Source organism: Carassius auratus, unplaced genomic scaffold (genome assembly GCF_003368295.1).
Source record: "Carassius auratus strain Wakin unplaced genomic scaffold, ASM336829v1 scaf_tig00217034, whole genome shotgun sequence".
NCBI classification, from domain to species: Eukaryota; Metazoa; Chordata; class Actinopteri; order Cypriniformes; family Cyprinidae; genus Carassius; species Carassius auratus.
In genome coordinates, this window is record NW_020528865.1 from 20500 (window position 1) to 92588 (window position 72089).

General features: G+C 36.1%; 1 protein-coding gene and 1 long non-coding RNA gene across 2 annotated transcripts; both read right to left on the reverse strand.

Moving 5' to 3' along the window:
* Positions 1–12720: 12720 nt before the first annotated feature.
* LOC113099799 (uncharacterized) lies at positions 12721–17713 on the reverse strand. The gene is made up of 4 exons (XM_026264752.1): positions 17688–17713; positions 13522–13824; positions 13130–13423; positions 12721–13062 (listed from the first exon to the last, which is right to left on the reverse strand). Exons 2-4 carry the CDS (start codon positions 13790–13792, stop codon positions 12893–12895), a joined length of 735 nt encoding a protein of 244 aa, XP_026120537.1. The 5' UTR covers positions 13793–13824; positions 17688–17713; the 3' UTR covers positions 12721–12892.
* Positions 17714–41277: 23564 nt separating this feature from the next.
* On the reverse strand, positions 41278–44099 carry LOC113099800 (uncharacterized). Its single transcript, XR_003289522.1, has 3 exons — positions 43692–44099; positions 42824–42856; positions 41278–41376 (listed from the first exon to the last, which is right to left on the reverse strand). It is a non-coding gene; the product is annotated as an uncharacterized LOC113099800 (long non-coding RNA).
* Positions 44100–72089: the final 27990 nt, after the last annotated feature.

Genomic DNA, 72089 nt, shown 5'->3' on the forward strand with positions numbered 1-72089 from the left:
CTTTTTAAAGTATTAGAAGCTTTTGGTTTGAGAGGAATTTAGGAAAATGCTAAAGTTGTTGTACAATAATGCTACATGTATGGTAAAAGATAGCAGGAGGCCTAAGTGTCCCTGTTTAAGGTACAGAGGGGTATCAGACAAGGATGCCCACTTTTCTGCGTCAGCTTACAGCTTAGCTATTGAACCTCTTCTATGTAAACTAAGAGAGAGTTTAATGGGTTTTGAAGGTACAAGGTGCTATTTTTAATGATTTTGTAAAAGTTTCAGCTTATGCTGATGACATTACTGTTGTTTTAAAGGAATGTTAACGATGTTTCAGGTTTTAAAAGAGATTTTATTAAGTTATGGTAAAAGCTTCATCTGCCAAAAGTAAACTGGGCAAAAAGTGATGCAATGTGGTGTGGTCTAGACCATTAACACTCCAGCTCTGCCAGGTAATTTAAAATGGGAAAATCTGGGTTAAAATATTTGGGGGTGTTTTAGGAAGGGAGGATTATAAGAGACAGAATTGGGAGGGCCTGGTGGAGAAAGGTGTGTGCTCGGTTGTCTTGCTGGCATTGGCTGCTACCCCAGTTATCCTATAGAGGAAGAGCCCTGGTCTGCAACAACCTTGTAGCCTCAACGCTATGCACAAAATGAACATTCTGGAACCTCCTGAAAGATTTGGTTGTAAAATCCAAAAAACGCTTAACAGACTTTTTTTGGTCCCGGTAAACCACTGGATAAGAGCATCAACTTTGCTTTCTGCCCAGACAAGAAGGTGGACAAGGACTAGTGGATGTAAAAAGCAGAATTAAGACTTTCAGACTACAGACAGTAAAACGATTTCTCTATGGATTGGATGTAAGCTGGTCTGGAGTAGCTTCTGCCCTCCTTAGAAGAGCAGGAGGGATGGGGCTGGATAAACACTTGTTTCTTCTGGACATTCAACATGTTGATTTGACTGGATTAACTTCCTTTTATCAGTCAGTGTTCAAAGCCTGGAGGACTTTTAATATCACAAGAGACATCACGGATGAGGGGGGTCACTGGTCAAGGGAGGAACCCCTAATATACAATTCTATGGTGGACTCAGCGATCCTAAAATCACCATCGATGAGGAATCTTTTAAAGGCTGCAGGAGTTGTAAAGATTGGACATTTAATAACTTCAGATGGATGGATGACTCCTGAAATGCTAGCTTCCAAGATTGGAATAAGATCAATTCGTCGGACACAAAAACTGCTAAATGAAATTCTCGAGAGCCTATCAACAGATTTTAAACGCAGTGTGGAAACAAATGAAGATATGGACTTAACTTTTCCTGAACTAAGAATAATTCCGGATGTGGGTATATTTGAAGAAAAGGAGGGGTCTTTGTTGACCTTCAAGACACCTAAACTGAACGGTTTCAGTAAAACTGAGAAGAAAGCACTGTACGTCACATGTGTAAAAGTTTCACACTCTCACTCTTTAGGAGGAGTTAAAGAGTCGAAATGGCAAGAGCTATTCGGATCAGGCTCTTCCCCGAAGGGTTGCTGGAGGGCCTTGTATAAGCCTCCCATTGAAAAAAGGTCCGGAGACCTTCAGTGGAGAGTTGTGCATGGGTTAATAGCTACAAACAGATACAGAGCACACCTCGATCCCCAGGTTCAGGAGGGATGTCCTTTTTGTGGGATGACTGAAACTGTTTTTCATTTATTTCTTCAATGTGGGAGGCTTGTGCCATTATTTTCTCAATTAGAAGAATGGTGTACAGTTTTGGGAGAAGTGTTTTCACCCATGTTATTTATATATGGACCGAAGTATAACAGAAACAGAAAGCAGATCCATGTTTGCTTAATTTTTTGTTTGGGCAAGCAAAAATGGGAATATGGATTTCACGTAAAAGCAAAATAAATAATGCTGTGTCAACTGATGCAATGTTAATTTTAAAAGGGTTAATTAAAACTAGATTAAAGGTGGAATATGCATACTATTCCTTGGTTAAAGACCTGGAGACTTTCAATCACATTTGGGGAGTTAACCAGTGCATATGTGAATCTGATTTTGATGGTGTTTTGCAAATGTATATTTAATTGTGCTATTTCCTTCCTTGTTTTCTGCGCTATTTATTATCATATGGTTGTGTTTTAAATAACTTTTTAATCTATGTAAGGTTTAACTAAACCTTGAATATTTTGTAATAAAAGGGGGTTAAAAGTCAAGTCTCTCTCTCTCTCGCGCGCGCGCGCGTGCTCTCTGCCCATACAGTTAATGAATAACGGATCAACTATGAGAGCCTACATCGCACATCCTGCGATGTGACTATCGTGGATTCGTACATCGAGATATCGATGCTTAAACGACACATCCTGCAGCCCTAACAGAGACTCCTCCATTACAATACAAAAATAAATAAATCATTTAGTGCAAGAAACACTGACTTGTATTAAATCAGCACGTGTTTGCTAATGATTCTCAGGTGCAAGGCGAATGATTATAATCTTTGTGTTTCTTACAGGAATCTGAAATGACAGCGGTAGTTTACACATGTTTCAGCACAGAGCAATGATTAAACTCTCTGTGAATCTGTTCCATCACAATGGATTGATTGACCACAATAACTTAATATGTGCTTTATACCATATTGTGAATATTAAATAAAATTAAACATATGCTTGTTTTTCGTTTTTTCTTTAATCTGAGCAGTACACGACTTTTTTTGTTTGCCACCTGAACACAGATACCAAAAATAGAATTGATTTTAAGTGATTAAAAAAAAAAAAAAAAAAAAAAAAAACACCTTCATTATGGCTTTTACAAATGGCCACCCATAATGATTGAGAAATACTCAAATTCAAAGCATTTTTATTCGTCCATTAACCTGTTAACTGTCACTCACGTTTTTGAAGATAGACATGAATGTGCATGATACAAACATACATTTTTATAATTCATGACTGAAAACATTTTGGTAACATGATTTTGATGTACCATTTACATGGTAATGCAATGTCTGATTTTAAAATGGGTTTTGAAGGATGAATTTTGAGATTTTATGTTTTCAAGTGATATATAACTTCTGATGATCTTCTAAAATGTGATAGAGAAAAAGGCAACGAGGAAGTCTTTTTTTAAAACAAAGGTCAAAGCTCCTTTGTAATGTAGATTTCTGAGGGTGCACTCTTGTCATAAATGCATCTATTACTTTTCCTACATAATTTATAACAAAAAATATTGGTAAAATATATATTTGGGGAGTCTTAGACCTTTCCAACGATATTATAGTTTGTCAAGATTAGATTAGATTTGATTGTAATATAGTATAGTCAACGTAGGCGTCCCGTATACGGGACGGGGTGACATTTAACAGGTTAAAAATCAATAAATTCAAACCCAATGCAGATTATACATACACACAGCTGAAGGGGAGAGCATACACAACATTCTCTATGTGGCAAACACACACACACACACACAACACTGCACACATAAACAAAGCATTGAATATAGACGACCAAATATACAAAACCAAACATACATACAAAACTAAAATATTGAATCAGCCATTAACTGAGCTTATTTTTGTGCCAATCAGCCACTGCGCACACACACACACACACACACACACACACACACACACACACACAGAGACACACACACCACACACACACACACACACACTTCAAAGACAGATCAAAGTCCTTCAGCAAGATTTGTTGATGATTCCAAACAAAAAAAGGTCTGTAACATGCTACTTTGTTGGGTTATTGTTTATTAATAACTGTTTGGAAACATTCTGTACCAATTTTTTGTTAGAAATAAATTATTACTTTGTCTCCTACTTTGTATTTTCTTTATAGCATGGTCAGATTTGTCTGTATGCATATTTTGGCATCTTTGTATAATCTTACCTAACACTTTGTTTTTTTTTCTGTTTTTTTTAACAACAATAACTGGTAGATTTCAGCCTATATGCAGCCACAGCCATAGTGGCTATTGATATTTGTGATATTTTGACAAGATTACATTTACATTTAATCATTTAGCAGATGCTTTTATCCAAAGCGACTTACAAATGAGAACAATAGAAGCAGTCAGACCAACAAGAAAAAAAAAAAAAAAAAAACAGTATACAACTGCCATTACAAGTCTCGGTTAGTCTAGTAGGCGGAAAAAGCATGTGGTGAATGTTGCTAATGTCTTTTAATTTGGTTCAGAAGAGAATGTAATAAATCACCAGTGATTAAAGAGAATGTTTCAGGTCACTTAGCAGTTGAAATTAATAAAATGCATTCTGACGTAATTATCCAATGCTGTATAATAATTGTTAATTCGTTGCGTAAAAGTGAGTCCAAAATATATAAAACTGCACAGAAAGTTCAGTTTCCCCCTCTCTAATATGTCCAATGCTAAAATAATGTAAAAATGATGTAGTTATGTTTCTACATTTATACTTATATATTATGAAGAGTTGTCTGAAATTGTTACAGGAAATGTAATAGGAGACTTGTTGTAGCACTTATATATCATTGCTCTTTTGTTGTTTTTGATTGCTTCCATTGTCCTCATTTATAAGTCACTTTGGATAAAAGTGTCTGCTAAATGACTAAATGTAATGTATTATAATGTAATATTAACAGTTAGATTAGTTTCAGAGCCTGTGTTCTTTTTTTACAGCTTGTTTGTTGCCAACTCAACACTTGTCAATTTTTTCACTTCATGTGCAGGTTGTGCTGAGCATCTGATAGTCTTCAACACAAAGATAACAGTGCTGTTTTTCAACGGCAGTTTATCTGCAGTATGTCAGAGGAGCGAGGAAAGGACTCTCCGTCTGAGATGAGCGTCTCAGTGAAACAGAGGTAAGACTGAGTCTGTTACTGTAATCATAAAAGTTCAGTGGCGGGTGTAAAAAGGGATAAAATGATGTGTTCCTTCCTCTATAACAGTTTATAAAATTCAAGCACTTCTCTAGAGTCCAGAGTCGAATAAAGACATTGTTTGCACCTCAGTTACAACATTACATTTCTCTGAAATGAAAAGGCATAAGTCATGTCACAGCAATGCGGATAGTGACAACAGTCGGTTAGCTGAGGTATTTAAACATTGGGGATCTGCCAGGTCTCACAACGTAGTTTTTGTTTTTGTTGCTCTAACTCAGAAGAGTAGAACATGTTTTTGTTCAAACTGATAAAATAAACTGTCTGTTAAATTGTACTTATTCTAATTACCATCTGAATGAAGCCTCTTCAAATGAGACTGAGAATGAGACTTTTCGTTATTGTTAGTGAAAATGTGGGCCTACATGTGTCCTTCAGTGATGAAACACCATCACAAGATAAAAGGTATTTAATGTGATGTGAATTTTCATTAGACATGCTTTTTGATAATGAAATGTAATTTAACCATTAAAAAGGATTCTAGAAAAATTAGAACGAAATTTGGGAAAAAAATAAAGCTGATTTCATAGGGCCCTATGTTTAACACACAATTACAGTAGTATATGGTTTGTATGTTATTTTAATGAGATTTGGGGTGTTTTCTTAACAATAAAGAAAATTTTCATGAGAAATGCAAAGCTGGTAGTTTAGCATAAAAACTATAAATAAGTTATTACAAACATTTGATGCTGAACTGAAGTGAGATTTGAGTAAAACGTACTATTAATTTTATAAAAAGTCTTAGCTTGGTGCTAATGTTAGCTCTAATGCACCTGTTACCCTAATGAGATTGCATTTGATAATGTATCAGAAGAATTCACCTAAGCTTGTAAGAAAATATTTTGTTTTCTAGAAAGACACTTTAAGTGTATAAATGTATTTTGGATCAAAGCAGTGTAGACAAGGATACATTTATCCATATGGAGTGTATAAATATTTTCAGTGTCATGAAATGTTTAACAACCTAATGTTATATATTCACCGTACTGTATACAAAAAGGCCCCTTTTAATTTATTTTTCATAAAATGTAATGTTCAACAGGTTTGTAAAATGTAACTTTAGAATTGTCATTTTTTTTTCAATCATTTAAGTTTTATATAAAATTGCATAAAAAAAAAGTGTTTGTTTCAGGCAGTTAAAGGGTGGGTATACTGTGTGAATTCGATCAAGATGGTACCACATCCGCCTACACTGTAAAAAATGTGGAGTAGGATTTACTTGAAAAAAGCTTGGAAAGATTTTTCACTTAGAAAAGGCTAGTACATTTACAAACATTTGCCAAGTAAAAGCCTAAACATAAGTATAAGTAGGTTTAATTAGACGTGTTTAGGTTAAGTTTACTTGGAAATTCCCAGTTGATTTTGTTGACTCTTTGTTTGTAAATTTTACATTATGCAATGCTTATCACTGTAAAAAAAAATGTAAAAATGTTCTTTCTTTTGCAAATTTTGCACTCATATATTTTAAGTAAAACTTAAGCATTGCATTACATAAAATCTATGAGTCTATACAATTTACTTTAAAAAGGTAACACTGGTAAACAACCATGCTATTACAGCATGTGGTTCACTTGCAAACATGGAACTAGGCATGTAGACAGGCTGTTATCATTTTAAGTGTTAATTTTGACACGAAATTTTAATTTTGTTTTTAGTCTTAGTCTTTTGACTATAATTCTTTTTAGTTTTAGTCAAGTTTTAGTCATCTGATTTGTTTTAATTTTAGTCTTATTTTAGTCGACTAAAATTGCTTGGTATTTTAGTCGACTAAAATAAGACTAAAATCAATAACAGATTTACTTGACAATTTTTTACAGCTGGTATAGGAAACAAACTTAACCAAAATATATAAAACACAAATTCAACTTTATTTCGACACAACTGTGTCTTTATTTCGATTCAAAAGCTTTTATGCAGCAACAAACACTGTCATGATAATGTAAACAATTACTAGCTGCCAATTGACCATCAATAAAAGAAAAATAAAGTTAGGTCCAGGACCTTAAAGCTTACAGCTGGGCTAAACAATAATTGCATACATTTAAAGTAAATATTTAATAAGTTGGGTGGATAAAAAAAGTAACAAGATTTTATAAGGTATTCATTTGTCTAGCAATATTGTATGTTTTAAATACTAGGATGTGAATATTCACCTTTCACATGACTAATATAGAAATATTTGTGATATTGTCAACAAGCAGAACATTATAAAATATACTAAACATTAGTATTAATCAAATGTATGTATCATAATTTTACGTATTAGTATTGTGCTCTCATCTAACTTGAAGAATGGGCTATTTTACAGTACTTTTCAGTTCGTAATATTTAATGCTACAACATCTACGCACTGCAGTCTTCCAATTTTGCTTAGCTCAATAAACAAAAGAACATCGTTGTGAAATTACATTTGAGAAAATGTCCAGGTGGCTCGTCTGTAAATGTCTTTTCAAATTGGTTGTGTTCTTGCCACGAATGAGCGCTACGCATGCTTTACACTTTGTTTTGTTTTGTTCGTCATCAAACGTGAAGTGAGCTGTGGACATTTTGTCGCTCTTTTAGACATCACCTCTTCGAATGCCGTCTTCCCGGGAGCTCATTTAAAAACTGAATACCTTCGCTTCACGTCTCAATAAGTCAGGCTCGGATTGGTTCTCTTCTCTCATGCAGTCTCGCCTGTTCCGTTTTGCCGGTTCTTTTGTTCATTCCTCGCATCTCTCCCGTCTGCTGATTTTCGTCACAGTCTATTTTCGTCTCGTCCTTTATTCGTTGACGATAATGTCAATCAATTTAGTCATAGTTTTAGTCTTCATCAGTGCCTTCTTTTTAAGTTTTCGTTTCGTTTTCGTCCGCAAAAATATATTCGTGACGAAAATAATGACGAAAATATTTAGTCAACGAAATTAACACTGATGCCCACTCAATTAAATAAAAAGGCAAATGAATACAGAGACCTCAATACTTGCTACTCCACACACAATGACGGTAAACATCAGTGAATAGTGTTTGATTATGAATGGATCATTTTGAGTAGAAAATAAACTCCATGGGTCACAAAACAGTATGTTAAAAAATAATAATAATAATAATAATAATAACAACTAAACTAAACAACTAACAAAAAACAACCATAAAACAGTGATTCCAAAAGCCTTCAGCTCTACCCTGGGCCGAGGCCCTAACAAATAAGTTGTGTATGCAGCTTAGGCCTTTGGCCATAAGGGGTACTGTCACAGACAGCAGTCTAAACGTCCCTGGGGCAACTCCCGTGGAAATGGTAGAGTTGGTGCTTAGTCCTCCCCTCAGCATGGCGGCATGGGTATACTGTTCCCCATAGCGACCCCTAGAGGATGCAGTGTCTCGTTCCCTACATTCAGGGTTTATGAGTTAAAAGTCTTAAAAAGCTTTCTTACAATGAGTCAAGATTAAAGCCTTTCAGCAGAACAAGAGACCATCAGGACTTCAATAATCAACTTATTACATAGATTTCATAGATGTTAGGTTTCATAGACTGTATGATGTGACTGGCTCGCGTGTGAAGCATCTTGACGTTTATGGTCACGCTCATGAACTGTGGCACACACAGCATTATTCTCCCAGACTGAAGAGTTTCTTTGCCTCTGAGTATTTACAGATATTAGTGGTTTTATTTCAAGTTATATTTGAGATAATGTTGCAAACGCTTATTTTGTTTTCTTTGAGTTTGTATTCTCTGGCTGGTGAGTTATAAACATGTGTTTAATGTTGTCTTTACTTCAAGTAAGGTGTCACTGAAATACAAAAAGATTATCTGAGCTGAGCTGATGCTCAGAGCGCCGGGACCCTGCTAGGGTTTTACGGATGTATATGAATCGCTCGGCCGCCTTTCGTCAGTCGGACCAGCTGTTTGTGTGCTTGGTGGATGTAATAAGGGACGTGCTGTTTCTAAACAGAGACTTTCTCACTGAATCGTGGATGCTACCGAATGCCAGGGGAAGGATTATCCCCTGAACATCAGAGCTCATTCTGCGAGGACAATATAAATGCTTCCTGATGGGCCTGGTCTAGAGGTATGTCTGTCCAGTATTTATGTTTTGCTGCTGGCTGGTCTTCCCAGAACACAATCGCCAGGTTTTACAAGCTGGATGTACCCTCTGCAGCGTCACATGTACTTTCGGTGAGTTAAGTTTTATTCATTCTGTTATAACCAGCTATTCAGTAGTTACCATGGCTGCTAACTCTGTGTTATGGATTATATGGTTTATGCAGTAGTCACCCCAAATGCCGTCGACTCTGTTTAACTCTCATGCTTGAGTGCTTATTGCTTTGTGTCTGCCCTGGTTAGTGCAGATTTCGATATGGTGCTTGAAGTAATATGCAAATTTTGTTAGGGTCAGAGCAGATGTCTCATTGGCCTAGTTCCGCCTATCAGTTGCAAGCACTCTTAGCGACACGGCCATTGGCTAGAACTGTACTGCTTATGTGTGGGGGTGATTGACTCCGTTCAGGGCTTATCTTCACTGCTCTCACGGCGGGATTTTATACAGTTCCCATATACGTCTTAGCTGACATAATGTTGAGTTACCGCCTCGAGAGGGAACATCTCCGGTTACTATCATAACCTCGGTTCCCTGAGAGGCGGGAACGAGACATTACGTTAGCCGCCGTGTTCGCTGTTTGATCAGCTGTGCTAGCGTTCAGTCGTGATTCTGACGTAATTTTCGCGCCCATGCATTTTATACTGCCCGCTGACCCACCAGTATTTGCATGCTTCGCGTCAATTGGCCAGCTGTCCCCAGCTGGCGTTAGCCAATAAGATTTCAGTGTAAGTGGAGAAGGGAAGAGTTCCCATATACGTCTTAGCTGACGTAATGTCTCGTTCCCGCCTCTCAGGGAACCGAGGTTACGATAGTAACCGGAGACGTTTTGCTCTCTCCGCCATCGTCACTCTTTGTATTAAGCGGGAGTTTTCGTACTGTTATGCGTGTACCACGCTCGTTCTTGTTGTGTGTGTGTGTGTGTGTGTGTGTGTGTGTGTGTGTGACAGGCAGCCTCTGCGTCGCGCATGCAAGTTCTTGCAGATCTCACAGACAAACGTCTTAATAATATCGCAAATTAGAAATGTTTGGTAAGATAAAATGTGCACGATAACATTAAGCAAATCTCTTCGCCATCGTCACTCTTTATTATTAAACGAAGAGTTTACGTACAGTTAATGCATGTGCGTGCGCTCGTTGTGGTGTGTGTGTGTGACTGACAGACAGCCTCCGCGGCGCGCATAAGAGTTCACGCAGATCTCACGGACAAATGTCTTAATATGATCACACATTAGAAATGTTTGGCGAGATTAAATGTGCACGACAACATTATTAAGCAAAAATACATAGTGTATATTTTTTTTTCCCTCCAGTACCGAAAGCAGAACCGATACTGTCAGATCTTACTGATACTACGGTCTTTCATAATTTAGCCCCAGGTCCAGTTTAATACCGGGTTTCGGTACCCATCCCTATATGGAGAGATTTTTGGGTGGAGTGTCCCTTTAAGTGTTTATTTGTAAGTGTCTAGTTATTGATTTTATGTCTGCTTTTGTAAATAAATTGCAGCATTTCCATTAGATTTATATCTGTTTGCGGGTAGGGGATACTAACGCCCGCTCTGGTAAGAAGCAGATCACTTCAGTTCTTTATGCACTGCTCTGTCTGTGACTTATTGTTAATAGAATTTGTGTGTGACAAACAAATAGAAACACATCTCTAATACATTGATCACTAAAACTAACAGTATGAGCATTACTAATACTGAAGATTGACATAAAAACAGCTAATTAATAAAAGGCTTCATAGTTTATCAGCCAAATGGAAACTGAACGTATAAGAATGATGGCTGTTGTGTTGTTTGCCCTTATTTTGCAGACAGTTTCTGTCTTTGTTTTGTAGATTTTAAATCAGATTCATTCTATTTTCTTACAGAAGGCAATGCAGATGAAACACAAACTAATTTGCAAAATATGGAGGACCATTAACTGTGTTGAAAACTGTGCAAAATGGCTTCTATTTTACTGGAAGAGTTTTCATTGCAGTGATTCAACTATTTTAAATTAGAGTTTTAATTACCATTGCTAAAAAAACACACACATTGACTGGTCCAATGTAAAATCCATTCAATGTGAATTCTTTAATTATTTTCTTCGGCATAAATCATTTTTGTAATTTACTGTAATAACCAGTGTACTTTATTTTATTTATTTTTTTACATTGGAAGTCCACTGGATGTTGTTTATGCATATTGTTTATTAAGTAACTTTTTAAATTATAATTTATATTATTAGTTGTAAAATTAACACAAGTTTAAGAATATCAGTAAAACTTGAGTGTTAAATGTGATTGTGAACTCAATTCGGAGTTACTGCAACTGAATGAAAAAGGACCTTTAAAGTGTGTAGTATTTAAAACATTTTTTTAAAAAGTCTGCCCTATGGTGGACTAATGCTGACTAAAGTGGTAAAATTATACTGTTCCAGACTGTCTATTTGAATATGCATGTACTCAAATGTGTGTAATAAAATACATTAATATCCTAATTGACCTCTGGAATTGTTGTATTTTTGTTATAAGGTGAATCCAGTAACATCACTTTTAACAAAGTAGGAAATCTTAATATTATCTATTTACAAAGTCACTGAGATTTTGCTCCATTTCTACTATAAACAAGATTATCTAAATTAAATACCCAATCCCTAAAACTAAACCCTGTAAATCTTGACCTAATAAACCAGCAGTGGCCTTAGTGACCAATTCTCTAGCCTAAATTGAAGTTTTATAATGAAACTGTCAACAATCCGACATCTCAAAAGGTTGTGAATCATCTGATAAACAATGATAATGTAATGCGTAAAAATAATCTCTCTCTCTCTCTCTCTGTCTTTATATACATATATATATATATATATATATATACACACACACACACACACACACACACACACACACACACACACACACACACACATATATATATTAGGGGTGTAATTCGTATTGAACCGTTCGGTACGAGGCTTTCGGTTTGGTACGCGGTACGCATTATGAACCGAATGGTTAGTTGGACTAATTAATTATATTTGGAAAAAAAAATTGTGAAATATAATGATATGCGTTCAACAAGGTAGCCCAATAACCCAAAAGATGTAACAGGCAACGCCCCTGACACCCCCGAAGAAGAAAAAAACCCACCAACTTATATGTTTATGTTAGGCTACTCAGTCAGGCGCTCGCTCACTCAGCACGCGCTGAAGGCTCGTTGCAAAATGGCCAATGCGTTTAACAGACCAGAAATAGAACATCCTCCAATAACCAACAGGTCTGGTGTTTGGGTGCACTTTACCAATCGATCGGGGCATCCAAACAAGCACGGAAATCAAAATGGACTAGTATACTGTACTGTGTCGGAATTTCCTAAACAATACGATACAATGAACAGGCCTGCACGTTATTAGATAGAAGAACTGTTATAAATAGAACGTATGCACGGGCAGTTTTGAAAACTCCACCTTCTTTGATCTTGGCATAGTGCAGCGCAAATCGAGTTGTATCTGAAGGAAAAATAAATAAAAAAATTAAAAATCAAGGAAATTTATCTGCCAATTTTCTTTTTGCTGTATCTAAAACGTACCGAACCGTACCGAACCGAACCGTGACACCAGTGAATCGTATCGAACGGAACCGTGAATTTTGTGAACCGTTACACCCCAAATATATATATATATATATATATATATATATATACTGCAGACAAACGTATGAACACATGGAGAAAGGATGTAGTTCATGATGCTGTATGTTTCATTTTTTTAATCTCTGATTACATGCTTCACTTTCTGCAACCAAATGCAGGGCTATCTTTACATCCTTACAGCTTGGTTCTATTATGCCAAAAACAGAAAATGTATACAGGAAGCATATATGCAATATTTCATGTTCTTAGCCTTATGGACATTAGATTATGTCTTATAATCAAATTTTGTCTGATCGGTGGCCTAAGTTGATGTTTGTTCTTTTCTCTTCTGTTCTGGATTTGATGTCATAAACCAGAACAACAATGGCAGCCACAGCAGCCACGCTCATCAGAGCTGTGACGACCAATCGGATCACAGCTTCAGCAGTGCCACAACAGTGGACAGAGTCTGACGAAAGAAAAGAAATCCGGGTCAGTAAAGACAGCTATGCTGAAAATATTTTCAAATCACATACCTGAACCTAACCAGTAGAGTTCAGTGTTGGAGAGATGTCTGGTTTGGTTTCTGATGGGATTGTTCACTACACAACTGTAGATGTTTTTATCGTGATATTCCACCTCCAGAGGTAGAGAGAGACTGATGTTGAGATCAGACTCACTGATGCTGGACAATAAACTGTTTCCTTTGTACCAGGAGAGAGTCACATGCCTCACATTCACCACTGAACACAGGAAGATTCTCGATGATCTTTCAGATGATAAAGAAGATTGTAAAGTGTAAATGAAGATTACTGGAATGGGCAGAGGAGCTGGAAAACACAACATGCTTTAAAAATGTGCATCCTGAATAATCATTTTGATAATGATGTAGCCTATACTGTAATAGGTTACGTAATAATCTACTCACCATACACAGTAACTCTGTAACTCCTGGTTATCTCTGCACTTCCAATGTTTATACTCAGATGATAAACTCCAGTGTGTTCAGTTGTGGTGTTTCTAATGGTAAGAGAGCCGGTGTGATTCAGCTGCAGTCGGCCTCTGAATCTCCAAACCTCCTCATAATATGTACCATTCACTTCCTTTATTCCGGCGATTCGCTCCTCTCCAAACCTCCACTCTATCTTGTCATATCTCTGTTTATCATCAGTCTTTAGAGTGACAGAATCTCCCTCCATCACTGATACATTTGTCTCAGCAATAAACACACCTGGAGAACATTGAAAAAGTTTTATAACACTTCTAACGTTCAGTTTGTTGCCGTGTCATGAACCAATGAACAACCATATTTCATGGCTAAATTACGGTTACATATATACACCATAGGGACACAGCATTAACAATAGCCAGGCCTGGGAGGGTTACTTTAAAAATGTATTCCGTTACAGTTACTAATTACTTCATAAAAAAGTTTTCAGTAACGTAATCCAAGTACCACAATAAGAAAGTAATGTAACTTTTTTCTACTTTTGGATTACTTCTGGATTACTTCAAGGTCAAATATTATTTTTTTAAAACAACAACATTTATTAATTAAGAATTTCACAGCCCTGAATTAATATATATGTAAAGGACTATACATACATCTAGTGCATGATATTGGTATTACAGATTTTTTTGTTTTATTTTGAAGAAAATATAATAAGAAATAATTTTAAGGAAATGTTTCTTTAACAGGAAAATAAAGAATACAAATTCATTTTTTCCAAGCAAATATAATAAAAACACAATTTTTTTGACAATGGAAAATGTTTCTTCAACAGGAAAATAAAGAATACAAATTCATTTTTTTTTCAATGAAAATATAATAAGAACAATTTTTAGACAATGGAAAATGTTTCTTCAAAAGAGAGAATACAAATATATATTTTTTTATCTTTGCAAATATAAAACAAATTTTGAAAAGTGCAAATGCTGCTTTAGGTTGGATGTCGAATCATTCGATGAAGAAAGTGTTTTTTTTTTTTTTGCGCGAAGGCACAGTTTGCACTGTTCAACGTTGTTTGCAATTTCTTCTTTTTAAACAAAATAGCAGCGGAATTTCCATGAAATGAACGCGTTTTTGCAGCAGTGGTTCAATCTCCGTTTGAGGAGATTGTAGACAGCTGTTATTTGCGCATGCCTGGGTGGCACACGTGACTCGCGTGAATCATTAATCAAGCCGAGCTTAATATAGTGTTATTATGCAAAAATACTGATTTATTTTTTTTACTGATTTTATGGTTTTAAATGAAACCATTGTAATCCTGAAAATATTCCCCCTTTTTTCAAAATGTAACTATAATCTGATTACTACGTTTTTTGATGTAACTGTAACGGATTACAGGTACTGGATTTTTGTATCCTGATTACGTAACGCCGTTACATGTATTCCGTTACTCCCCAACCCTGACAATAGCTTTGGCTTTTTGGGGTTGAAAATGTTTTAGAAACCAGAGCAGGACAAAAATAAATTTAAAAGACAAAAAAAAAAAAAAACTGGAATTAGCTTCCACTTTTAAATCTACGAATTTTGCAAAAGCACAAAATCAAAGTAAAAAAAACATAAATGTGGCTTTTTTAGGATAACAAAAAAAAACAACGGTAGTAGACTTTAAAATCTCTGAAAATACAAACGATACACAATTCAACATGCATGTCAAAGTTACATATTTCACAATACTTGCATGAAATGTACAGAAAACTTCCACATCAAACAAATAATTAACTCACAATTTAGATCTCACAGAGGGCCTATAAAGCACTTTTTCTCCCCTCTGCATTTAACAATAAATATCACACTTAACGGTTACACAAACAATTAGTCACATATTACTCATTACAGAACAGGTAAGTAAATAAAACAAACTTATGAACCTGCTTTATGATTAGTCAATAAAAATGTTTTTGACATGAGGAGAAACACTTCACATGGATCATGATCAGTTGTCATCAATCGTCATACATCACAACTCAATCACATCGATGCACTTCTCACCAAGTCAATATTGGGCTAATACAACTTAATATTTTTGACCCTTTTGGTGTTTTATCCAAATATTAGTTATATATTTCCTAGAGTTGGGGTACTTGAACTTGGACTCGGACTCGAGTCCGGACTCGAGTCCAATTTTGAATGAACTCGGACTTGTCACGCACTCGGGTGAATTTGTACTCGGACTTGACACGGGCTTGAACATTTTGGAAAATATTCCGAGTACAGTCGAGTCCACGTGTGTAACAATAAAACCAGCATAAAATTGAGATGATAAATTAATGAATGTCTCCCCTTATGTCATTTTACTGCACCACACCGGCAGGCAGCAGTAGCATATCATCTCACGCTTGCAGACGAAACACACGCATCACTCACTGGCAGGGACGTGCACAGACATTTTGAGGGGCAGGGGCTCAAGTGAAATAAAGGGCACTTCTCATAATTACGTTTTGTTTTGTTTTTTTTGTTTTTTTTAAACAAAAAAGTATATATATTAACGCAACACTGACTTCCTTTTAAAATAAAAAATTTAAAAAGTTAATTTTATCTTCCTCAAACTCAAATTTTCAAAAGATGTCTACAAAATAATCAGTTCACATAGAAACCATGGTCTCCTTAGTATTCACTAGGTTTATAGAGCAGCAAAGGAAACCATCCCACAATGTGCATGTTTAGAAAACATTTTCTATGCTACTAGTTTCAAGTATATATTTAGAATAACCAAAATAACTGCATCAAGCAGAGGGGTGTGTTTTACTAATAATTTGTTTATTTTTTTGCACAAGGCACTACATCATTTTAATTATTTTGGTGTTATCAGAACACATAACACTTTTAAAATTAACACAAATATTCACTCTAAACTGAAGAGGGTTGTTGCTGCTATTTTGTTAACTTTGCATTATGCTGCCTGCCTGGCCCTGTACTGCAAGCATGATTAAAATTAATTGTTTAAATACTTTTTGTTTCACAAGCAAAATAACTTTTTAGCTTCACACAACTAAGCATCAGAATACTGAATTGCCTTAATGTTTTCATCAAATACATTAATATTATTATTTATATGCATGTACACCTACACAATGACTGACAAGGACTTAGTTTCACATTTGAGGGAGGACTGTATCATCACCATCATCAAATAAAACCTTCAAAATCCACATTTAGATGGAGTTTGTTTTAAACCTACTACACTCAAAAAAATATTCTGTGGCTTAGTAAATATTTAACTTAATTAACTTAATAAAATCTCTGAAAATCTTACTTGATTGTTTGAATTAAAATTACCAAAATAATTGAGTAAAAATTAAATAAAATTAAATAAAAGCCAATGTCATGTATGTATTTGTGGTTGTATGGAATACTATTTTATAAAGGTTTAGAGGAAATAAAAAAAAAGTTCATAAATAAAAAGTTAATTTATAAATATTGTTATTTTTAATGTTTAATGTTAACTTATTTCTACTCAGTTTTATTTATTAATGTACAGATGCAGTTACTCAGATTTACTACATTTTTTAGAGTGTAGCCTATCCTCCATCTGTTTGCATCTGTAGATTTCTTCTAGATTCACCAATTTAGATTTCTAAATTTCAGGGGGAAAGACTCTTGATGTAAGTCATTAACTAACTGGGGACGTTTTTATTTTATTGACTTATTTACTTACATGGCTTGGTTGATCTCCAATGTAGAATGCGGTCTGTTATTTCTTGATAACAGACCGCTGTGCGGAGTATCACAGACCGTTGCCAAGAAAAACAGAGCGTTGCTATGGACTCACAGGATTCTAACTGTAGAGACGGAGCGTACTATTTTCTTTAGCGGAAGCAATACAATCGGGTTTAAATCCATAAACTCCCTTTTAATATTTTGTGTCAAATTATTTATTTATTTGGTAGGTAGCCATGTTATAAGCAGGAGGATAATGTATAGCGATTATCCCTTACACAGCTCTAGACTAGTAGCTCATGAGGCATGCATGCTAGCAAAACACAGGTTAACTAAGTTATATTTGCCTTTGGCTAATCAGCAGTAAATTCGAGCATTATTCGAGGCGCTGGTATTTTAATCTTTTGTTCATCACCAGCTCCACTCACCTCAGCACAAGCCAAGAAAAAGAGTGAGGGCCAAGATGGCGGCGTGATAGGTGGACGCGTTTCGGAGGTGTCATCAGGAAATTTGAAATAGGACGATTATATAACCGTGATAACCGTGGGTTTGTTTTTTGTGAATAAATGTGTAAGTGATTTTTCTACTCGTATTACTCACCTTGCGCTGATTTATCTATGGGCAGAAAGAAAATTAGACAGATTTCCAACGAGACAACACGAGCGTCAACTATGGAGCCTGTTAAAAGTGCTGAAGTGAATGTTAGCGTCATCTCCTCTGTGGATTTGAGTTCATCAGGAAACGCTGGGGATCTTAACAACTGGTTTGACTCACACCCAGATATGAATGATCTCCTTGCGATCCCTCTACCTGAAACTCCCTTAAAACCTGCACCAAAGAAAACGAAAAGAGATCCTCGGGATAGTAGTGACACCTCAGTGGAAATTCTGACAGCTATTCGTGAGCTCTCTGGAAAGTACGATCAAATGTTCCAGAAAATTTCAGCTATTGAAATAACAACTGGGTCAACGGCTAAGCAGATTGAAACTCTGTCCTCTACTGTTACTCAGCTTGTTACTGAGGTAGCAATGCATAAGGAGTCTCTGAAAGTTGTGGCTACGGAGATTCAGGAGCTCCAAAATGCGAATAAAACCATGAAGGCCGAAATTGGAGAAAGCAAGCGCTATAGCTGGAAATGGACATTAAAATTACACGGCGTGAAAGAGAGAGATGGAGAGGATGCTCGGAAAGTTGTTATTGATGTCCTTAGCAATGTAGTGCCTGGCATCAGCGATGATCTTGAGGGTGCAATTGACATTGCACATCGTCTTGGCCCGAAGAGAGGGGATGGTTCCCACAGATCCATCATCATTTTGTTTGCTCTCCGTCGTTTTCGCGACACTGTTTGGCAAGCTGCCACAGGCTGTAAATTCCTTTTCGAAAAGAAGTTGCGACTCACCAAAGCCCTTTCACCAGAAGATAGGATCGCCAGAGAGAAACTTTGGCCTCTTGTTAAAAAAGCCAGAGATGAGGGTAAAAAAGCATCCTTTCGCGGCTCTTTCGCATTAATCGATGGAAAAAGATTCAATTACGTTGATGTGAGATAGTCTTGTCTCATTGTTAATGTTAATGGTTCTTAACCACATTAGTGCTAGGGACCTACTAGTCATCCAAATTTTGAAACTTGATTTGATGATTGACCTACTTTTGAGGGCGGTCTAATTGACCAAATATTGTTAATACACTCAAATATTATGAATCGCTTATGGTTCCTCCTATTGAACTTACAAAGTTAAAGGCTGGAGAGTGTTGTCTATTTATCTTTGTTTATTACGTTCATTATTCAAACTGACATTCAGTTCTTTTTGCGTACTTGCTATAGAGTAACATGCAAGGTTGCGAAATATATATTATTTAACTTTGTACTCTAGAATTATGTACGGTTATATATTGTTCCTATCTCAATTGAGAATTTTTGTTTACTCAAATTTAAGAAGTGTAAGATTTTTTTTTTGGGGGGGGGGGGGGGGGGGGGGTTTAATGGAGTTTAAATTTAACTCTTTTTCTGTTGTATCTTTAAATGTAAGGGGTTTACGTGATGCTGTAAAGAGGAAAGCTGTTTTTTTGTTCTGTAAAAGCAGTGAGTCTGACATAATCCTTCTTCAGGAAACACACTCATGTGAAATGGATGTAAAATTTTGGAAAAATCAGTGGGGTAATACTATATATTGTAGCCATGGCTCTAATCACTCAGCTGGAGTCTTAATTCTTTTACACAAATTTAAAGGGCAAATACTTGGGGTAAGGTCGTCTGATGAAGGGAGATGGATTATTTTGTCGTTTAAACAGGATAACTCAAACTTTGTTATTTGCAATATTTATGGTTGTAATTCTCGATCGGATAATAGGTCTCTCTTTGCTCAGATAACTTCTGAATTAAAAGTAACACTTGTTAAATACCCTGACTCTTTTGTGATTCTAGGCGGTGATTTTAATGAGTGTGTTGACGGCACTTTGGACAGATTTCCTCCTAGAGGTAACGATGGTCTTTATCTTAATAGCAACATTTTATCATTATGTGCAGAATTTTCTCTTACTGATACATGGCGTTTTTTTTCACCCTGATTTACACGAATTCACTTGGTCTAATAGAAATAGATCTTCCCAATCAAGAATTGATTTATTTTTGCTCTCTTGCTCAGCTCTTCATTTTATTAAAGATATTTCTCATTCATTTGCGCCCCTGTCAGATCATAAACAAATAAGCTTAAAATTGTGTAGCAATGCTGATAAAATTCATAGGTTACGTGGTTATTGGAAGTTTAATAACTCCCTTTTAAAAGATGCTTCCTTTAATGATAGTATCAAAAACTTACTTTCAGATGTATTTTCAAAAAAAAATGAGGACAGCTATAAAGTGAAATGGGAATTTTTTAAATATAAGGCTAGGCAGATTGCTATTAGACGAAGTAAAGACTTAAAAGCCTCTAAAAATAAAAATATAACTGAACTATTAAATAAAATAAATATTTTATTGCAAAAAAAATTAACTCCGGAAGAAGAATTACATTTAAGGGAGTTAAATCTTCAAATTAACCAAGCTTATTTGGACTTGGCTAGAGGGGTTTTTATTAGATCTAGAGCAAAATGGCTCGAGGAAGGAGAGACCAATTCCAGTTATTTTTTTGCATTAGAGAAGAGGAATTGCAGAACAAATTCATTAACCGCTCTTAATATTAATGGTGTCAGATGCACAGATCCAAAATTAATTTCTACTTTTGTTACTGCCTTTTATAATGACCTTTACACCTCTGAATTTAATATGGATAATTGTGAGAATTTTTTGGAAACAATTAGAAATCATATTCCTGTCATTGATAATGATTTTAAAGATATGTGTGAGGCCACTTTGACAATAGAGGAAATTAAATTGGCTTTATTTTCTATGAAAAAAAAGAAATCCCCTGGTGTTGATGGTTTTTCCGTAGAATTTTATATTCATTTCTGGGATTTAATACACTCCCCTTTGTTTCTTATGTATAGTGAATGCATTGCTCAGAGAGAAATGACTTCATCAATGAAACAGGGTATTATTTCCCTTATCCCAAAGCCTGAAAAAGATTCTCTCTTAATTGATAATTGGAGACCAATTACACTTCTTACAGTTGATTATAAGATTTTGGCCTTAGTATACGCAAATAGATTAAAATTTAAGCTTAATCATATTATTTCAGAAACACAGTCAGGTTTTGTTAAAGACAGGCACATTAGTAATAACTTAAGACTTGTTTTAGATTTATTGGATTATGCTGACTTTGTGAAATCTGATGCAATTATGCTTTTCTTAGACTTTTACAAAGCCTTTGACACCATTGAGCATGAATTTCTTCTGCAATCTCTTAAATTGTTTGGTTTCGGGTCTTCATTTGTCAATATCATTAGAATGTTTTATAAAGGAATAACAAGTTCTGTCATAGTTAATATGTTCACCTCTAAAAGATTTTCTATAAGACGTGGTGTCAGACAGGGTTGCCCGATTTCCCCTTTTTTATTTATTTTGGTTACTGAATTATTATCATTAAGTGTAATACATAATCAGATTTTTAAAGGTATCTCCATTTTTGATAGGGAAATTAAAATCTCTCAGCTAGCGGATGATACCACTCTTTTTTTAAAAGATAAAAGTCAACTTTCTATAGCTATTCAGATAATTAAACATTTCTCGTGTGCTTCTGGGTTAAGGCTAAATTTGTCCAAATGTGAGATAATGTCACTGCATAAATGTGATGACACATTCATTCAGGGTATTCCAGTTAAAGACACAATAAAGTATTTGGGTATTTATGTATCAAAAAATGTAATAGCCAGACAACAACTTAATTTTTCTAGTAGATTAAAGAAGACTCAAAATATTTTTAATCTTTGGCTACAAAGAGACCTGTCTCTTTATGGTAGGGTTCTCCTCTCTAAAGCGGAAGGTCTTTCTCGCTTCGTCTATCCTTCGCTTTCTTTATATGTCAATGATTGTACTATCAAAGGTGTTAATAAACTTCTCTTCGACTTTATATGGAAAAACAGGTCTCACAAACTTAAAAAAGCAGTGATATCTAGTTGTAGAAGTGATGGGGGACTTGAAGCTATAAACTTTCATAATACCATTTACATTTTTAAAATAAATTGGCTAAGAAGATGTTTATTAAATCCAAATTCTTTATGGTTCTTTATTCCTAATTATATATTCAATAAAATTGGAGGCCTCCCCTTTATCTTAAAATGTAATTATATGCATAATAAACTCCCGGTTAAATTAGCTAATTTTCATCAACAGGCTCTTCTTGCGTGGAAACTGTGTTACGTTCACAACTTCTCACCACATAAAACTCTCTTGTGGAATAATATGGATATAACTGTTAGGAACAAGTCTCTTTTTTACACTAATTGGTTTAACAGAGGTTTAATTTATATTTTTTCTTTATTTGACAATTTTGGCAATGTCTTGTCGTATGAACGCTTCATGACTGTCCATGACTTTCCTATTCCTTTCAAAGAATATAATAATGTTCTTAGAGCTATTCCCTCAGGTTTAATGCATCTGGTTAAAGGCCATATATTATACACCAAAAGAGATATGAAGGAATCGGCTTTGTTACTGGGCGGCATTGGCATTTATGACAAGAAATGTAATAATAAACATGTTCGCCAGATATTTCAAAAGAGAGACCTCATTGTTCCTCGAGGTAGATCCCATTGGGCTGCTTTAATTAATAATATAGATTGGAGAAGAGCATGGTTGTTGCCTCATAAATATTTTATTCCTAATAAGACTAAAGAAATTCACTTTAAAATACTGCATAAAATATATCCCGTTAACTCATCTGTTTCTAAATATGTTGAGATTCCTAGTACCTGCATATTTTGTGGCAATGAAGAGGAAACCCTAATACATTTATTTTATTCTTGTGAGTTTGTTCAGAAATTTTGGCTTGACTTGTATTCCCATTTAAACAAACCCCCTATCTTTGCACAATCTTTTAGCTTGAAAGATATTATGTTATTACTCTGAATCTGCCAACAAATCTAAAGAGTATATATTCAACTTTTTTTTTTTGTTCGGCAAATTTTTCATCCATAAGCAAAAATTTATGGGCTCAATTCCTACTTTCTCACATTTCCTGATTGAGGTTGACTCACTGCTCAAATCTTTTTGTTTAACTAACAATAAAAAATGTGTCAGGTTTTTGGATTTATATGAAAAATGTATTTCTAATGACTGATTAAGCTTAGATAGCTTTCCTTCATTGGTTTAAAATGTATTTGTGTATTTATTTATTTTATTATTATTATAATATATATACATTTTTTTTCTCTCTCTTTCTCTTGATTATAAGCTACAAACCCCTTTATTATGTTTTACTTCTCCTCTTCTTCTCTATCTTCTTTATTTGTTAATGTTCTCCTGAATGTGATTGTATATTTTCATCCAATTTCTTGAATAAAAAAAAAAAAAAAAAAAAAAAAACAAGCCAAGAAAAACACTGCTGGGAGGGGCTGCTGCTGCCTGCAGGTGTGTGTCTGTGTATCTGACGTGTGCCGATGTGCGTCGATGTGCGCCGCTGCGCGCAAGGGGGGAAGGGAGGGGTGGTCAATGAGCGCTTCAGAACTCCTGACCTGATATTTAGATATACTATTCTGCAATAAATATATTTGTTTCACAGGAAAGCTGTGCGCAAACAGGAATATTTTTAGATATACTATTCTCAATAAATATATTTGTTTGACAGGGAAGCTGTGCGCAAACAGGAATATATATTATTTAAAAAAAAAAAAAAAAAAAAAAAAAAAGCACCCCAGAAAAAAGGGCACTTTCTCTCCAGGAATAAAAAGGGCAGGTGCTCAAGCCCCCTTTTATGTCTATGTGTGCACGTGCCTGTGCATTGGTATATTTGGGCGACTGGAGTATCATCTACTAAAGAAATCTCATGCTTCACCTTGTCTGTGTACCAAAGATCCTCTTCACAGACTGCAAACACATCAGCATATCTCCTCAAAAGTTCCACTAGCTCTACCTGTTGCTCTGACGTACCTTCTATCCATAGTCTATCTAGCAGGTATAGGTATATATGCTAATGTATATAACTTTTGTTTATGATAATTCCTTATTGTAGCATTAGAAATATTGTAAATAATTTTACTTAATCTTTATTACGCTTTAATTTCAGTAAGGTCCATAGGAGCAGGAAGTGGGGGTGCTGAGGGTGCTGCTGGTTTTTTTATATTTTTTTCAGTGGGCAACTGTAACTATTGCGAAAAAAAGAACTCATCATAGTCAAGCCGCAATGGCAATGTACCGCCCTTAGAGTTTATCTGCACTGTAAGAAGAATATTGTGAAATTTACAGTAACTTGCTGGCAGCAATTAGCTAGTAAGTTGCTGTAGTTCATTTCACAGTATGCTTACTGTAAACTTAACTGCAGTAACTTTAAAAATACTGTAAACTTTTTTACAGTAATAATCACAGTACTGTGTTTCATCACCTCACATATTTTACTACTGTAATAAGAAATACAGCATTAATTTTGTGTACTGTAAAATGAAGACACTGTTTTTGCCACAAAAAGTCTATTTATTGATAACTTTTCACACTTTTAATTTCTAAATTCATGAAATAAAAATCTTCAATAGGTAAACATTTTTCTGTTAACATTTCATTTCATTTTGTATTCAACAACACTTTTCTGAACATACAAATCAATCCTTTTCAAATGCATTAATATGTTCAGTTAAAATTAGAATGTATAAAAGGCAAAATAAATTATTTAAAAACAGCAGGATTTCAAACAGTAGAATTTGGTCCCTGAATGTTGTTTTTCTCCCAGAACTGTATTTTTCTTCAGAAACGGGCCTGAATTAGTCAATTTCCTGGGCTGGAGTCTTCTACCCTGCAGTGGAAGAAATTAATTATTAATGGAACGGTTTATAAGCAAGACAGATGGGTGGATGACAATTTATAAAAGTTTGATTGGATCATTTGATTTAGCCAATCAACGTGTAATACAACATGTAATACAACGTCCACTTCTCTATAAACCAAAACGCTTACTTAAAACACAAATATTAGGGCCTGGAGAGAAAAATCAATTCACCTAGCTATTGCATAGATTCTAAAATCATTTTTTTTATTTTTATTTTATTACAGAATCTAAAATCTATGTCCTTGCTTGTAGAGGAGGTTGACAGAAGTTAGCCACTTTCGTTCCAAGAGAGGATGAAATGTGTCATTATCTATGAGTATTAAAGTGTTGTAACATCCAGAGTGGACATGTAGAAGAGACATAAGACTGAACACACTGAAAAGCCTTTGCCCTGCTTAGATGCTGAGAGAGAGATTATACAAGAGAGCTGCACGATTCATCTTCAAAGACTGATCTCGGGCATCGTGACCTTTCAATTTGTCTGTCTATTAAACTTTGACAAAATCATATCACAACATTCATAGACGTTAGTCATGAAACAGCTTCACAAATGGTCTTTTAAATAAATATTTTAAGTTTTGATATTTTATATGCTCATAACAGTGAGCACAATAATGGAAGTTTGAAGAGTAGAGATTGGAATTTTGAGTAATTTAGAAGTCAAGTACTCTAAAAACCAAGTACTTTAGTATTAAAGTGAAGCAAAGAAAATGTGATGTGCATGAATTTTAGACTTTAGAGCGGCTGTGCTTACTTTTCTGCCATTTGCATGGGGAGTTAAAATAAAAGTTTGATGTTTAAAAATTACAGAGCAGTTCATATAAACCCAAATAAACACTTTGAGAAGTACTTTACTAATCTTGTAGGTGGTTAAAGAATGAGTACTCAAATATTTGTTCCCATTCCTAATCAAAAATATATCAACAACAAATAAGTGCTTACCTCTGGATAAATTCTAATGTAGTGGCTGCCTCCGCAGGATATTCCATGTTAAATATATAGTATGATGCAAAAAGGACAGCCAGAGCAGAAGTGAATTTGGAACGGTCACTCAGTTGGATGTGGTTGGAGAACTCTGCCCTCGATGGAAAGCATCCACCTATTTGCCCCCAGAATGGACTCTCCTAAAAAAATAAGTTGAGATTGCACAGCATTCAATCTGATATGATTTACTGTTTGGCAAAAAAAAACTTTGCTACACAGTTCACTTTCATAACATCCTCTAATGCACAGCCATAGTGAGCCTGCATATGTGTGCACATGTATGCACAGTGCAGAATTTGTGCACTTCATTTAGTAATAATCTGGGTGTCTGTAAAGTCCTGTTCATATAACAGAATACTGGAGACATGGATAACACATGATGAGTGAGAGTGACCTTTTAAAATGAAGTTTTGAAAGCATTTTGCTTTTATACATGAATTGACCTAATTTTTTTCTATTGGATCAGTGACAACTAGAGGTTTTTGGAATCTAAGGGAAAAATGATGTAAAACCTTGTTCACACACAGTGGATCGATACAAACACTTAATATACTTATATACTTAAAATTGGGATCTATTGTGTACTATGTCTAGTGCTGGGATCTTACCGAGCTGGAAGTTTCCTGTAACACAAAATAAACAGAAAAAACACTTTTAGAAATCATAAGTACAATATTCATAAGAGAAAGTAGGGCTGGGCGATATATCGAACGATATGATCATGCGCATCTAATCAGTAAAGCTGCTTCCGTGATCACCGCTAAAATCTCCATCACCTGCTTATAATTGGAGTGGCGTTTAATAGACAGCAGAGGTGGGACTTTCAAGTCACAAGCAAGTCTTCAAGTCATATCCAAGTCCTCAAAGGGTTAAAGTTAATGAGATCATTAAGTGACTAATTAAATGATGATTGTACATTAGTGATGAACTTCTGCTGTTAACAATCAACATCACTGAAGTAAAGCGAAACACAAGAACTACAACTGAATTTAGCCACAGCCTTCAACTGAAAAAAAAAAGTAAAAGAAAAAAAAACCACTATGTCACCATAATTGTGGTCAGGGTTTGCTTTAGGTAGTCTCTTGACCCTTTTACTAATTCAAAGAAATTTGATTCAAAACAATTTCAATATTGTTTTTGCAACAAACATGTATGCATTGCTGAATCAAACCTTGTAGTGACAGATGATCTTATGCTTTTTTTGCTTATAACTCATGTCGATTTGGACATCATGAGATAGTCTTCTTTGGATTGTTGACTGACATTCAGCTTTTACCAGAGTTGGGACTTTCAAGTCACAAGCAAGTCTTCAAGTCATATCCCAAGTCCTCAAAGGGTTAAAGTTAATGAGATAATTAAGTGACTAATTAAATGATGATTGTGCATTAATGATGAACACCTGCTGTTCTTGAGAATTACAGAGGATCAGATGTTGATGTTTTATTGGTTAAAGTGATGCAACCATAATGGAGATCAGCGTTTGCTTTAGTGGGGCTCTTGACCCTCGACTGTCATCTTAGATCTCTTTATGTAGCATTGCATGAGGTGCTGTAAAGCAGAGAGAAGAAATTAATCTGTATGTGATAGGTGGTCAGATTACAATCAAGTTAACATTAGCTCTATTTAAGTTTAGCATAATCAAACCAGTAAAACTACACTATGGAAAAAAAATTAAAGTGAATTTTAAATCTTCTAAGTGCATGCAAAATTTGAAAAACTATACTCTGTAGACACACACAGAGATCAAGAACCAGCATATGACTCTCAACAGTGGTGACAATCAACAAAATGTTGCATGCTGGGTAAAAACTCCCGTCATGCACTGCAGTATGAAAAATTGTCACCACTGTTGAGGATCGTGTGATAAGTGTGTTTGTCTAAAAACCTGAACTGATTGTCTCCTTTTGTGTCTTTCAGCAATGAAGCATTGTGATTTTTTTTTTACTTCAGTTCAGTAATAGCTGAGTGTCAGTCTACTATCCAAAGAAAAACACAATTTCATGATGTTCAGTCATCATGAGTTATAAGCAGAAAAAGCATAAGAGCATAAGATAAGATGTTACTGCAAGGTTTGACTCAGCAATGCGTACATGTTTGTTGCGAAAACAATATTGCAATTGTTTTGAATCAAATTCGTTTGAATTAGTAAAAGGGTCAAGACACTACTTAAAGCAAACCCTGACCACAATTATGGTGGCATAGTGTTTTTTTTTCTTTTACTTTTTTTTTCAGTTGAAGGCTGTGGCTAAATTCAGTTGTAGTTCTTGTGTTTGTCTTTACTTCAGTGATGTTGATTGTTAGCAGCAGATGTTCATCACTAATGCACAATCATCATTTAATTATTCACTTAATTATCTCTTTAGCTTTAACCCTTTGAGGACTTGAATATGACTTGAAGACTTGCTTGTGACTTGAAAGTCCCACCTCTGATAGACAGAGCCGTAGATCGCTGACAAGCCACGCCATATCGCGTTCATTATCGAAGGCGATTCATCTGCGATAATGAACGCGATATGGCGTGGCTTGTCAGCGATCTACGGCTCTGTCTAATAAATGCCACTCCAATTATAAGCAGGTGATGGAGATTTTAGCGGTGATCACAGAAGCAGCTTTACTGATTAGATGCGCATGATCATATCGTTCGATATATCGCCCAGCCCTAAGAGAAAGTGTGTGGCAATACACACTTTTGAGATCTAACGTTAGCAGGTTTTGAGTAATATCGGTACATGTATGTCTGTAACGCACAAAATGTCTTAATGTTTGCACGTTTTATGTACACTTTCTAGGGATTGTGTCTGAAGAGAAACGACATTGTTTGCATTTGAAAAACATTGTATACATGCTAGTTCATGTAATTTACGTAAGGTAACGGATTGATTGTTGAGGCCTCTTTGCTGCAAGAAATGAACCAAATGGTAAATAAAAATACGAGTAAAAATCTTAATACAGTGCGAATATATTATTATGCTTCTAAGTAGGGGTGCTCCGATCACCGATCAGCCGATCGTTAATGCGCATCTCGTCAGTAAAGCCTGTTCTCTAATCAGCGGTTAATTCCATCAGGTGCGTGATTTCACATAGAGCAGCTGTTAACTGAGAAGATGCGCCAAAACACGCTGAAAATGAAGTGGATTTGCGCATCTTCTCTATTAACAACGGCTCTGTGTAGTAACAGCTGCTCTATGTGAAATCACGCACCTGATGGAATTAACCGCTGATTAGAGAACCGGCTTTACTGACGAGATGCGCATAACGATCGGCCGATCGTGATCAGAACACCCCTACTTCTAAGTGTCGTGAATAAAACTCTCGAATGAATAAATCTTTCGAATTGGCCCGCTTAAAATGTTTGATTCTTCAGGCGCCAACTTTAGCAAGCAAAAAAAAAAAAAAAAAAAAAAAGAAGGGTGAGATTATTCAAACAGCTACCGCATCAGCACATACATCAAATACACAATTTCAAATTAATGGTATTCAACAATACTAAACGTTACTCTTTAATCAAACTGAAGACGTTACAAATGCACGTTAATGTTGCCAGAGAAGACAAATCTTTATACAGTATATGCTCCCACATGTCGGGAATGGCACTTCAAATTAGACTATCAACAATCTCGTTTCTGCGGTTTGACTTGCGATGAAGTTCAGAAAAATCATGAACCTATGAAAAATGTCTTAAGTCTTACCTCTAACTGCGTTTTCTGTCGAGTCTGGACTCTGGAGTCGGCTGGCTTGGCTTCACTGCTTCACGCGCACGCACGCGGTGTCGGTGGTGACAGACAGTTGACGTTAGCTGGCCAGAGAAAACTCCGGCTAGTGCACCAATAGACACATCACATACACAATTCCAATTAAATTTTTATTCAACAATGCTATCCTTCTCTAAACTGATGACGTTATCGAATGTTGCCAGATTAGAAAATCGATAAAAAGTATGCACAATTTATTTTTTTTTGGTTATAAAATGCACACAAGACACGAGTTTACTAGGAAGTGTCCCGCTCTTTTGCCTCTCTCTTTCTCAGTGCACTCTTGAACAAATAATAATAAATAATAAATTAGTTGAACAAATAGTTAACTTGACTACAGTAAACTGTGATAATAAATCAGCAAAGTTACCTTTCTGATAGGGCTGGGCGATATATCGAACGATATGATCATGCGCATCTAATCAGTAAAGCTGCTTCTGTGATCACCGCTAAAATCTCCATCACCTGCTTATAATTGGAGTGGCATTTATTAGACAGAGCCGTAGATCGCTGACAAGCCACGCCATATCGCGTTCATTATCGCAGATGAATCGCCTTCGATAATGAACGCGATATGGCGTGGCTTGTCAGCGATCTACGGCTCTGTCTATCAGAGGTGGGACTTTCAAGTCACAAGCAAGTCTTCAAGTCATATTCAAGTCCTCAAAGGGTTAAAGCTAAAGAGATAATTAAGTGAATAATTAAATGATGATTGTGCATTAGTGATGAACATCTGCTGCTAACAATCAACATCACTGAAGTAAAGACAAACACAAGAACTACAACTGAATTTAGCCACAGCCTTCAACTGAAAAAAAAAGTAAAAGAAAAAAAAACACTATGCCACCATAATTGTGGTCAGGGTTTGCTTTAAGTAGTGTCTTGACCCTTTTACTAATTCAAACGAATTTGATTCAAAACAATTGCAATATTGTTTTCGCAACAAACATGTACGCATTGCTGAGTCAAACCTTGCAGTAACATCTTATCTTATGCTCTTATGCTTTTTCTGCTTATAACTCATGATGACTGAACATCATGAAATTGTGTTTTTCTTTGGATAGTAGACTGACACTCAGCTATTACTGAACTGAAGTAAAAAAAAAAATCACAATGCTTCATTGCTGAAAGACACAAAAGGAGACAATCAGTTCAGGTTTTTAGACAAACACACTTATCACACGATCCTCAACAGTGGTGACAATTTTTCATACTGCAGTGCATGACGGGAGTTTTTACCCAGCATGCAACATTTTGTTGATTGTCACCACTGTTGAGAGTCATATGCTGGTTCTTGATCTCTGTGTGTGTCTACAGAGTATAGTTTTTCAAATTTTGCATGCACTTAGAAGATTTAAAATTCACTTTAATTTTTTTTCCATCGTGTAGTTTTACTGGTTTGATTATGCTAAACTTAAATAGAGCTAATGTTAACTTGATTGTAATCTGACCACCTATCACATACAGATTAATTTCTTCTCTCTGCTTTACAGCACCTCATGCAATGCTACATAAAGAGATCTAAGATGACAGTCGAGGGTCAAGAGCCCCACTAAAGCAAACGCTGATCTCCATTATGGTTGCATCACTTTAACCAATAAAACATCAACATCTGATCCTCTGTAATTCTCAAGAACAGCAGGTGTTCATCATTAATGCACAATCATCATTTAATTAGTCACTTAATTATCTCATTAACTTTAACCCTTTGAGGACTTGGGATATGACTTGAAGACTTGCTTGTGACTTGAAAGTCCCAACTCTGGTAAAAGCTGAATGTCAGTCAACAATCCAAAGAAGACTATCTCATGATGTCCAAATCGACATGAGTTATAAGCAAAAAAAGCATAAGATCATCTGTCACTACAAGGTTTGATTCAGCAATGCATACATGTTTGTTGCAAAAACAATATTGAAATTGTTTTGAATCAAATTTCTTTGAATTAGTAAAAGGGTCAAGAGACTACCTAAAGCAAACCCTGACCACAATTATGGTGACATAGTGGTTTTTTTTTCTTTTACTTTTTTTTTTCAGTTGAAGGCTGTGGCTAAATTCAGTTGTAGTTCTTGTGTTTCGCTTTACTTCAGTGATGTTGATTGTTAACAGTAGAAGTTCATCACTAATGTACAATCATCATTTAATTAGTCACTTAATGATCTCATTAACTTTAACCCTTTGAGGACTTGGATATGACTTGAAGACTTGCTTGTGACTTGAAAGTCCCACCTCTGCTGTCTATTAAACGCCACTCCAATTATAAGCAGGTGATGGAGATTTTAGCGGTGATCACGGAAGCAGCTTTACTGATTAGATGCGCATGATCATATCGTTCGATATATCGCCCAGCCCTACTTTCTGAAGTTAAAATTCCAATGAAAGTGTGGAATCTAGCTTTTCAGCTTTCCATGGCTAGAAAAAAAAAATCCTCAAGAAATTGCTGTATTGTGATTCACAGAAAAAATATTTTTATTGTAGAATTTCCCCGCCCTTGAAAATTGACCGTGATGCTTTGCAGATCTACAGTAACATGCTGTGTACAGGTTTTACAGTAAGCATTTGCCCATTTTACAGTTATAATGCTGTGAAAACTACAGAAATTTGTTACAGTGTGAGGATAGTGTGAGATGAATTCAACAGGTCTGCAGCGCTTCTGTGAATAAAGAAAACCGAAAACTATAGGATTACATAAAAAGGAATATAGGCATATACACTAAATATATTTCAATTAAATCATATTGACAGATTAACAAAGCGAAAGAAAAAATTTGCTAAATTACGGTTCATTGTGACACGTTCCAAAGTTTTCGGAAAGGAAAACGAAACAGCAGAGAGTAGTTTTCTTTATATTTCAAAAGCTTGACAGCTTTGAATAATCTCTTTTTTCTGTGTATCCAACCAGCTTTGGTATGACCATCACGCACACACAACATAATTGTGCTATATTGAAGCCTGTTCATTATCAAAATAAAATACAGTTAAAGAAACGAATAAAAAGCTACTGCTCCCTTGCACAAAATGTTGCGTTCAGCGTGACTGTGCCGATGTGAAGGATGATGTTTTATGTCGATGAAAGTACAAACACTATATAATACATAATATTTTACCATCCAGATACATCAGGAACATGGAAATATTATGCACCCAGGGTGCTGAGGGTGCTGCTGATTTTTTTTTTTCTGTAGGCAACTGTTACATTGCGAAAAAAAAAAAAAAAAAAAAAATCGGCATCTATTTTAAATAAAACAATGTACAAGCAGCTGTTAATGCTGGTGGATTGTGATTGTGTAGTCAAAATTATAAAAGAGGCTACTAACTGTATCTAGTTGTGTAGATGGTAAAGTGTGTGTCAATCTGTTCCTTGACTCGATCGACCCGGGTTCAAATGTGTCTTTCAGTGAAACTTTTTTTCCTCCCTTTTCAAATTTCAAATCACATCAGAAATATTTTTTATAAAATTGAAGAAAATCAACAAAAATGGTAGGTGGTAGGGAGGTATTTTTTCTCAGTAAGTTGGCATCCATTTAATAATTTGAATGGAAATTTAGACCTAATTTACACTTACATCATACTGGTTTATAATGTATTATAGTGCAGAGGTGCATTTAATTGCAACTATTTGCAATAAGTAGTTAGCAAAATATCCTGCTATATTTAATCATTGACCCCCCCCCCCCACACACACACACCCATAATCGAAAGATTTTATGAAATATTTGTTAATTAATAATGTTTTCAACTCAGAATTAAATATGCACATAATGTTGTTATTTTAATATATTTTGCTGTTATTTATTGTAAGTAAATTGATAAATAAATCAAACTTCCCAATCAGATCCAGGCCACACAATGACTTTTCCCTCGGCCCAAGTACCACAAAGAATGACGGCCCGAAAGTCGCCCAGAAATGGATTAAAGACTTGGGCCACACATTGGCCATAACCGTCCCGATTCTAAGCCAGTTAATCAGCCTTAGCTGGCCCTGATCTGGGCCAAAACTGGTTTTATTATCAGTGCCAATTCGCAGCCTTAAGTGGGCCAGATGTGGGCCGGATCTGGGCCAACACTATTTTGCTGTCTGGGAATTTTAATATTGCATATTATTACTTTGTATATTTCTATGATCGCAATTATTGATTTTGTGACAAGCTTTAATGTACACACAATCTATGCCAATGAAGTACATAAAAAAGAATAGAAAATCAGACTTAAAACCCAAACATCATGTAACTGTGCAATAAAAAAAAAAAAACATATTGCATTGGTTTTTCTATTTATTTTTATAAAGAAAAAATCAACCAATAAAGAGTGAGTGTATAAAGTATACAGTCTATAAGAGAAACGTAACATACACATGTAACTTAATCATAATAATTTATAACAGATGTGACAAATGACGATGCATTGCAGTTGCAGTCCACTCTGGCAGAATATAATAGTAGTTCGAGGAGCAGGGCATAATTTAAGTTGTTAAAACTGAAAATACAGTCCTGATCCACCCCCTCAAGGTGCGCGTTTCTTATTCAAAACAAGCATCATCGTAAACACAGCATGTTGCAATCTCTGACGAAACCGACGAGATTTTTAAATAGTTACAGAGGAAGGAGATACATATCGCCAATGAATGCGGTTTGAATTTGGATTTTTTTTCCTCACACAAAGCATCACATGGATAAATTGAATTTACCTATTGTATTACATTAAATTGATTTAAATAAAAATAAATTACTTTCATGATCATTTTATTTAATGCTTGTGCATGACAGCATACTGATAAAAATTATGTGCCCCCCACTCTCTACTATAGGTCAGTGTGTGTCCTATAAACGAAATAAATATTACATGATTATGGTTAAATACTCTCTCTCATTCTCTTTCTTTTCATGTAAGGATTCTAAGATTATTTGTACCGATATTAATAATATAAAACTTAATAAAATTAATTAAGTGCAGTTTAATGCACTTGACTGATTTGCTTAATTTTTAAATGATAATGTTTCATTCTGTTTTGATTTGCCATTTCAAAGAATACATTAAAATGTATGTGATCATTTAAACATTATCATGCAATATTATCTTGTGTATTATGGGTCACATAATATGCTGACAGATCTTCTGATTTGGGCCACATATCACCTGACTGATCTGGGCCACACCCCCCCCCCCCCCCCCCAATCAACAATCGGCCCTCATGTTGTTTGCCGGATCCCCGCCCTGCTGTCATTGCCACACATGGCCCAGCTCTGGCTGAAAGGGTACATGCCATTGCCGACAGGAGGCCAGCAGTGCCACCTTGAGGCCACATTTAGGCCAAGTCTGCTTGCTATGTGGGTTACTAATAGGCTTATTTGCTAAGAAGTTAGTGCGTGATGAATCTGCACTTTTGGCGGATTTGCAGGCTGTTGCATGACATGAATGGATATTTATATAATATAATATAAACAGTAAGTTCAGTAATGTTACTAAATGTGTTTGTGTGCATGTGCGTTTAACTTGAATAATGTCCAAAAGATATCTGTTTTAAAGCAGTGGGTAATTCCCCAGACAGCAATTAGTTTCGGCCCAGAACCTGCCCACATCTGGCCCACGTGAAATCCATGCGGGCCAAATGTGGGCCAGATCTGGGCCGAAACTGATTGCTGTCTGGGTCACTCGTTGATTTGCTTAAAATCTACTTTGCGATTCTGTTGGCAAACATGCAGCAGAAATAGACAGCCTTTACAAGTAGTTTGCGACGCTTGCAATGTTACGCGCATGCTGCTGCTCTTTAGTAAGCCCACTTTTAATGGTACATGTATTGTGACTTCGTACGTTTACTACAGAAATGCTAAAATGTATTTAAAAGATTGACTGACCAAATCGCTTGGTTTGCCCACCCCTCCTCAAGCTCAAACTTATACGTCCATGTGTATAAATGGAATTGAGCTATTTGCTGTGTAATCACAAAAAAAAAAAAAAAAAAACTGTTATTTTAATTTAGTGTATTTTCACTTAGTGTAAATAGGCTGTATTGTGCGAACCCCCCCACCCCCCGGACGTGTGCACGTACAACACCCCCAACCTTAAACATCTTCCTTTGCCCCTTCCTTTGCATCCAAAAAAAAATAAAATACAAGAAAACCAATTTTTCAGACCTTAGCCTACATTTTGCTCTGAATTAACATAAGCACAGTACACTCATTTTAACCAGTTGCTAAATAAATGAATAAAAATAATCAATCAATCTAACTGTCAGCAGGTGACTGACATGAGTTACTCACCATGAACAATAACTTGAAATGTCTTCAGTTTTGCATCTGTGCTCTTGATGTCTACACGATAACGTCCAATGTGTTCAGTTCTAATGTTTGTGATGGTCAGAGATCCAGTCTGTCTGTCCAGATTCAGTCTGTCTTTGAATATCATATCATCATATGTAAAGGTAGTTGCATCTGCTTCAATCATTTTAGCAATGATTTTATCACCAAACTTCCATATTATGTTACTATCCTTCGGTACTTCAGTAACATCAGTGTGTAGAGTGACTGAATCCCCCTCCATCACTGATACGGACAACACTTCATCTGCATCAACATCAAACACACCTGAAGAACAAACAGAAACGAACAAATATATACAAACATACACAATTGTATTGTAATATTTGTGCTCTAAATACAGTATATTAATGACAGCAAGTTCTCCGGCAATATATTGTTTGTTAACAGCTCTATTCCTGTACTTGTACTTGGAAATGACAACGTTACACTATATATGAGACAATATAGTTTCACGAGCTTGAGCAGTTATTGACCCTTTTTATTCACAATGATGTATAGTTCAGATGTGATATTATGAGCTCATTTAAGGTCAGTCCCTGAACTAACTATATTCTTGCAGAATGCTACATGCTCTTGTGCAATGATAAATTACATTTTGTGTCTCAGTTAAATAAAAAGGAAAATAAATAAAAGGAAATTTCACAACCAGCTCAATTCTGAATTCATGTTTCTCATATCTATAATTATTTATGATTTATTTAACTATTATTAAATGACAGCACATCTAAGCTAACAAGCATGGATTTTTCACCTGGACACACAAAAACTGAAAAACTGGCACTCGCACAATGATGCATACATTTTATTTGCCGGTTTAATGTAAAATATTAAATATTTTACATTTTGGAATAAAGATTGGGCGTTTGTGATAGCATAACGTTTTCTTAACAAGTAAACTTGCAAGAACACAGTAAAGCCCACCCAGAGCTGGCCTAATATTGCAAGTACAGGTTGCAACAATAGCAATGATTATACTGTAAGCTTGTTTATGGAAAATGTGCATACTTTTATTAGTAGTCCGAACCCTGAATGAGAAAGACAGTAACTCAACCGGGCTCAAGTCCAAAAAACGGATTAATTGATTGAGAGAGTGACTTATTTCTGTTTGGCTGTTCTGTTTCGTTTAAAGTGTTCTTGCGTTCGTGTTACAGACAGTTTTATGTACAATAGACCGTCAGCGCCCTCTAGTGTTCACTACTAAACTCACATGCGCACCAACAACTTACTCCAAAAACACCAGTGTTGTTTTGGTGTTTGATTTGTCAGAACGTACATTTATGATAAAGTGAGACGTTTGAGTTTTTATTTAAAAAACAAACAAACAAAAAAAACAACTGTAGCTAGAAGAAGATAACAATCTGTTTCCGATTTATATTGAAAACGAAAATGTTAAATTAACATAAAAAATAAGTGTTACTCACCGTTCACGAGTAATAGAACCCCCAAAAGCAAGGTATTGCTCCTCATACTCAAGCTGCTTCTAATCGCGTCTGAACTACAACAACACTGATTAAGTGAACTGATGATGGACTTATCAAACCTCCCAAGTCACGTGGTTTCTCCAGAAAGCGGGTGTGTCGCGTCATTATAGAGATCGCTAATGAGTCGTCATCATGACGTTTTCCCAGTGGTGAACGCAAAGCATTTTGGGAATCCGCGGCACAAACATTAAACGCCAGGCTTCTTTGCATTGAGGGAAGAACTAATGTTCAAGATCCCGTCTACCTGCTGTGTTATAAACTGCAATAGTCGTTCTCACGATAGAGGTGGCATAAAGCTTAAGAACTGAATATCATTTTATCGTTTTCCAGCGAGGAAAAATAATAGTGCAAGCCATGTTTCAGAGGTGATAAAAAGGCGACGAAAGGCATGGATAGCAGCGGTAAGAAGGCCAAGATATCACTCCACCACACATGATGGTGTGTTCAAAAGCATTTTCACAAAGGTAAATTACAATTACTCTCTGTAAATGTTAACTGTTAATTTAAAATCAGTTTTAAATGTTGTACATCTAGGCTAACGTTAACTTACATTGCAATTTATTTGGTGACTGTGTTTGCAGGCAAACCTACCTATGAAATGTTGGAGTGTGATCCTGCTTTGATTACAGCAATAAATTAGTTTAAAATATATTAAAAAAGAAACGTTGTTTTAAATTGTCATAATATTTCACAATAGTACTGTTTTTATTATAATTTTTTAATCAAATAAATGCAGCCTTGGTGAGCAGAAGATGCTTCTTTTAAAAACATTTAAAAAATCTTACTGACCCCAAACTTTAGGTAGTGTATGTCGCCCCCTGTGTATAGCTAATCTGGATTCCTTTAGGAATAGAGGTTGTGATATGACACAATTGCTTTGTATTGTTACTGTCAGACACTACACCTGCACGGCTTCACCTGAGATCCTGAGGTCCTGTGAATCCACCTCCATCACCAGACACTGTCCAAACCACTCATGAGACTGAGCTGAAGAACTTGCTGAATAAAATTGTGGTTGTGTGCTGTGCTTTGACCAATATGTGTCCAAGTGTTGTTGTGAAGGCGTTTTTATACATTTAGATGAATAAATTAACATGTAAATACATTTAGATTAATACATTTACCTTTATAAAGAGTCCATAGAAATGATGAGAAACTGAAAATATGAGGTAGGTTGTGGGTGATAAGTCACAGACACATGACTCTTCTCTGGCTGGTGCTGCTGAGTCCCACGCAGCCTAAATGGAACCACTGTATAAGACAGTTCTGATTATCGCAAGCTAACATGTCATCAAACTCTTCAGGCTGTCTGTAAAAGCACAACAACACAATCTTTTCACATGCCCTTCTTTTGGGCTGGAGGGTGTTACCTTGACCAGTCGCTCTGCTTGTAAGGATCGAGTCCTTTTGATCCTCTTTATTTTCTCGTCATATCTCATCTTTGCATTAGGATTTAGTTTTAGGCGGTATGGTCCGACAATGTTTTTTAGCCCGCTGAATTTTGTAGGATTATATTCTGTTTTTCACGCAAATTTTTCATTATTTTCATGCCAGAACACAAGCCTCCTATGTCAGACCAGGCGGCAAGGAAGTCGACCGGAAGTTGAAGTCGGCTGTGTGCCGCCATCTTGTAGCAGAACTTCACTTGCGTTAGCATTCCCATTGACTCCCATTCATTTTGGCGTCACTTTGACAGCGAATAACTTTACATCTGAGGCGTTTTAAGACTCAGTTTGTCCATTATTTATTTCTAAAGATACATGCCCCATATAAACAGTTTTTGTAAAAAATAGGCTAACGATTGCGTCATAACCACTCGACTCTCTATCGCATTACCGTACAGACAGGAGGAGAAGCTCGCAGGCAATTAACTTAATATGGCGTACTGGCGTTACATTTTAAAATACTATACAAAATAATTAATCAGAATACTTACTCCTGCTCACTCACGACAAAAAACTCCCCGCTCATGCTCGCCGTCTCTACAAGATTAACGATGGCAGTTTGCACGCACAGCCACTTAGAAGATTTACATCTGGCAGACAGGTTGCTGACGTCGTCAAGCTTCGTTTGAGTCTGCGCGTCAGAAACGGAAGTGCTAAAAAACGCTAAAAAATGGGCTTCAATTGTCTCAATTAAGTTCCAATGGGGTCGCTGTGTCCATTTATTTTACTGTCTATGTGCCAGACCATGTCAACTGGCCAAACATACCCATAATTCTTTGCGTCCCGATGACGTTGCCGCCCAGTTGGTCACATGTGTTAGCGATCTCTATAGTTTGCTATTTCGAAATGTTCCAAAGTGAATCTTGACTTGATCGAAATTATGAAATGCTTGTTTATTCGAGGTTTTTGATCTTGTGCATTGCATTAGTCACTAGATGGTAAATGTGGAAAGTTTTGTTGAAATTCCACTCTACCACGAAAAATGTACAAAAATAAGACAACAAACGGACATCTAAAATAAAAATTTTAATTAAATTTAAATTTATGCATTTAGCAGACACTTTTATCCAAAGCGACTTACAGTGCATTCAGGCTATCAATTTTTACATATCATATGTTCCCGGGGAATCGAACCCCCAACCTTGCGCTTGCTAGCGCAGTGCTAAAATAAAGATAAACAATTTACATCCACATTTATTCTCTTAGTAAATGTTTTTATTTCTACTATTATTGGTTTAAAATAGAAGGTTCCATATAGATTCAATCACCCACCCATTCACACAGAAGAGAGTCTGTATTAATATATATATATATATAAAAAATGTGATTGTAATTAATTTGTATTGCAAATAAATAAATAAATAACAATTATTCCTTGCGATAAAAGTGTCACAATAAGTACAGACATTCATCGTAATGCTAAAATTAAAATAAAAACAAGATAATAGGCTACATTTGTTACTGGAAAAGGTTTTAAAAAACATTGCTTTAAATAGTAAAAATGTAAAATATAAATATCAATTGTGATTACTGTGAAAACAAAACCAGACCTACCTGCAACTTTTGAGAAATGTTTTATTCAGGTATTAAAATAACATAAACTGCATGCAATAAGACATTTAAAAAGGTCACGACAGTACCAGAATGGTACAATATAGACAGACCAATGGATGTATATGGTACTGCCTTATCGTTTAAAAGAAAAATGAATTAAGCACACCAGTTTTTTTAATTTATTTATTTATTTATTTTTATTAAACAATATTAGGGGTCACTTTGCATTGGGTAAGAGAGAAACTTTCAACTCTGCAGGATATGGCCTTGGGTTATAAACATCCACATTATCTTATCATTTGTTTCTCAAGTTCACTCACAGAATAGTGTGTTTATATAAAAGCAAAGGGAATCCAGATGAAGAGAAGACATTCGAGAGAGAGAGAGAGAGAGAAAGTGTGAACTATTTGTTTGAGCCCAGCAAGCAATTTTGCGTCTAATAGACGTCTAATAGCCGCCTAAACACAGCCGAGACGTCTAGGCTAAATCGAGGCTAATTTTGGGCTGTCAGTGAAAATCTAATAGACGTCTAAACATACCCCAAGAATAGACAGCTATTAAATGACTACATATATACGTCTAATAGATGTCTAACCATAGCCCAAGAATAGACAATCAGACAGCTATTGAACGACTATATTTATACGTCCAATAGACGTCTAAACATAGCCCAAGAATAGACTAGTCATCAATTAGACCGCTAAACAACTACATACGTCTAATAGACAGGCAATATGGGTCTAGGCTAAAACAAGGCTGATTTTGGGCTGTCAGTGAAAATCTAATAGACGTCTAACCATAGCCCAAGAATAGACTAGTCATCCATTACACTACATATACATGTAATAGACAACAAAAAGAGGCATAAGGATTCTTTTCACTCAAATATAACAGGTTCTCATAAATTAAAATCCATCCAAACTAATTGAATATAAAGGGATTTATTTTGAACAATTATATAGACAACAACAACTTGGACAACATTCAAACATAAAAATGAACAAATAAAACATTGGAAAAATATGTAAAACAATTAATTTTTAAGAATTAACTGTTTACTTTAGACCCATAACCCCCACCCCCTGCCCTCCCTGGTGCTTGTTTGAAATGATTAGAAATAGCATTTTTTATTTCACATTCCATAGCTGATGAAAGCTGGTCATCACTGCGTCTGCCAAATGAGAAAAAGGAAAGAATTATTGCTCAAAAAAAACATTGTTGACAATCCTTTTTAACTAATTAGTCAATCACTTTTGCTAGGATGATTTAATAGATAGAGTTAACAGAATATAGATTGAGACTATATAATTTATATCAATATAGACAATAATTTATATCAATATTATAATTAATATCAATAATTGAACATTTTTGCTCGCTTAGTGGTGATGCAATACGGCGTGTAACGATACGCGTATTGAACAATTCTGTACAAGGCATATATATATATATATATATATATATATATATATATAAATTTCACTTAAATGGCAATGAAAATGACCTATTAATTTTCAGCGAGAGCATTAACTCGATCTCTCAAGCGACGCCATTCTCTTAGATATTTGGGATCCATAACTTCTGAATATGGAAATAAAATTAACATTATAATTGATTATGTAACACTGTTATCCCAAGACATGTCTGACTACTACCATAATGTGTTTTGAAACTGAAATACAGTATTTTTTTTAATTATCATTCTAATGAAGGTGAAAACAGATTTTATTTTCATTTCTACTTTAGTTCTTCCCTCAAGTTTAAAGGGATAGTTCACTTTGAAATTAAATTTTGGTATGTTTTAGCTTACCTTAAGGACGTCCAAGATGTAGGTGTCTTTGTTTCCGCAGTAGTTTCAATTTTTTAGGTCAAACTATTCTTGTCTGTCAGTCATATAATGCAGGTCTATGGTCACCACCTAAAAAGGCCATGCACAGAGAAGTCCAAATTAAACAATTCCCCATCGTAAGTACACATTGATGGACTAAGACACGAAACGAGCAGTCTGTGTGAGAAAATGAACAGTATTTATATCGTTTTTACCTCTTGTACACAGCCACGTCCAAGTGATATGAGGGCTCGCGTGCTTCCAGGTGTGTGATGCGTCCGCGTTCTGGCTTAATTTGCGCAAACGCCACACTTAGACTAAGCCAGCCCAGAATGCGCACACACCGAAGCACGCGCGCCCTCAGATCACTTCGACGTTGCTGTGTTATAAGAGGTAAAACGATATAAATACTGTTCGTTTTCTGACACAAACCGCTCGTTTCGTGTCTTAGGCTATCAGTGTGTATGGTGGGGAATTGTTTAATTTGGACTTCTCTGTGCATGCTCTTTCAGGTGGTGACCATATAGACCTGCATTATATGACTGACAGACAAGAACAGTTTGACCTAAAAATATAAAAATTGAAACTACTGCGGAAACAAAGACACCTACATCTTGGATGTAGCTTAAACATATCAAAATTTAATTTCAAAGTGAACTATCATTATAAATCATTCTTTATCACTTACTCATATAACTTTAATAAACATAAAAAATACTTATAGGCGTAGTTCACTTAAAAAAAAAAAAAAAAAAAAATTAAAAACAACAACATGTAATCATTTACTCACTTTCACTTGGTTCCAAACCTGTATGGCTTTCTTCTGTTGAACACACACAAAAAAATATATTTTGATGAATGTTGGTAACAAGACATTTAATGGTAGTCACTGACAAGTGTTCTGTATATTCAATTGCTGTACTTTGTTGACTGATTGCAGGATAATCTCCAATAAACAGTGTGTTTAAATCAAATAAAGTGGATTACATCACTCCAGTTCTGAGGTTTTTACACTGGCTATCTGTCTGTCAAAAAATTAATATCCAAAAACTACAGTTGGTTATTAAATTAACATTTTAAGGCCAAAGTAAATTTCTAATCTTCTGATGCACTATGAACCATCCAGAGCAGACCTCTCAGGACATCTGGGACAGTACCCAGCTACTTTTATATCTCCAAAGTCAAAACAAAACATGGAGAAGCAGCATTCAAATTTATATCTGAAACAAATTCACTGAAAACTGAATGTATGCTGCATATTTTAATTATTTACAAACTAGTTTAAAGACTTTATGTTTGCCACTACCTTTTATTAAATGGAGAGGATTTTTTTTTTTTTTTTCATGTTGCACTATGCTGCTGTTAAATTTTATGTAAAGTACTTACAGAATTTGCTTTAAATCAACTCTAATTTAAATACAAATAAATACTGGTATCTTTATAATAATAAAAAAATAGTAATGATAAGTTTCATAGTTTCATGCTTACCACATTCATTGAATTTAGATACATTTGCAATAACACGTGCAAGGTAACGTTAACTTTTTGGAGAAAAGTAGTACTCTGCAATGTTAATGTTAAAATGTCACGGTTTCTACACATTATAACAGCTAACTAATTCAAACAATAAACATATCAAAAATAACACGCATACTTACAAGATCGAAGTAGAAATGTGAAGGTTTTCACTCAGACTGTTGCTCACCCGTTGCACTCCGACAGCTGCCTCGTGTAAAATAAAATGGCGGAAATGTTTATCGCGAGATTTGGCTTAAGTGATCTAGTCACGCAATGGCATTAGTTCCAGTAGACATGTCTCAGTAGTGTTTCAATTGTGCCATCTAGCGGTTGGGAAATGCAATTGCATTTGATTAGATATTTTTATCGTAGATTGTGTATGAATGTTTGACAGAAAATATATATTAAGCTGTGTAAGCGAAAACATTTCAAAGACTAATATTCTAGGTCGCTGGTCTATATCTGAGCCCAGATTGCAATAATTTCGCCAGGTGGGCTAAAGCAGACCGCATATAGCCCGTCCAATTCGGAGCTAAATCGTGATCTACCATGCCTTGAAATGACGTATTGAACCTTGATATCATACCAATGCGAACATGATTGAATATTAACCATTTCATGCACTGCCTGGCAAAAAAATACAATTAATCAGTTTTGACAAAAAGTGGGCTACAATAGCCGGGTCTGAATACGAGCTAAATCGTGGCTACGCACAGCCTACACATATAACATGTAAAATAAAGTAAACCAAACAACTTGTAATCACGTTAGACTCTGCGTACATGATGGAATATCATACATCTCACAAGTTATTTTGCAAAAAAAATACATTTATCCAGATTAAATGTTATTTGGGCTAAAAGTGGGTTACACATAGCCTGACTATATCTGGTCTATATTTAACCCAGACGTTGAAATGACGGCTATTGCTTGCTGGGAGCGTGTAGTGTGTATGAAAGCCTTCTTACATGAATCTCATCCCCTCAAAACAGCTTTACTTTAGGAATAAAAACAATTACTACAGTTTGCATTGAATGCTTTTGAGGCTCTAGCAGCTCAGTTTCTAAGTCAAAGTGAAACCTGCTGTGGTTTAATTCACATCAGTTAAGTGGAAAACTGAATCAGATGAATGTGGCTTCTGTTGAGTGGACACACGTCTCGCTCCTTTTGCATGTGTGCGGTTTATTTACGTGCAAAAACAAGAGATTATTTTCCTTCAAGACAAACACTTTCCTTCCACTCAAAACAGAAAGGCTACATTATAAGTGAATGTATAAACAGTTAGATTAGATTTTCATCAGACTAAATTCATGCATTGGTATGCATTTGTTGTTCTAAAAGGTTAAAGGGTATGAAGCCAAACTTGACGGAAGCATGCAGACTGAATAAAGTTTTGTTTTTGTTTTTTTCTGATCGGCTGACGATTATTTTTTTTGAAGATCTGCTTGTCTCCCCGCAGGTTATCTTGGCCACACACACTATTATCATGCCATTTTGTCGTGTTTCATGAAATCGACATCAGTTCTTTTTCCAGAACTCATCAGCCACTGAACGGATCTCAAACAGGTTGAAGAAAATGATTCACGCACTTGTTTTGTTCTGTTTTACTCGTATATTAGTCACTAAATGACCTAGTTCCGAAATATATTTCAGATATGCTCACTGAATATAAACCTAACAGAGCACTCAGATCACTAGGATCAAGTCAGTTAGAAAAACCAAGGATTCACACAAAACAAGGGGAGTCCGCCTTTAGTTACTACAGTATGCCGCCCACAGTTGGAATCAGCTTCCAGAAGAGATCAGATGTGCAAAAACACTAGTCACATTTAAATCTAGACTCAAAACTAATCTGTTTAGCTGTGCATTTATTGAATGAGCACTGTGCAATGTCCGAACTGATTGCACTATATTTTCACTGTTTTTTTTTTATTTTTATTTTTTTTTATCTTATGTAAAATCATTTTCTAACTGTTTTAAATTCATTTTAAATCTTGTTATTATTTTTCTTACTTTCTTTTATGTAAAGCACTATGAATTACCTTTGTGTACGAAATGTGCTATATAAATAAACTTGCCTTGCCTTGCCTTGTTTATGTTTTTTCCCTCTGATTGGTGAGTAGCATAATAAATGTGGGCTTATTTATGGCCTTAGCGTTAGCACATAAGCCAAAAATTTTTAAATGATTAAATTATCAAAATATTTAGGTTTACGTTTACATTTAGCTACATATATATATTACATTTTGATCTCTAGGTGCTGAGACAGATGAGATGGGGTCAGCGATGGAGATTCGTTCACTCTCACTCTCAGAACACCCTTTTTACTGTCACTTATTCTTAGATTTCTTTTTTTTTCTCCAGCTCCTGTGCCTGTTCCTGTCATCACCAGATACTCTCCTCAGTGTCCATCATCACCATCACCATAATCATCATCATCATATTGTTCACTGTTGTGTTCAGTGGAGAATGTGGGTCATGTGACTCTCTCCTGGTTCAAAGGAAACAGTTTATTGTCCAGCATCAGTGTGTCTGATCTCAGCATCAGTCTCTCTCTTCCTCTGGAGGTGGAATATCAGGATAACAACAACTACAGCTGTGTGATTAACAAACCAGTCGCTACTATCTCACAAAATTACAGCATTCCTATCACATTTATGGCAAATAATATCACAAAACCCATGGTGACCCTGATGACAAAAACAATAAAAACCTTCACAGAAATTTTAATGATTTCCACTACAAATATCCGTACAAACCATCAAATTTAACCATTAAAACCATTAAATAATGGTTTCCTGTAGTGTTTTGGGGCACATTACATAAGGATTTAGTGGCTTTAACAAAACCCAGCAAAAAGAAGGTGACCAATTACCAGTAGAGACCAAAAGGCACCATTTTAGTTTCCATTAAAACCAAAACAATTTTTCTTTTAACCAGTAAAACCATTGCAAATTATGTGATGCTTTCTGTTTATTTTTTCAACAGGACTGAAATGCATTATTGTATAAACTAAAATACTTGAAATGTACATAAAAAGAGCAGAATGCAAAATGTATATTACAATGATAAACGTAAACCTCTAGAAACCTGAAACAGCAGAATTCATATGTCTGTCTGTGTGTGTGTGTGTGTCATACTGTATCATACTAATCGCCTTATATCTACTTCATTTACTCTTTTTTTTTTAACCCAATAGCTCTCAATTCAATGGTGAACTGCCTTTAACTGTCATTTTGCATTATTGACACACTGTTTTCCTAATTAATGTTGTTCAGTTGCTTTGACACAATCTTTTTTGTTTAAAGTGCTATATAAATAAAGGTGACTAGACTCAAATGTGACACGTTGTAGAACCGCTGCTGTCTCTTTATGGATGACTGGAATAATCATGTCAGACACTACAAAGTGATAAATGGCAGTGGATGCTGGGACCTGGGTTTTTATGCTGTATTCCAGGCAGGTTTTTGAGCCCGTAACTCACAACTTCAAACCACGACTCACGACTTTGTAGCGTTCCAGGCAAGTAATGCCAAACTTCCTGAGCACAAGCAATTGTAGCAAGATTAATAATTTTATTGCAATGTTACACTGTCCTAAAATCGTTTTTCCAACATGTACCACTTGCATAAACACTGCACCCTTTCGCAGGCTGTGTGACGTCAGAGCTCGGAACTGGGAGTACATCGATCTAGTACAAGTTCACGGGTAGGAAGTCATGGGTTTGACTGCTGAGTGCACTTTCACGGGTAGTAGGTTGGAAAAACACGGGTTGCCTGGAACGCAGCATAACGGGCAAAGGTAACCTGATGTAACTGTTAGCTTTTTTTTTCTTGTTAACTTCTCCTAACCGCCTTTATATTTTTTGCTTGCCATCACGAGCGCACACTCTCTTTTGCTCAGGGTTGCCAGGTTTTTACAACAAAACCTGCTAAAATGCTACTCAAGCGGCAACCTCCCGCTCTCTCCTGTGAATAAGGAAGTGACTAAAGCTGTAATTCATCGACTGGCCACTGGAGGCTGGCTGCAGAAGGGCGTCATTTGCTGATGATGACACAGATATTGCTGACGCTAGGGGACAGATTAAAACTTGTTTTACATTTTGATTTTATGCAGTACAATGTATAAACCTGAAAATCTGCTGTTTGTATTACTGTGTAAACTTGAGTCAAATCTGTTTTTCAATTTACTTCATTTATGAGTTTGGAAATCAGGAAGAGGTTCCGTTTATCTTGTTCAGACAAGTCTATAAAACCAGTGAACACAAGATGTTGAAAATAAACCACAGGAACTGAGAACAAAGATCTTATCCTTATGACTTGCAACCACTGAGCACAGAATCTTTGTTAAAACACTTGATCCACATTTAATCATTGCAATTCAAAGTGAATGAAATTAAAAACTAAATAAAGGTAAAAAAAAAAAAAAAAACAGAAAAAAAATCTGACAACATAAAAAACACCCCACCTCAAAATGTGAACTTTTTTCCAGATTTGTAAGATTATATGTTTAGAGTGTATGAATCTCACAGTATTTCTCACAGAATTTCACAGATTTATTGCTAAATAAAAGCTGTCATATATTTTACCTTCTTTTGAGAGAAAACATCTCAATTCTAGTGATATTGATTTAATAAGTTGGGGGGGGGGGGGGGTTGCTAATATTGCTAATTAAGTCTGTTATGTCTAATTATATACTAGATTGTCACTTTATTTATTTTATAATTTAGTTTTAATTGCATTTAGTGTGGAGTTTGCATTTGTTGATGGGTACAATGAAAGTTGTATGCATAATAACAATAAATGAAATTGTGCACAAAAGGGTTAAACAACTAACAGCAATAGACCTATCCAGGGCTGCAAATAAATATTTGTGAGATTTAGCAGTTTTGAATTGAATGATATAGTCTTATTTTAAAGCAACTGAACATTGGTATGAGTTTCGGTCATACTTAATATAAAATATGAGGACATTTTTCATCAGTTTAGTCTCAAGCCGACAGATGGTTCGGAGGAGACAGTTGAGAGTGAGTCACTTGTCGCCATCTCCTTGAGTAATTATGTAACATGCAGAAATTTACATTGAATGAATGAATGAATGAATGAATTTTCAATGACTCTATTATTGTGATATCTCAATGTTCTGCCAGATTTTTGGGTCTAATTTTAGTGAATTTAAAATTTCAACTACTACAGTACATCTTACTTGTAACTGTATTTGACTAGGCCTATATTAACAAAAACAGCTCTCATCAGTCAACGCTGTTTAAACAAATTAATAAATAATAGATTTAAAAAAGTGAATAAGTCCCAATATCCCCTAAATTGGGACCACCCAATTTGACAGGAATTATAAGATATAATTATAAGATATGTATGGCAAATAACTTGCACAAAAAATGCATGGTTTCATTTTTAATCAAACAGGTGCATCTCAATAAATTAAAATGTCATTGAAAAGTTGCAAAGTTTTCCTTAACCTTCAAAATAGTCTCTCAGTTTGGTTCACTAGGCTACACAATCATGGGGAAGACTGCTGATCTGACAGTTGTCCAGAAGACAACCATTGACACCCTTCAAAGGGAGGGTAAAACACAAACATTCATTGCCAAAGAAGCTGGCTGTTCACAGAGTGCTGTATCCAAGCATGTTGACAGAAAGTTGAGTGGAAGGAAAAAGTTATGAATAAAAAGATGCACAACCAACTGAGAGAACCGCAGCCTTATGAGGATTGCCAATCAACATTGATTCAAGAATTTGAGTGAATTTCATAAGGAATGGACTGAAGCTGTGGTCAAGGCATCAAGAGCCACCACACACAGACGTATCAAGGAATTTGGCTACAGTTGTCATATTCCTCTTGTTAAGCATCTCCTGAACCTCAGGCAATGTCAGAGGAGTCTTACCTGGGCTAAGGAGAAGAAGAACTGGACTGTTGCCCGGTGGTCCAAAGTCCTATTTTCAGATAAGAGCAAGTTTTGTATTTAATTTGGAAACCAAGGTCCTAGAGTCTGGAGGAAGGGTGGAGAAGCTCAAGCCCAGGTTGCTTGAAGTCCAGTATTAAGTTTCCACAGTCTGTGATGATTTGGGGTGCAATGTCATCTTCTGGTGTTGGTCCATTGTGTTTTTTGAAAACCAAAGTCACTGCACCCGTTTACAAAGAGATTTTGGAGCACTTCATGATTCTTTCAGCTGACCAGCTTTTTGAAGATGCTGATTTCATTTTCCAGCAGGATTTGGCACCTGCCCACAATAACAAAAGCACCAAAAGTTGGTTAAATGACCATGGTGTTGGTGTATTTGACTGACCAGCAAACTCACCAGACCTGAACCCCACAGAGAATCTATGGGTTATTGTCAAGAGTAAAATGAGAAACAAGAGAACAAACAATGCAGATGAGCTGAAGGCCACTGTCAAAGAAACCTGGTCTTCCAGACCACCTCAGCAGTGCCACAAACTGATCACCTCCAAGCCACACTGAATTGAGGCAGTAATTAAAGCAAAAGGAGCCCCTACCAAGTATTGAGTACATGTACAGTAAATTAACATACTTTCCAGAAAGCCAACAATTTACAAAAACGTTTTTTATTTATTTATTTATTTTTGTATTGGTCTCATGAAGTATTCTAATTTGTTGAAACAGGGAATTGGTGGGTTTTTGTTAAATGTGAGCCAACATCATCACAATTAAAAGAACCAAAAACTTAAACTACTTCGGTCTGTGTTCACTGAATTTATTTAATACACAAGTTTCACAATTTGAGTTGAATTACTGAAATAAATGAAGTTTTCCACAAAATTCTAATTTATTGAGATGCACCTGTATGTGGGAAAATTTCCTCACCAGTACAATCCTGGCTACATGTTTCAGGTTAACTGTTGAGCGATTGTTAAAGGCTTCTCAATATAGCTGCTATCAGAGTCAGAAGGATGTGTTAGGCCAAAGACTAGGGACTTAGGTTAGGCCAAGATTACAGTCATTATTTGGTGACCAGGTGTAATTATATAATACAGCATAAAAATGCAACACATCAACACACGTAATAATATACTATAGCCAAAACATGATTTTTTTTTTAAACATTATTTACGAGTTGGTGTAACATGATTGAGTACATAAATATAGGTTATTTATTAACAAATAATTATTAAGACATTTTAACATAATATTTTACACTCAGTATAAGTTAAGCGCTGCAAGGTGTGCATGTGTCCTGACATTTTATCCAAAGCCATCAGATTTTCCTACCAAGGCTTAATGCGCATGCACACGTCAATATTGCATTCTTTTTCTCACGTTGAACAACATTTAATGTATCTGAATCACTGTAAGGGTAAGTTTAGAGTTGGAGTAGGTGTAGACGTTAATAAAGCACAATCTAATAGGAAGAAAAAAAATATTTATTGTTGGTTTCAGGTAGTACATTTTCTGATATACAAAAGAAATTCTTTAGCTTATTACAGTTACCGTGGCAGCCAACAACACCACAGCTTAACCCTCAAAGTGTATTTATATTTAGTATATTTGTAACGGATATGCAGATCATTGATTCATGGGTTAAATTCTGTTTTACAAATGAAACCCTGTTGGTACTAAATGCCTGGCCTGGCGCCAGCCTGGCTGGACTTAAATTATTTTACGATACCCATGCGAGCCTCAAAGGAGACCTGAAACCCCCCCCAAATTCCTTAACACACACACACACACACAAAAAGAAACCTTTCTTAAAGTTCCTTACTTTTGTAAGTCCTTTATTAATATGTATTTTGAATATGTTTTGTGTGTACCATGGTTAATCCTTGTTATGCGAGGATTATAATGTTACTAGCTTATATGTTGGGAATGTTTCTCCTCATCTTAACTTTCTTAAAGAGCCATGTTTCTGCAACCCCCACTCCTGACCAGGTCGTAAAGCTTTATGACCCTTACAAAAGAATGGTCAAATGTACTCAGACGTAGTCTAAAAGTATATAGTATTGTTTTGTTGGTGCTTTGAGATGTTTCCCATATAAATTGGGACTATCTGCAATTCGGTGCAAATTCGGTGCAAAATGTAACTGCAGTAAATTTCTGTCGAGGTGCTCAGACCGACACAGACGTATATCTGGAAATGTTTGCTTTGCAGCTTTTGGTCTTCTCCGTAAACACACAAGATGGTCAAATTCATCCCTCTACACAAACAAGACAGGTTTGACGAGAGTTTGACAGGTCCTTTGGTCTTCCTTATCAGCTGAAATAAAGAATAAGTAAAATGTTGTTGTTTTAATACATACATGTTGAGAGTGTGTTAGAAATGATCTGTGAACAAAATATTTGAAAGGAAGGGCTATAAGGAAGGCTATTAACACATAAAGTAAGGATACATTAATTAAAGTAAATCAGTTATAACTAAATGTCTTCAACATTACCTGTCAAGTCTTGAACTTTTGAAGGACTTCAGCTTCCATGACAACTTCTTCAAGTTCAGCATTGAGCTTCGAGTCCAAGTTCCCTGTTAATACTAGCAGCTTTCTGACAGAACTAATCCAAATCTGATTCTGAGCTGTGAAAATATGTCATGATGAACAAGAGAAAGGAAGAAACATGTGTGACTGAATTAGGAATTACAGATCAGAAAAATAGGAAAGGAAAATGAGAGCGAGAGAGGGCTTCATAAAGAGCTGCTGGACACTGAATGTTGTTGTAGGAGCTGGAGATGTATGTGATATGAAGAAACTGCAAAACAGAAAAGAAAGAAACACTGAATTACAATTACATTACAAAAAGGTATTAAAGGCATGGAATTGTGGTTAATGTGTTTTAACTATAAATACCGCAATAAAACCGTTATCATGGTAAAAAAAAAAAAAAAAAAAGTGTTGTGGTCACTGGGCATTTCCAACCTGTCCTCCAACCAATACCCTTGTATAGGTCGTTTGTCCAAATCCCTGAAATACGACCCATCAGAGCATATACTACAATTGCGCCCCTATCGGCAAAAGGCTGTTTTCATATTAATGTTGTTCACTCTTTTATTTGCACTTTATTTGTTTGCGTTTCGTGTAACTCAGTTGGTAGATTATTGCGTTGTACCTTGATATGTAATCATGCTATCATGGGTTCGATCCCAGGGAACGGACCTGCACGAAAATATATATGCTCAATAAATCATAATTTAGCATGATTTCTGAGTGTTAGGTTTAAAGGTGGGGTTAGGTGTGGTCATTCGAACCAATAAGTAACCTAGTAAAATATGTAAGAAATACTGTGAGATCGGTGTAAAAAGCCCACATGATGCATTTAAATAAACGTGCGTTTTGATTGGTAATGACGTTATACGTAATTTCATGACAACAGACGCAACGTGATACTGTCATTATTTTTACGCCTGCTAGAGGGCACTTAACTTTAAAAGGTAAATATAGGTATGGTCGTTTTTTGTTGGAGGACAGGCTCTGCATTTCACATTAGTTGCATTTGTCACACATTCGTTTACTGGCATTCGCATCAGATTTGTAAAGAAAACGTCAATCTGCACTTACTTTGACATTAATTGCAGACAATCAGAACAGTAACTTAAAAAACCAAACCATATAATAAAATAGTTTACACACCTGGACAACGACGCTCGGTAAAATGTTGTTCTATATTATAGATCAGTGGTCACTCTTCCTTTTTGTGAGTGGTAACGATGATAACGACAGTCAAAGGTCATTTGATTACGACACACCCGACAAACGAGACTGTTTTAATAAGGCCGCTAGAGGGCGCTTGATTTGAAAACGTAATAATAGGTCTTAATACGCTGCTTGCACAAACGACCTTTCAAGTGCTTGTACAGAAGATTTAATAAATTAAAGGGTTAGTTCACCCAATTTGCTAAATTATGTCATTAATATATTACCCTCATGTTGTTCCAAACCCGTAAGACCTCCGTTTATTTTTGGAACACAGTTTAAGATAATTTAGATTTAGTCTGAGAGCTCTCAGTCCCTCCATTGAAGCTGTGTGTACGGTATACTGTCCATGTCCAGAAAGGTAAGAAAAACATCATCAAAGCAGTCCATGTGACATCAGAGGGTCAGTTAGAATTTTTTGAAGCATTGAAAATACATTTCGGTCCAAAAATAACAAAAACTACGACTTTATTCAGCATTGTCTCTTCCCTCATTCGATGTAACCGGATCTTTTTAAACTAGTTCACAAAATTGAACTAAATTGTTTTAAACGGTTCGCGTCTCCAATACGCATTAATCCGCAAATGACTTAAGCTGTAACTTTTTTAATGTGGCTGACACTTCAAACAAACCAATATCCCGGAGTAATTCATGTACTCAAACAGTACACTGACTGAACTGCTGTGAAAAGAGAACTGAAGATGAACACCGAGCCGAAACTTTAAAAGTTTAAATCTAATGCTGCACAAAAACTAAAAATGCATCATAGCCAATGTTGCTACTAATCTTTGACATGCCCAAGACTGTTATAAAAAGTATTTTTTTTTTAAATCCAGCCACAATTACTTTTATATTGAAAATAAGTCATTTTGTATGTGTTTTTCCCCAAAATCAGTGACATCATTTATGAACTTGGCAATAAAGAGTTAAAATCTTGGATTTAAAAAAAAACATTTGGTAGTTTTGATCAGGACTGAAGTTAATTAACAGATTGATGCAAAACAAATATATGGATCTGACACATTTTTACAGCAGTTTAATTGAGTAGATGTTTTCATCCCGAACATAACGAAAGGGTAGTGAATTTGAACAATGCACAAGGGTTAAGAAAATGCTTAAAAAATGTTTAAAATGCTATAGTTTATTTTTTACTTTGCAATTACTTTTCTTAAATGAGACTTCCCCGATGATGTATGCAGCCTTCAAATGTGACCTCTGGAGGACGCAGCCTCCGAAATGAGACACATATACATACAGTATGTGATGTCCTTACATTAATGCACCACTAGATGGTGCTCAAGCCCCTTGAGTTAGATATATACATAGTAAGCAAGTGAGATGAGTAAGAAAGACTGCTGAGCATGTGCATGCATGTTAACCTGCTTGTTCATAGTAGTTATTAAAGTTTGCTAAGATAAATACACAGTCTTGTACTTCTTGTCTACATGAAGATATAACAAAATTGGCGACGAGGAGTTTTTTTTTTTTTTTACGATATTTCCTGAGGATGGCATCAGTAAGTGCTCCATTTCCCAGTCCTTTTTTGCCTTGTCCCGGTGAGCCTGCTATACCACTAGTAACATGGCTGAAGATGTTTCAGAACTACATGCTTGTCATTAATGCTACTGGAGATTCCTGGCCAGAAGCCAGAAAACAGGCTTTGCTCCTTCACTGCCTCGGAACTGAAGGTCAGAGACTGTTTTATATACTGCCTAATACCGGTGACAATCTAGCAGATGCTATTAAAGCTTTGGAAGAGCACTTCATTTCAAAAAGAAATGTGGTCGTGGAAAGACATGCCTTCAGGAAACGAGTGCAGAGGACAGATGAAACGGTATTGCAATATATTGCTGCATTGATTGATTTGGCGACTACTTGTGAATTTGCTGACAATCTTGACGATATGCTGCGTGACCAGCTTGTTGAAAACATTTCTAACTCTCGCATTCGTGAAAGATTATTAGTGGAATCTATATTGACACTGGAGACTGCAATTACAATTGCCACACAGCTAGAAGCCGCTGATGTTCAGGCAAAATCAATGGCTACAAGCAACCCTGCTCCAGTACAAGCTGTACATTCCACTCCTGCTTTTGGACGGCAACGTCCAAAGGCCAAATTCAAAGCACGTACCTCATCAAAACCCTCTGCTTCTGCTCCTTCTTCGTCAGCTCGGACATGCTTTCGTTGTGGATCTGCTGGACATCTTGCAAACGCACAGAATTGCCCTGCTGCATCTGCTAAATGTAAGAATTGCAATAAGACTGGACATTTCGCACAAGTCTGCCGTTCTGCTCCTACGCGTTCAGTGCATTCAGTTGAATTACCAGAGGTCTGCATTCTCTATCTACCTGGAGAAACTGACCGTTTGATGTGTGATGTGATCATAAATGCCATACCTGCTGCCATCCCTGTGTCTCTACAGCTCCTGCCAAAACAATTGTATGAGCAGCATTTTCACACTGTGCCGTTACATGCTCCTACTGCCCATTTAGTTACTTACTTAAAAGAACCAATTTCAGTACTAGGATGTTTATCTGCTACAGTATCTAAATATGGCCTTACCTGTCCTGCAAACTTCTTCATCATTGACAATGGCAAGGCTTTGCTAGGCATGGATTAAGGGACTCCAGCTTCGATTTGATGGACACACTGTGCTGCCGCCGCCACAATCTGCTTCAGTCTGTGCCCTCTCCACTACTCCATCACAGCATGTTACATTGGGCTGTGTAAAAAATTTTACACACAAGGTTAACATTTCTGAATCTGTACCTCCTGTCAGACACAAACTGCGTTGCTTACCTTTCTCTGTGAGAGATGCTGTTTCTACGAAACTGGAACGACTTTTGCATGCAGGTGTGATTGAAAAGATTGACTCTTCTCCATGGGTTTCTCCGATTGTTGTGGTCCAAAAGAAAACAGGGGGGATCCGCATGTGTGTGGATCTGCGAGGGCCCAACAAGGCAGTTATAGTAGATAGCTACCCATTGCCGCACATGGAGGAGATGATGACATTACTGCAAGGCGCATCTGTATTTTCAACTATTGACTTGGAAGGTGCATACCATCAGGTACCTCTTCATGAAGACAGCCGGGACCTCACTGCATTTATTACACACGATGCCTCTTCAGGTTCTGCCGGGTACCTTACGGCTTGGCATCTGCTCCATCTGCTTTCCAAAAGATGATGGTTGTCATTTTAAAAGGACTCCAGAATGTTGCAAACTATCTGGACGACATCATCGTTTGGGGACGCTCGCTACAAGAGCATGATCAAGCGCTAGAGAATGTGCTGCAACGTCTCAAAGATGCCGGTTGGTGCTGAATCAGTCTGAATGTCAATTCAGAAAACAGAGCTTGAAGTTTTTAGGACACATGGTGACATCGCAGGGTATTCAGTTGGATCAGGAACATCTCTCTGCAATAATCGATGTACCTGCACCAGCGGATGCTGTTCAGTTGCGTTCTCTGCTAGGCCTTCTCTCATGGTACAACAAATTCATTCCCAATTTCGCCTCTGTGGTAATGCCCCTGCGTGCGTGCCTGAAAGATGAGAGTAGATTTCGTTGGTCTAATGAAGCTCAACAAAGCTTAGCTGATGTCAAAAAGCTACAGTACACAGTCCTGCTCTTGCACTATTTGACCCAGAGCTGCCAGTGGTAATTTCTACTGATGCTTCGGCTTACGGACTAGGTGCTGTCTTCACACAAATATGCACGGATGGTCAAGAACGTACTGTCGCTTTTGCATCCAGAACACTCACCTCAGCTGAACAGAAATATTACACTGTTGAAAAGGAGGCTCTGGCATGCATTTGGGCAGTGGAAAGGTGGAGGACATACTTGTGGGGATGCAGATTTACTCTGCGGACTGACCATCAAGCCTTAACGACGCTGCTGACCACAAAAGGGACTGATAGAGCTGGTATGCGCATAGCCCGGTGGGCTGCTCGGTTGCTCTGTTTCAACTATACAGTTGAGTATCGTGCTGGATCTGAAAACCACACAGCAGATTGTTTGTCCCGCTTGCCTCTGCCTCTTACTTCAGATGTTGAGTCGGATACAGATCCTGAGTTTGTTGCTTTACTGTCCACTGGTCCGACTGCTATATCCCAGGATGAGTTCGCTGCTGCCTCTGCTCGCTGTTCTGAACTCTCTGCACTGCGCACACAAATTGCGATTGGATGGCCTTCTTCTGTTGCTGCTTTGGATCCTGTTCTTCATCCATACTACAAACTCAGACATGAGTTCAGTGTGCAAGCTGATTTTGTGTTTAGAGGGTCTCGATTGGTGGTACCTGGGGAACTGCGTGAGGCATTGGTCCGCATTGCACATGAGGGCCATCAGGGAATTATTAGAACAAAGACTGCAAACAACTGCATCTGTTGCAACGAAACAGGTGACTGCATTTCTTACCTCTGTCTTCAGTAGACACGGCAACCCGACCACTCTGGTCAGTGATAATGGGCCTCAGTTCACTTCCCCAGAGTTTGCTGCGTTCCTGAAAAAGAGAGACACTAAGCATATTCGCACATCAGTGTATCATCCTGCTGCAAATGGAGCTATTGAACGCTTCCACAGAGTTCTTAAAAGTACGATTCAGTCAGCAATCCTACAATCAGCTCCATGGAAAACAACAGTGACTGACTTCCTGCAAGTCTATCGCGCTACACCTCATGCTGTGACAGGTGTTTCCCCCTTCGAATTACTTCATGGAAGGAAAATGCGTACCCGCCTCAATGTCTTGAAACCCTCACCTTCTGGTCAGGAGCCTAAAAAATTGCAGAAGCGTGTTTCGTCACGTCAGGATGTCATGAAATCTCGCTTTGACCAAAAGCATCGTGTGCGTAATTTTTCTTTCCAGAAAGGGGATAAAGTGCGCATTAAAAAGTCAGCACATGTACCAAAAGCTCATCCAAAATTCACTCCTCCAGTTGAGGTTAGGAAAAAAGTTGGCCCTTATACTTACCTCTTGGATGATGGAAAAAAATGGCATGCATCGTGTCTTGCACCTGTACCGACTAATGTGCTGGATAATGGACTGACCACTAATGCTGAAAACGTGATTCCCTCTCAGCTTCCATTGTCTGGAAATCCAGTGTCTTCTGATGCTTGTCCACGGGAGAAACGTCAAAGACGTGAGCCAGTTTGGCTAAAAGATTATGTTTGTTAGTAACAGAAACTGACATGGACTATTGCAACATACATTATACAAACTCACATGACAATTCAACACTGAATAGTAGTTGAGTAGTTTGGTTCATGTTGCTTATTATTTAAAATGATCTTTTGCATTCAGTTAAAGTGTTTCTTAGTGCATAATTCATAGACATGTAAAATTGTTGATACATTACAGATCTAATGTTCTTTATTTGTATTTCATGCCAGTTGTTAGTTACAGAAATAATTCATTTAACTAAGAGGGGAATATGTGATGTCCTTACATTAATGCACCACTAGATGGTACTCAAGCCCCTTGAGTTAGATATATACATAGTAAGTAAGTGAGATGAGTAAGAAAGACTGCTGAGCATGTGCATGCATGTTAACCTGCTTGTTCATAGTAGTTATTAAAGTTTGCTAAGATAAATACACAGTCTTGTACTTCTTGTCTACATGAAGATATAACACAACACAGTACAGACCAAAAGTTTGGACACACCTTCTCATTCAAAGAGTTTTCTTTATTTTCATGACTATCACACATTTATTTCATGAGTCACACAATATAGCAAAAGAGAAGATTGCAATCATCAAACAAAAAACATTAAACTACCTGGACCAATGCAAGAGAAAGCAACTTGAAACACTAAAAACACTGAAGCTTAGTTAATCATAAATAAGACAGATATAATGGAAAAATATACACAGGTACAATAGCATAAACATAAACAAATAACATTGATGGTAATGATTTGAATCTATATATGCAGCCCACAATGCTTTCCATTTCAAGGCATATCAAGGCACGTTTATTTATATAGCACATTTCGTACACAATGGTAATTCAAAGTGCTTTACATAAAAGAAAGTATAATAATAATAATGAAGAAAAATAATAACAAGAATAAAACAAGCAAAATGTACTTATTTAAAATGAATTAAAAAAACGTTAGAAAATTATTTTACATTAAAAAAAAACATTGAAAATATAGTGCAATCAGCTAAGCATACACACACACACACACACACACACACACACATATATATATATATATATATATATATATATATACAGTATTGTTCAAAATAATAGCAGTACAATGTGACTAACCAGAATAATCAAGGTTTTTAGTATATTTTTTATTGCTACGTGGCAAACAAGTTACCAGTAGGTTCAGTAGATTGTCAGAAAACAAACAAGACCCAGCATTCATGATATGCACGCTCTTAAGGCTGTGCAATTGGGCAATTAGTTGAATTAGTTGAAAGGGGTGTGTTCAAAAAAATAGCAGTGTCTACCTTTGACTGTACAAACTCAAACTATTTTGTACAAACATTTTTTTTTTCTGGGATTTAGCAATCCTGTGAATCACTAAACTAATATTTAGTTGTATGACCACAGTTTTTTAAAACTGCTTGACATCTGTGTGGCATGGAGTCAACCAACTTGTGGCACCTCTCAGCTGTTATTCCACTCCATGATTCTTTAACAACATTCCACAATTCATTCACATTTCTTGGTTTTGCTTCAGAAACAGCATTTTTGATATCACCCCACAAGTTCTCAATTGGATTAAGGTCTGGAGATTGGGCTGGCCACTCCATAACATTAATTTTGTTGGTTTGGAACCAAGACTTTGCCCGTTTACTAGTGTGTTTTGGGTCATTGTCTTGTTGAAACAACCATTTCAAGGGCATGTCCTCTTCAGCATAGGGCAACATGACCTCTTCAAGTATTTTAACATATGCAAACTGATCCATGATCCCTGGTATGCGATAAATAGGCCCAACACCATAGTAGGAGAAACATGCCCATATCATGATGCTTGCACCTCCATGCTTCACTGTCTTCACTGTGTACTGTGGCTTGAATTCAGAGTTTGGGGGTCGTCTCACAAACTGCCTGTGGCCCTTGGACCCAAAAAGAACAATTTTACTCTCATCAGTCCACAAAATGTTCCTCCATTTCTCTTTAGGCCAGTTGATGTGTTCTTTGGCAAATTGTAACCTCTTCTGCACATGCCTTTTTTTTAACAGAGGGACTTTGCGGGGGATTCTTGAAAATAGATTAGCTTCACACAGACGTCTTCTAACTGTCACAGTACTTACAGGTAACTCCAGACTGTCTTTGATCATCCTGGAGGTGATCATTGGCTGAGCCTTTGCCATTCTGGTTATTCTTCTATCCATTTTGATGGTTGTCTTCCGTTTTCTTCCACGTCTCTCTGGTTTTGCTCTCCATTTTAAGGCATTGGAGATCATTTTAGCTGAACAGCCTATCATTTTTTGCACCTCTTTATAGGTTTTCCCCTCTCTAATCAACTTTTTAATCAAAGTACGCTGTTCTTCTGAACAATGTCTTGAACGACCCATTTTCCTCAGCTTTCAAATGCATGTTCAACAAGTGTTGGCTTCATCCTTAAATAGGGGCCACCTGATTCACACCTGTTTCTTCACAAAATTGATGACCTCAGTGATTGAATGCCACACTGCTATTTTTTTGAACACACCCCTTTCAACTAATTCAACTAATTGCCCAATTGCACAGCCTTAAGAGCGTGCGTATCATGAATGCTGGGTCTCATTTGTTTTCTGAGAATCTACTGAACCTACTGGTAACTTGTTTGCCACGTAGCAATAAAAAAATATACGAAAAACCTTGATTATTCTGGTTAGTCACATTGTACTGCTATTATTTTGAACAATACTGTATATATATGGTTTTTAAATGATAGTATGCTGATTTAGTTACTGCTTTGACATGACTACTGAAACTAAGGTCTGTCTCCAGAATCACACCAAGTTTCCTGACTTGATTTTTAGTTGTTTGACCCCTAGAGTCAAGGTATGCATTCACCTTGACAAACTTCATCTTTGTTTCCAAATGCAATGACTTCAGTTTTTTCTTGTTTAACTGAAGAAAATTCATCAATGCATTGGCAGAGGGAGTCAATGGGGCTGTAGACATTTGGAGAGAAGGCTAGGTAAATCTGGGTATCAGCGTAGCTGTGCAATTTGGTTCTTTCTCATTATTTGACTTAGTGGGAGCATATACAGGCTAAAAAAGAGCGGTGCAAGAATTGACCCTTGTGGGACTCTGCATGTCATGGACGTCCACTTAGACTTATGCTCTCCTAGACTCACATAATAGCCTCTCCCATCTAAGTATGACCTGAACCATTTGAGTACCATCCCAGAAAGCCCGACCCAGTTTTCCAGTCTCTCTAGTAGTATGTTATGATGAGATCTAGCAATACCAGCACCGAAATTTTGCCAGAGTCACAATTTTAGCGAATATCATTTATTATCTTAATGTGTGCTGTCTCTGTGCTGTGATGCGGTCCAAAACCAGATTGAAAATTATCCAGGTATCCATTTGAGTTTAAGTATTTGTTTAGCTGATTAAAAACTACCTTTTCTATAGTTTTGCCAATAAAAGGAATATTAGATATTGGTCTAAAATTGCTCAAAATGGTGTTATCAAGATTGCTCTTTTTCAGGAGGGGCTTAACAACTGCAGTTTTTAAGGAGTTTGGAAATGTCCCAGAAAGAAGTGAGGTGTTCACGACTTCTAAGATCTGCTTCTAAGCAGTCAAGCACACTTTTGAAAAAAGATGTGGGAAGTGTGTCAAGACAGTAGGTTTTTTAGGTGCTGCACTATTTCTTCCAGAATTTTCCTATCAATTGCTTCAAAAATTGACATTAGTATCTTTTTGATATTGTGGCCTAGTCTGTCTGACCTCTGCATTACTTGAGGATGTGCTAATCGCCTTCCTGATATTGATGATCTTCTCAGAAAAGAAGGAAGAAAACTCCTTGTATTTGCTGTCTGATAGTTTTTCACTGGGAATCTGACTTGGGTGGGTTTGTCAGTCTCTCAACTGTGGCAAAAAGAGTATGAGTGTTATTTAAGTTACTTTTTATAAGGTTTGAGAAGAAAGTCTAGCTGTGGCTAGTTTCACATTAAAAGCATTTCAGACCTTCACTTTTGTGTTGCATTTGATATGTTTGAGATCTCAATTTGACTATCACAATTATGATTTGCAATATTTTAATTAGTTCATTATGGATTAGTTTAGTCTCAGAATCATTATGATTATCAGGCCTATTACTGAAGACATTCAGTGCTTTTTTTTTTTCCTGCTAATTCACATCTTCCTCCAGTTCACCTGTAAATAAAACAAAATGATAATTTATATGAACACTAAACAAACATTTGTCATTCAGTTTAATCCACATGTACATGTATGGTTCCAGCTGTATGCATTAATAATTATTTTAAACGGTAACACAGTATAATAAACTTCACATTGTTTTTGTTAAAATAATGCAATTTGAACCTGTTTCTATTTGCTCTAAAGTAAATTATGTGTGTATAAACACTGAATTCCTAATAGCTGTGGGTTTTAAAGGGTTTTCATTTATGAAGTACAGTTTAGAGACATCTCACCAACAAGACAGTGATCATGTGATGCTCTGAGCTGAAGCAGGAATCTGCTTTTTTTCCCTTACGATCTATCTACATCTATTTAACTGGTTTGCTCTGACCCAAACCCTTAGTTTCAATAAAGCTAAATGAGTTTCAAGAGTTCCACATATCAGTGGTAAATAATAAATCTTTCTTTTATAACACAAGGGTCATTTACTCACCTCAAGTTTACAGTTTGAGTCTCGTAGCACATCTCTGAGTTGCTCCTTTGAGACTCCTATGTTATTGTTCCTCAGATCAAGCTCTTTTAAAAACTGCAGTGCTTTCGTGTTTGTCAAAGACTGAGCCAGACAAGCAACACCTGTAATGCCACAGTCATTCAGACTAGAAAGAAACAGACAATAAGCCCTTTCACACATACAGACCTTTCTGGAAAATGACCAGTAAATTGCTGTAAAGAGATCATGTGTGAACAGGATCTTTTAAAAAATACCGGTAAAATCGTTCCGAAAATTTACTGGTTTAAGAAGTTGTAACATTACCAGTAAATTGCCGGAATTCTGCTGTGTGTGAATGCAGAAGGAAAATTACCGGTATGAACACGTATGAGTTCAGAACCAATCATAACAATGTGATGCATTAAAGCACTGTTTAATAACTGGAAAATAACATCCAACTGGAGCGACAGTGAAATTAAAACGCTTCTCCTTTATGGGCCGATGAAGAAATTTGCTGTCATCTTAGGGGAACTTTTAGTGATTCAGTGACGTATGATAAATTATAAAATAACTAACTGTTAACTGTCTCTGAGAGCAATGCATTCACAGGACAAAGTCAGGTCATCAATATTGCCTACTACTGTTTCAGCTATTAAAATAGTTCAGTTTTGTATGTTTGGAGCAATTTTTGATCGTTAAATAGGCCTAAAAGTTTTGTTTTTAAAGTAACAAGCGGCCAGCACAGAGAGTTGATCATAGCCTATGTTTGATCAATTTAGCCTTTTCAAATCATCACAAATTGTCTAAAATAAAATCTAAAGATATAAAACAGTTCAAGCACGTTAAACCCAGATACATGTGCACTATATCCAATATTTTGTGCAGAGAGTGCAAGATAAAGCATGCTTTTTTATATCATAATATATATATAGAAAACAAACAAGCTTTCTGTCGTCTCGTCTTGAGCAGGAGCGAATACAAATACGGAATAACAGTGAACAGCTCATTTTTTAATTTACCAGTAAAGTCGTTCCAGTTATTTTATTGCAATTTGATGGTATTACTGTGTGAAAGGGGTTAATGTGTGATATTACTAGAACCAGATCACAGAACAAATCTTAATTATTTTCCACAAATACACTGTGAACTCAGACTCTTCACAATTGATTGAGCATGAATTGTTCTGGTTTAAATTAAAGTGATTTTATACATTTCAGTTCAGTATGTAAAAATTACTGACCTCAGTTTCTCCAGTTTACAGTGTGAATCCTTCAGTATGTCACAAAAGTGATTCACTCCTGTGTTTTTTATTTTATTTCCACTCAGGTTCAGTTCTCTCAGGTGTGATGGGTTTGATTTCAGAGCTGAAGTCAGAATGTGACACTGTTCCTCTGTAATACTGCATCCACATAGACTGAAGACAGAGAGAGAAGGACAATGTATCTATGAAAAACTAAAAGTCCAACTGAAAATTAAGAAAGACACAACTAAGATTTTTCAATAAACTTCTGCTCACTTTCATCATAATTTTGTTTCCTGAAGCTCCCAATTCAGCATCACAAGTAAAAGTATCTCTCAGAATAAACTACTGCAATTTTACAATCTGTTTTCTCCCTCTACAATAACTGAGGTAATTATCTGAGGTAACACTCAGATTCAGTTCTCTCAGGAGTAACGGGTTTTTACCCACAATTCCAGTCACATATAGACAGGCTTCATCTGCAGCAGGACTCAAAAACCTGCAAAAGGAAGATGAAGCAGGATTCAATTCAGTTCTCTACTGAACATGGTATGATGAAAAACAGCATTGGATTGTTGTGTGAGTGAGAAACGGACTATTTTGATTAACTTTTTTTAAAATGTAATGTAATTTTATTTATTTTTTCCAAAAATGATTGTTTTACTGAAATAATATTTCTCTCACCTCAGTGTCTTCAGCTGACAGTTTGGATCCTGTAGTAAATCACTAAGCTCCTTCACTCCTGATTGTCCAGGATCATTTCCTGTGAGATCCAGCTCTATCAGGTGTGAAGGGTTTGATCTCAGAGCTGAAGCCAGAGCTTTATTACCTTCTTCAGTGATACTGCAGTCTGAGAGTCTACAGAAATAAAAATGTATGATTTTTTTTTTTATTAATTAAACTTTTCACTTTTTAACTTTACAAGACTATATAAACTCACCTGAGTTTCTTCAATTTACAGTTCTCTTTCAGTCCATCAGAGAGCAGCTTTATGCCTGAATCCTTCAGATTATTATTGCTCAGATCAAGATCCCTCAGACTGCTGGAGTCTGAACTGAGAACTGAAGCAAGAGCTGAACAGCTTTCCTCTTTTAGATCACTGTTACTGAGCCTGGAAATAAACAGCTTGTCAAAGTATTTACATTCTAAACTTTGCTCTAGTGGTCGTGCAGCTGTAATATTTATTGATTACAGTAACTATATTGCAGCCACTAATTTTCCAATCCACTTGTCTTTAATGTTCTCATCTCTCATGTGTCTTGTCTCTCACATGTCTTATGTTTGGCTAATGTATAGCTAGTATGGTTGGGTAATGTTTTCTGGGTCTTATTTTTTTTTCTCAGTATGAGCCTTATCACAAAATGTGTGTTTTCCACACTTAAGAAAAAGACAGAGCAGGCAAATATTCATGTGGTGATCAACACCACCATGAATACATTATAATAATTTATCATCCTTATCAATCAAATAAAATATGTAAATGAAGCATTTTGCCCATGTTTCTGAACTTTTTCAGAGATCAGGCAGTGAAAAAAATCAACAGTCATTAGAATATATATATATATATATATATATATATATATATATATATATTTGTATAACAATACATTGTTTATACACAATTGTTAAAGATTATCTAGAAAAATAATGACATTTGTCTGTTGTCACAACTTACTTCAGTATCTCTAATTTACAGGTAATATTCTCCAGTCCAATGCAGAGCTGCTTTACTCCCGAATCCTGTAGATTATTATTGCTTATATTCAGCTCTATCAGATTGTTATCTGATCCAAGAGCTTTAGCCAAATTTGTTAAATTACAATCATTTAACCTAGAAGGACAAAAAAAACAATACAAAGTATCCTGAGTACTGAGTAAAAATATAATTTCACCCAACATAAATTAATTATTAAGAACTATAGAGATTTTTTTTTTTTTTCAGAAGAAAAAAACATGACATATTACTTACAGAGCTCTTTTGGAGATTTTCACAACTTCCATTAGCCTAAAGAGACTCTCGTCTGATTTCTTGAATTTCTGAAGCTCAAACTCCTCCATCTCTTCCTCTGATGTTAACAAAACGAAGGCCACAGCAGACCACTGGGCAGGTGAAAGATCAGCAGATGAAAGACTTCCTTTGTTAAGATGAGTCTGAATCTCTTTCACCAGAGTTTGATCATTCAGTTCATTCAGACAGTAGAACAGATTGATGGATCTCTCTGGAGACAGATTATCTTCTAATTTATGCTTGATGTACTCAACTATTTCCTTTTTGCTCTGATCATTGTTGTCTTGCTGTGTCAACAGACCTCGTAAGAGTAGTCGATTGGATTGGAGTGACAGACCAAGAAGGAAGCGAAGGAAAAGATCCAGGTGTCCAGTTTCACTCTCGAGTGCCTTGTCCACTGCAGTCTTGAGCAAATCAATCATGATTTCATTTTTGTTTTCTTGTTCTGTAGATTCATGTTGATTAAACACACTTTTCTTGCAGATGTCTAGAAACAGATGTGCATAAAGGGCTGCAATAAACTCTTGAATGCTCATGTGAACAAAGGAGAAAGTGGTACCAAGAATGATCCCTGATACATATGCCTGAATACACTGATGCTTTAGAGATGTCAATACCACAGGCTTCCAGATCTGTGTCATAAAAGAGCAGATTGTTTCTCTGCAGCTGATGAAATGCCAGTTTCCCCAGTGAAATGATGGCGTCTTTATCCCAGGAAACATCTGGTGTGTATTGTCCATCATATTTTCGTCTGCCTTGCAGGATCTGAAAGCGGAGAAAGTGTGTGTACATTTGTGTCAGAGTCTTAGGAGTGTCTATAGTGTTTGATTCCTGCAGTGTTTTGGAGGCATCAGCCTGATTGTTTTTCACATCATTATTTATTTTCTCCTGCAAAATATTGTGGAGAACAGTGGCTGTAATCCAGCAGAAGACTGGGATGTGGCACATGATAAAAAGACTCTTTGAATATTTAACATTATCAATAATTTCACTGGCCAGATCCGCATCTGTGAATCTTTTTCTGAAGTACTCCTCCTTTTGTGCATCATTGAATCCTTGTACTACTGTCACGCGGTCGATACAGTCAGGAGGAATCTTACTGGCAGCTGCTGGTCTGGTGGTGATCCAGATGAGAGCAGAAGGAAGCAGATTTCCCTTGATCAGGTTTGTCAGGAGAACATCCAGAGAGACTTGTGATGTTACATCACGACAAGTCTCATTACCCTCAAAGTTCAGAGGAAGACGACTTTCATCCAAACCATCAAGGATGAACAGTAATTTAAATTTATCATTTCTTGCAAGATTTAGTCCTTTTATCTCTGGTAAAAACTGATGTAAAAGACTTGTCAAGCTTTGTGTTTCTTTCTCCTTTAAGTTCATCTCTCTTAACGGAAGAGGAAATATGAAAGTAATGTCCTTATTTTCTTTACCGTCAGCCCAATCCAGAATGAACTTTTGCACAGAGATGGATTTTCCGATGCCAGCAACTCCTGTTGTCAGTACAGTTCTGATCTCCTTGTCTTGTTCAGGTGCTTCAAACTAATTTTTGCATTCAACTGGAATCTCTTTTGATTCATGTCGCCTCTCAGGAGCCTGAACTTGTCCTACTTCATTTTGGATATTGACTTGTTTACTAACACTCAGAGTCATACAGAGATCTGTGTAGATGTTCTTCAGAAGCTTGGAGTCACCATGCTGTGCAATTCCTTCAGATACAGATTGATATTTCTTCTTCAGGTTTGATTTTAGTGGTTGCTGTTGAATGAGGACCAGCTCATCTAACACACACAAAAAAAAGAAAAGAAAAAAAGATATACATAATTTTACATTTTTTAAGAGTGACTGACAGATTGTTATGCCTATGAACCCCTTACCTTGTAGAGCATCTGCAGTCTCATATTGCTTCATATCATTCAGAAAGAAGAGTGTGATATCAAGAGCTGCTTCTTTGATATCACGCATCTCCTCTGTGAAGTCCTGCACAAAGTACTGTGTTCTCTCTCCTCTTAATATTTTCTTAAACTTTTCCAGCTCCTTTTTGATAAACACAATTATTTTGTTCTCGAGATCCTGAAAACGAAGCAAGCAAAAATAAGTCCTATACCTATACATTTAAAACGTTTAAAATAAACAATTTATGTGGACTACAAATTACACTTATGAAGTTTCCAGGCACTGACAGAATAAACTATCATAAAGGTAAAGTGGTGATGAATACAAACACACAAACAGAGATACAGAGTATCTGTCATGGATCAGATGGATCAAATCAAATAATCAACATTATTTTTGGTATCTTGGTTAATATGCTTTTGTATTCACTGCCATTCATTTGTCATAAAGCTGAAACATCTACTATTTTATTTTTGAGTTGAGATTTAAAAAATGATAGATTGTTAGGACATCAGTTAACAAGAGGAAAAATCTATTCATATTAAGTAAGGTTTTAAAAAGTGTTTAAAAAATAAAAATTCAATACTATTCTTTCAATAACATATTAGTATATTAATTAATTATTAATTGTGGCATTTATGAACTTCTACTTGCCTTGAAGATGCAGAGCAGATTTTCACTGAAATTCTTGCGGTTGCGATAATTCTTGTAGTTTGCGTCTGATTTCTCAAACTGAACCCTGGTAGCAAAATAAAGGTGGATTAAAAAAATAAAAATAAAAAAAACATACTATTGGCTCAGTTACCACGAGGGACAGAGTTATGTGGAAGCACCATCCTCTTGGTTGTTATAACGGACTTTAATATGAATTCCTCATAAACCTCATGAACCAAATGTATGATCTTATTTAAAGGTGCTGAATTTAACTTAAAAAATGGTATTGTATTACATAATTTCATTGTTATATGGATCAATGCACACAATCAGTTTGCTTCAAAAAGCACATTACATTTCAAAACTATGCTATTTTGGCTTTATTTTAAGGAAAAAGGTCATTACAAATTTAGGCAAAATAGATCCATTTATTTTGTAATATACTATAATAAACTGAAAACAATAAACTGTGGTATATTGTGTTTTTACCTGTTGAGAAGAAAAGTTGCCAGATCCACATCACTCTTCAATCCCGTCTGTGCTTTCAGAGCTTCCCACCGTGCGATTTCTGCACCAATATTTACTGTTGACTTCTGTCCTTTGTTACTAAACAACACATAAAAAGAAGATCACATAAAAAATATAAAATACCAGGTTCACAGCTGTCAATATCATATGGTCAAACCACTGCCAAACTGCTTACAGTACCTACAGTACTTTATTAGCACTGAAAAATGGTTGATGGGAAAAACATTTATATGATTTTTAAAAAAATAAATAGAACGGAACAGAAGAGAACACAAGAAATACCTTTTGGAAGATGACGGTGTTTTCTCATTGAAATCTGATCCATCTCCCTTTGAATGGTCACTCTTTATAGACACAAAGCTGGATACATGTTCAAGATTCAAGATTTTTATTCGTCACATACAGAACTATATAGCATATATAACCACCAGTGAAATGTGAGTCATGTCCGCTCCATGGACAGTGCAATTATTAAAGAAAACAACACAGATGAAAATATACATAAATATAGCTATGTAAGAATGAACTAAAAGTAAACAATAAATATAAGAATAAAATATAAAAAAGATGTAAACTGTAGTCTTAAATATTAAGATATACAGGGATGTACAATGTGCATATATGCATTATACTGTAGTCTTAAATATTAAGATACCCGGGGATGTACAAGAGGTAAATGTGCAAACATGTTGACACTGTCAGTGTGTCTATGTGAGGTAGTGAATGATGAAGATCTTACTGATAAAGTGAAAATTAAGTGGAGGCATGAGGATGTTAAGAGGCTGGTTTTGAGTTTAGAAGCCTGTTGGCTAGGGACAAAAAACTCCTCCTAAATCTCTCGGTTTTTGCCATCAGGCTACGGAAGCGCTTACCAGATGGGAGCAAAGTGAAAAGATGGTTACTGGGGTGGACAGAGTCCTTGATGATTTTAACAGCTCTGCTTTTGCAGCGTTTGAGGTAGATGTCCTGCAGAGAGGGGAAAGCAGACCCGGAGATGCGCTCAGCTAAGCACACAACTCTCTGCAGAACACGGCCAGAAATCCCAACAGGTCCAGCTTCTTTCCTTACATTCACTTGCTTTAGAGCCCTCCGAACCTCGTCCTCCGACACGGTTATCACATGATGATCGCTGATCTGACTGCTGCTTCCTGACGCGCTGATCTGCAGACTCGCGCTGCTTAGATTGCTTTCAAAGCGGCCATAGAAAGTGCCATAGAAAATGAATAAAGCTCATCAACCAGCGACGGATCTGCTCTCACCTCTGCAGAGGATTTGTTTCCAAAAGCACAGATGGTCCTTAGTCTTTGCCAAATGCTTCGGGAGTCATTTAGCTGGAAATGTGACTCTATGCGTTCCCTGTATCCATGTTTGGCGGCTCTTACTGCACGTCGGAGAGCATAGCACGATGCTTTGAACTCGCTCATGTTTCCTGACAAAAGACCGGCATTGTAAGCAGGAGTGCGTTTGTTTACTGCTGCACGGATTGATCTGTCCACCCACGGTTTCTGATTTGAGAATGTCCTTATAGTTATGATATCTGTAGCTTGTTCGGCTAGCGTGTTTACAAAGCTTAATGCTACATCCGTTAACTAGCTGACGTCAGATGAACTTGCGCGAAACATGTCCCAGTCTACGTAATCAAGAGCAGCCTGTAGCATGGCTTCTGATTGGGTGGACCATCGCGTTACCACCCTCTGCACTGGGGGATCTTGAACGAGTCTTTGTTTATTTTCCGGTTTGAGGAAAATGGCTGCATGGTCCAATTTACCGTCAGCCGGTAGTGAGCGAGCTTTGTAGGCATTATTAAACTGAGTGTATTTTCTCTAGGTTTTCTGTTTCATAATGGGATGCTTGTCAAACCTGAGAAAGCAGGGTAAGTCAAGCCCGTTTCTGAAATATATATATATATATATATATATATATATATATATATATATATATATATATATATATATATATATATATGGTCAATGTCCAGCAAAGCATGGATAATTTGTGGTTACCATGGTTTAACTGTAGCAATAGTAACCGTTTATTTGTTTGTTTGTTTGTTTATTTATATGGAAAACCCATGGTAAATTTTTGTGTTTGGTAGTTTCGATCCATTAAACATTATTATTATTATTATTATTATTATTATTATTATTATTATTATTATTATTATTATTATTATTATTATTATTATTATTATTATTATTATTATTATTATGTAATTCTTTTTAATGTCCTGAAAACGTTTTCTTCAGCTATGTATTCTGAGGTCGAAAATGTCTGCTTGTAGGTAATTTGCCATTAATACAATTTTAACAGAACAAATTCTAGTACTTAGTATTTATTTAGAAAAAGACAGGGACAGAGACCAATAAAATAAAAATAAAAAACACAACCATGAGGGAAAAAATAATTCCAGTCAGCACCTCTATTACTGTCAGTACTGTACAAATAAGATCTGTTATTGTTCTTCAGGTGTGTTTGGAGCAGATGAAGAGAACTCCGTGTCAGTGATGGAGGGAGATTGTCACTCTACACAGAGATAAATTAAATCAATAAATTAAATGATCAGAGATAATACTGATATACAGAGAAAATATTTGATTATGTGAACTGTAAAAAATGCAATGATGTATTTAATAAAAAAATGTATCTAACAATATTACACAATATTTTTAAATAGTTTTTCAGGCTTGATTTTTCAATGTAATCTACCTGAATAAATCATGTGAAAGTCCATGATTTTGAGTGAGGTCTG

What these genes read in the sequence shown, in the direction of transcription:
- LOC113099799 (XM_026264752.1), bottom strand. Translation starts at nt 13,792, where the DNA reads ATGGAGGGAGATTCTGTCACTCTAAAGACTGATGATAAACAGAGATAT. An exon ending in TTACAGAGTTACTGTGTATG is followed by an intron (nt 13,424 to 13,521) that starts GTGAGTAGATTA and finishes TGTGTTTTCCAG; the next exon opens with CTCCTCTGCCCATTCCAGTA. An exon ending in ACTCTACTGGTTAGGTTCAG is followed by an intron (nt 13,063 to 13,129) that starts GTATGTGATTTG and finishes TTCTTTCGTCAG; the next exon opens with ACTCTGTCCACTGTTGTGGC.